General features: G+C 49.1%; 3 protein-coding genes across 6 annotated transcripts; all 3 read left to right on the top strand.

Moving 5' to 3' along the window:
- Window positions 1–18,835: 18,835 nt before the first annotated feature.
- PRRG3 (proline rich and Gla domain 3) lies at window positions 18,836–29,048 on the top strand. Of its 4 annotated transcripts, none has more exons than XM_063083835.1 (4): window positions 18,836–18,914; window positions 22,091–22,128; window positions 22,932–23,092; window positions 23,529–29,048. In XM_063083835.1, the coding sequence occupies exons 2-4, from the start codon at window positions 22,122–22,124 to the stop codon at window positions 24,054–24,056; spliced, it is 696 nt and encodes a 231-aa protein (XP_062939905.1). In that variant the 5' UTR covers window positions 18,836–18,914; window positions 22,091–22,121; the 3' UTR covers window positions 24,057–29,048. The 4 variants fall into 4 exon arrangements, with proteins under 4 accessions (XP_062939905.1, XP_062939904.1, XP_062939906.1 ...); XM_063083834.1 differs by having other exon boundaries at window positions 22,908–23,092; XM_063083836.1 differs by lacking the exon at window positions 18,836–18,914 and adding an exon at window positions 19,085–19,140.
- A 10,665-nt stretch (window positions 29,049–39,713) lies between these two features.
- On the top strand, window positions 39,714–46,207 carry FATE1 (fetal and adult testis expressed 1). The gene is made up of 5 exons (XM_063085038.1): window positions 39,714–39,822; window positions 40,875–40,999; window positions 44,763–44,869; window positions 45,255–45,333; window positions 46,076–46,207. Exons 1-5 carry the CDS (start codon window positions 39,714–39,716, stop codon window positions 46,205–46,207), a joined length of 552 nt encoding a protein of 183 aa, XP_062941108.1.
- Window positions 46,208–58,844: 12,637 nt separating this feature from the next.
- On the top strand, window positions 58,845–64,995 carry CNGA2 (cyclic nucleotide gated channel subunit alpha 2). The gene is made up of 6 exons (XM_063083832.1): window positions 58,845–58,954; window positions 59,157–59,249; window positions 59,873–60,043; window positions 61,326–61,433; window positions 63,186–63,292; window positions 63,590–64,995. The coding sequence occupies exons 1-6, from the start codon at window positions 58,845–58,847 to the stop codon at window positions 64,993–64,995; spliced, it is 1,995 nt and encodes a 664-aa protein (XP_062939902.1).
- The last annotated feature ends 4,879 nt before the right edge of the window (window positions 64,996–69,874 follow it).

Here is a 69,874-nt window from a genome sequence, read left to right as displayed (position 1 = left end):
CTTCATGCACTTTGCCCCCTGCCTCACTGGGGCAGAGCCATCAGATTAGAGACAAGCCCTGGGCCTTTCTGCTGTCATGGAATTGTCACTATTCCATACACCAGAACTCTCTTCTATCTCTGCAGTTCCAACTCATGGCCACCATGCCGAGCCCATGTGTCCCCACTTCCACCTGGGCTATACGTGGAGCATTAGCGTCCCTGCTCAGCTCCTGCTGGGCATGGGTCATTGCCCTGCTAAACTGAGCTGCAGTGAGCAGGGAGTGGGGCATCTTGGAGGCCCCCTCACACAGTGCCTTGCCGAGGGAGCCTTCCCTCTACAAATGTTGCAATGAACTCCTGTGGAACCCAGGTCCTCAGCAATCACCTGGAAAATGTTCCACAAAGAAAACCAGCTGCCTGAGGCAGGATCATCAAGTGGGAATTCTAGTACAACTGCCCAGCAGCTGGGAGGGGCCAGACAGTCCCTGGGTCCAAAAGGTAAGCCCCCTCCCCAGCTCTTGGGCCCCAGGAGAGCTTCCTCCTCTGCTCACCTTCTATTTAGCTCAGGTATGACTAATCTTAAGCTTCTGAACGTTCACCAGTAACCTTGCAGCCCTTCCTCAGGCTTCTTCCACTGGGGGGAGCTCCTCAACGAGGGTCTGCAGGACTTGCTGGCATGCTCTGCAGTGGGAATTGCCACTTTCCCATGGGACTCGGGGGATGAGGGAATTTGGTGGATGAGGCAGCAGGGTGTAAGTTGTGAAGTGCAAAGCTCTGTGCATTAGTTGCCGAGCATCCCTTGTGGTCGCTCTGCTCAGTCTGAAAATGCCTTTGTGGCACATGGAAGTGTGGAACACCATAGGGAGATGGGTGGGGGAGGAGTGTAGGAGGAATTGACAGTGACAATTAAATGCCAAGAGGCTTGAAACTCCTGGAGCCACGGATGTTTCCTGCCCAGATGGAGGCCCTGACCCCAAAGGTCAAAGGGTAATTAACCACATGGTCACTTTGTTGATGAAACAAAACCCACAACCCCGCAGAATCAAAACATGTCAAATACAGAGCGGCAAAGGTCAGCAGACAAGACAGACAAATTGCAGTATTTAGAATAGTGCATTCAAGTGTTTGTGTAATCTATTTCGAGTTCTAGTCTGTGGGGAAGGCAGGTGGGAGAGGGGCGGGAAGTTTAGCGGACTGGGAATGGGCGTGATTCCAGCAGAGTAACAGGCTAACTGGGTAAGAGCCAGGTTCACAGGAGATTTACACCCTGAACCTTGGAGCATGTGGTCTGCTAGGAAAGCCAGCCTAGGAATGCCCTCAGAAAGGGGTGTCTGTGGACAGCAGAGGACCCAGGACGGTGGGTGGGGCCTCCCAGTTTAGTGCTGCTTTTTTATTCTGTTTTTCTCACCTGCCGGCAGGCAGTGCTCACCAGTTTCCACCTGGGATGTGGTGTTGAGGAGGCAAGACTTTGAACTTTTAGGCTTCTACCTGGTACCTACCTACCTGCTGTGAAACCCTGGGCAAGTCACTTTACCGCGCCACATCTCTGCTGACTCACAGTAACATAGGGACAAAGATAAGATGCTTGCTTGGGAATGGAACCAAGGAATGAATGAATGAACAAACATCAGTCTGTCTTTCTGCTGGTCTGAGTACCATCCCCTCCTTCTCACCTTTAATGAAGACAGAGGGGGCACTTGGTTCCTGAGAAGATGGGCACACTACAGCGGCCACCCCCACCTTATTGCCTGCACCTCCCCCTCTCTCCTCTTGGTTCAATTGGATCCTCGCTCCTGCTCCTTTCTCAGGACACTCAGTCCCCTCCTTTAGATACTGAACTTTCCCCTCTCAGGAGCAGGCACCTCTATCCTCTCAGACTTATAAGCTAATATTCAGACATCTGCCTGACACCTCCCTTTCCCTAGTCTATTGCCTTTGACACAATTGTCTATTTCTTCCACTGACACATGGGAGGGGGCAGGTATGAATACATGAGGGAGTGAACGAATGAACAGATGCTCATGTAGTCCACCCTGTCTTGTGTTCCCAGGCGCAGTCTGTGCTAGGCATATAGAAGGCATCAGGGAAGATCTACTGATCAATGGGCTCTCTCCACCAGAGCCTTCCCAGGACCCTCCTTAGGCACAGACACCTTTTTCCAGGCTTAACTCCACTTAACTCTAGGAGTTCTCTAGATTAGGACCAGCCTGTGAAACTGTATATCATGGTAACACCTCAGGGAAAAGGTATGATGGTTCCTCAAGGTCAGCACATAGATTGAGCTTCTCGATAACTGCTTCCCATACCTTACGGGGTCCAAGAACACCCAGAGTCTGTTTCCTGGGTTGCTTAGGGCTGGGGCATTGCCCCAAGCCCAGACATTGACCAGGAGCACAGGAAGGTGCAAATGAAGGCAGTTCCTTTATCTGTATCTCAGGCTCACCGTTGTCTTCTGTCCTTGCCCCACACACCCAACACCAACCATCTGTGGGTACCTGTAGTGGGCTCCCACTCAGGTAAGCAGTTTCGTGCAACTCAAAGCCCCAGGGTAGGGCAGCTCAGAGCAGGCAGGAGGGCCACTGGAGCTCCAGACATCCAGCCCCAAACTTTAGGTGGCGCCTGGTTGGACTCATTTCTTGTCGTCCTTTGCCCCCTGGTGCAAGGTTGAAGTACTGCAGATCTCCGGTGGCCTCCCTTGTGACCCATTTAGTGAATATTCCCTGACTCCTTGCTCTGTGCCAAGCCCTATGTCAGACAGAATTTCATTCTCAAGATTTCAGTCCAGGCTTTGGTCCCTCTTGATGAATTTCTCTTATCTACTCTCCTCAAGTGCCCTGAGATTCATGACTCCCTTTACCCCCTTTGCCTCTGTCACAATTGACTAGTAAATCCTCAACCTTGGATGAATCCAACAATCTGCGCTCTGTGTGTCTGCACTTAAGTGTCTCTGTGCTACTAGAAAGAGGCACTCATGCCAGCCGATTGTGTAGCCCTATAGATTCATGGTTTCCAGCCTCGCCAAGGCAGCCCTCACTGATCAGAAGGACTTCCGTGTTGAGGGTCTTTCCAGTGTTTCCTCAGAATGGCGATTTCCTCTCTCAAACTCCCCATATCTTGCCTCCCGCTTGCCTTGTCCATACTCTATTTAGAAATTAGAAGATATGGAATAGAAATTCCCTCGCCATCTCATCACCAAGCCTCCCTCTGCCTTCCTCTGTGCGCGACCTTTCTTCCTTTCCTCAAGTTGAAACAGCAGACATATTCCTTCTCCTCTCCAAGACCCATCTCTTCTGCCCTCACCTCTGGTCTATAAGCATCATTAAGTGGGGTCAGTCCTCAGTCTTTCCACAGTCCAGATAATGGGGTGGACAATCATTACATGCCTACTGAAAAAGGAAAGAAAGAAATAGAGATGCTGCAATGGAAGCATGTAGTGGCTTGTTGAGTGAAGGTAAAAATGATGGCAAAACCATTTCTAGCTAAAAGGGGACTGCCAGTGGAGGCTCCTACTGGATCTCAACTCAAAATGGATGTCACAAGGTGGAGAAGAAAGATGCACAGGAAGCAGCCATGGCAAAGGCCCAGGAGCTAGGAAAGCGTTATAAACCTCACCTCATTCAATGGGCTGCCACAACTTTCAGGCCTCTAGATTTGCTGTTTTCTCCAACTGTAAAATCCATTAAAAATAAGAAAAAGATGTACAAACTATCTTTCTAATCCCTGGATGAATGAATGAGACTTTCTATCTTTAAAAGAAATGGAAATATTCACAAAGGAAAAACAAAGCAATAGATTTATCTACATTAAAATAATAAACTTCTATATGCCAAAAAGATAAGCAACAATACAAGGCTATCAAGAGCTTAAATATGTGCCATGTAATGTTCAAAGAATATATGAGAATCCATAACAAAAACACTAAGATTGCAGCAGAAAAATGAGAGCACACAGAAATTTCACAAAAAATGAAGAGAATATGGTGAAAAAATGTGTGACAATAAAAGCATGATTAAAAATATAAAGTAAAACAGTGAAATATTTTAATAAATTTTGCAAAGACAATTAAGTTGCAGTATTTCCTGCTGACAAGGGTGAAGTTAAATGAACAATTTTATGTACTGAGATTTGGAACAACATTGTTGTACAGCAGCTTGAATCTATGGAGTAAGATCCCTTAAAGAGTCATATTCTTAAACCCCAGTAATTTCACTGCTGGGGATCCATAATTCTACTTTTGAGAAGTAGATGTATACTTAGCTTTAAAAAAAGATACTTTTACAGCATCATTTACAAAATTGAAAATTTAAACACCCTAAGCTTCCAATTACCTGAGGAATTAATTGTTAGGTAAAATTTGAAACTTCCATACAAGGAATAGTTTGTATCCATTAAAAAAATACTGCAAATAAAAGTTGTTAGGTAAAATTCAACTTCCATTTCTGAGAAAATAACAAATAGTAGTAAACTAGGAATAAAAAGCATCCTTCCTCAGCATGATACATTCAATGTATCTGAATGTTGGTAGAAAATGCCATAAAAGCCAGGGACAGGACATTGTAGTAAGATTAGAGCAGGAAACAAAACAGAATACATATTTAAAAAGAAGATACATGTTTATCACTATTTGTAAATTCTATAATCACCACTTAGAAAACTAAAAATGATTAACTAAGAAATGTTTTTAGCAAAGCAGCAATAACCAGTTAGACACTGCAATGGAAAAAAATCCCATTAACAATGTAGAAACCTACTATACATAAGGTATTTTGAAATGCACAGAACCTATAAGAAAAAAACTAGAAAATTTTTCAGATGAACATCAAACAAGATTTAGGAAAATATAAATGAATACCAAGAGCTTGATTGAAAAAAATTATAAATTATCAGTTTTCTTCAAATTTAATTCGTAAATGTAATGCAATTACAACCAAGATAGCAATGGTATTTTTTTCTTTTGTAACTTTATGAAACTCTTCTAGAGATTAGATAGAAGAATAAATAAGCAATAATGAACAAGAAAATTTGGGATGAAAGAAACAGAAATGATTGGGGGTAAGGGGTGAGAGGGTCCTTAATCCACCAGATATTAAAAAGTCCGATAGAGCTGCACCGGTTTCAACAGTGTGTTACTGGTATAGGAAGAGACGGGCTATAGCAATAGACTAGACCGGAAACAGAACCACTTCAATCAGTGTGGAAGAGCTGTGGCTCCAGAGCTGTTTCAGAGACAAATCTGAAGGGTGGCCCTCTGGGAAGTAGGGAGGGGAGGAGATTCTGGAGGACTGAGAAAATATTAATTGTCCATATCAAAGAAATACTGGGGGGAGGGTTAATGGATGTTATAATCCCCAGCTTAAATATTAAACCAAATTAAATTCCAGAAAGATTAAAAGTGTCCGTGTTTGGGACTGGCTGGTTAGCTCAGTCCGTTAGAGCGCAGCCTTGTAACACCAAGGTCAAGGGCTTGGATCTCTGGACCAGTCAGACTGTCACCCCCCACCCCCCCAGCCACAATAAGTTCATGTTAACTAATGAAAATGTAAAAATGTAAGGTGAAAATAAAAAATATGTTTAAATGTTGGAAATGGAGAAGGACTTTCTGAGCATGAAAGCAAAGGGAGAAAACAGTCAAATACCAAAAATGTGTGTTCAAGTGGAGCCATAACAATGTTGTTCACAATGGCAAAAAGAATACAAAAGGAAATAGGAAAGAATTAGGCAACAGGTAAAGAAGTATCGGTCGAGCCACATTCTGTATTGCATTGGCAAGGAGAGATGCCCATGAGATCACAAAATTTTGTTTAGGGAAAAAAACAGTTCATAATTCTTTTTTGTGTGTGAGAAAAATATGTGTGTGGAAGGTAATATACAGAGGCATCGATACCAAAATACTAAAGTGGTTCTCACCAGATCATGGGGTTACAAGTGATTTTTACATTTCCATTTTATGTATTTATGTTTTGCTTGAATATTTTCATAATGTGCACTTAATGAGTTTTATAATTAGATAAAAACAGAACATTTAAAAAAATCTTTACAGTTTATGAACTAAATGATGTAAAACTGGATTTGTGGAGTGAAAAACAAGGCAATATAGAAAATTTTTAATAATGGCTTTCTCTGGCTGGTGGGATTGTGAGTGGTTATTTCCAAAATTACCACAATAGCAGTACATTATTTTTAGAATCATTCCAGAAAAAGTACATACAATACCTGGGCTGTGTGGTGGGAAATGAGATGAGAAAGGCAGGAAGGAGCTGAGGGTACAGAGATAAACAAGACAGAAGTGCTACTGCCTTCGTGGAGCTGACAGTCTGGTGGGGAAGGCAGACAGATTATAAAGAAATATGAACGAATTGGAAAAATGTTAGGTGGCAAATGCTCTGGAGGAAGGAAAACAGGGGCTGGGATACAACATGAGAGGAAGGAGCTATTTTGCAGAATATATCCTGGAAGCCTTCTCTGAAGATGTGACATTAGAGCAAATATCTAAAGGACAAGCCAGAGCCAGCTATGGGAAAATTGGGGGGTAAAATCGCCTCATCTAAGCTCATCTACCACTCTTCTGTGGCAATCTTGGCTCTAGCTACACCGAGCTCCTGTCAGCTCCCTGCGTCCCGAGTTATGCAGGATGATGTCAAACCAGGAGGATCAGATGCTGGACAACACAAGAAGTGGGACGCTCTGTTGCTGAGGAGCCAATTCCATACTGCAGCAAAGCAGTTTTCAAGCCTGTAGCTATACCCTAAGGTAGGGAGGGAGGCATCTTAGTCCGTTCAGGCTGCTATAACAAAATACCTTAGACTGAGTACGTTATACACAACAGAAATTTATTGCTCACAGTTCTGGAGGCTGGGAAGTCCAAGATCAAGCTCCAGCAGATTTGGAGTCTGGTGAGGGCTGCACTCTGCTTCATGCACAGCATCTTCTTGCTATGTATCCACACTGAGGAAGGATTAACGGGTTCCCTAGGGTTTCTTTTAGAAGAGCACTAATCTCATTCATGAAGGCTCCACCCTTATGACCTAGCCACCTCCTAAAAGCTCTACCTCTTCATACGATCACTTTGGTGATTAGGTTTCAATATATGAATGGGGGGTACACAAACATTCAGATCTTAGCAGGGGGCTGGCTGGAAAGTTCCATCCCTCCATGGAACCAGGGAAGTGGGTGAGAAGTGCCTCATGGCAGCCTCATGCACAATGGGGAGGGGAGTGCAAAAGGGTCTGTGACAGCTCCTGCCCATCTTCCGCCTTTCCTGGGAGAACAATGGGGACATTCCACCAAGACTTGAGTCAGACTGTGCGGGAGCCTCGCCTTTGTGCCATGTGAAGTTATGCAAGGTCACCAGGGTGCCATGGAGGAATCCTTCCCTTGCTCTCCTTGTGCTCAAACCTTCCACACTCCTGCCTCAGGGTCTTTGCACTGGCTGTTCCCTTTTTCTAGAGTTCTCTTCTCCCAGTTGTCGGCACAGCTACCCCCTTCACCTCCTTTCAATGCTGCTCAAATGTTACTTCTCAGAGAAACTTCTCGACCAGCCAGTTTAAAACTGCCATCCCTCGGCCCTAGCCCTTCCACACCTTCTTTCTGCTTCACTTTTCTTCATGGGTCTCCTCACCATCTGACTTGCTACCATAGCTTAGTGATGAGAAGTTGTAAGAACATAGTTGTAAGAAGGATATATTTTTCACGCTTAATTCACATGTTCCCAGTTCGTGTTCCCATTTCAATCTCTGCAATCAGGATGAGTCTCGTCTTTCTCACAACACTGTGCCTGCATGGTGAGTGTCAGCATCTGAGAAGAGGGCAAGGCCATATGCAAACATTCCTTTAACCTCCCGGACCTGGTGGTGAAGGGGAGGGCATGGGAATGAGCCAGATCAGCAACGTTCCCTGAGTAGGAGTCCAAAGTGGACCTGAGGGCCCAAAAGCTTTTTAGAAAATACAGTCTTTAAAGAAAGGCTGCCTCGGCGACACTCCTGATGTTATACGGAAACACAGAGACTGCCACGAGTCTGGGTCAAAAAATGATTCAGGAGAGTTGGACACGGAATGTGAGCAGGTCGACTTTAACCAATTTATTTTGCTTATATTTTCCTTTTTATGTAAGTACTGGAGTGATCTACCATAAAAATCCATGTCTGAACAAGTCTAAAAGAACTTTTTCAATAATAAGTACAAAATAAAAATTGTGTGTGCCAAGAAAGTCTGTATCACGGCTTCATTGGAAGCATAGCTTGATTGGTAGGTCAGGGAATTGATATCACCTTCGATTGGATAGAATCTGATCTATATTGTGCTTATTTACTAATGTGTTGTCTGTGACATCCATGAAGACAAAGTCTTTACTCTGCTTGGTTCACTGCTGTACTCAGCATATAAAGCATACCTGTCCATACTGGGTGCTCAATAGAAGTTTGTTATACACCTCAAACAAAGAGAATTTCAGGCAGAGGGAACAGCAAGTGCAAATGTCCTGAGGTAGGAACACACTTCAGGTGTTTCTGGAGTAGCAAGGAGGCCACTGTGATTTGAGCAGAGTGACAAAAGAAGCTTGTCATTTTACCTCTCAGATCTTTCAGCAGCACCCCCTCCCCTGCAGCATCCATTCCCAACAGCCAGGGGTTGGTGGCTAGGTGGTACCTCTGATGCTTGGTGAACATTCCAGGCAAGGCAGTGGTTCTGGGATCTCAATCCCTTCTAAAAATCAGCATGATTCCTGACACCTCACCCCCCCATCATAAGACTCAGGGGCAAGGAATGCATCTGGACTTGAGTCTGGAGATCTCAACCATAGTTGATGCAACTTGTGTGGTAACGGTATCTAGAGAGGTCTGGCATAGGGAAGGAATATGCCCTCACAGGGTGGAGGTGGTAGCTACAGTGCCCACAGTGTCCAGGAAGTGGCATTAGGAAAAATGAAACACATCAGGGCGGAGGCCACATGAGAGCTTGTCTGCTTAAACATCATTTCCTGGCTTAGGGTATATGTATAGGTTTGGACGGAGCAGGTGTGCACGTAGGAGGATAGCAAAGTTCCAGATGGGCCATATACTGAGCCTGGCCTGCTCAAGTAACCCTGGCCAGACCTTCTAGAAACCCTGTTCCAGGCCTTGACATACTTCTGCTGGCTCCCAGGCTTTCCAAAGACTCCCTGTGCTTGCTCACCTGACCTCCCAAACTGAGATGAGGATGCTTCTCCTTATAGCCCATTGCCTCTGGGAAGCCTCTGCTGGAGTGTGTGTGAGAGAGAGAGACAGAAAGAGAGACAGAGACAGAGAGAGAGAAGAGAGACAGAGAGAGACAGAGAGACTTCACGAATATAACGTCTACACTACAGCAGTGTTTCTAAGACTTTGGTCCACCCAGGGACCCTGCATCCCATTCATTGGGCATGCTGGGTATTGGGTAACCGTGCGTGACTCTGGCTACCCCTGTGACCTACTGATTCTGTACAGAATATAGATCAAGACATGAGAATTACCATGATGAAAAAGCATCCAGATGATTTCTGTGCATCACAGTCTTTGAGAAATACCGGTCTAGAGGTTCCTCTATCCCCAGTCAGTGGGAACTTCTGCCTCCTTTGGGAAGGACCAGGCTTCAATCATGGCCAGTCCACCAGCTGTCCTCAAGCTCCTAGGACTCTGTACTCTCAGACCCTGGCTCCCTAAGGAACACCTTGAACCATATGTGTGGAGGTGTGTGGATTCTTAGCCCTTGCAGTGGATTGCTGAGAGGCAGTTCAACAGCAGCTGGGGGAGGAGGCAGAAGCTTCCCCGACAACCCCAGCCCTAAAACCTCAACAGCCTCACTTCTTGGCTGTGCTTGCTCTGCCAGAGTTTGTTAAGAGAACATCAGAGCTTGCTGGGAGTGTTCCAAAGCCAGGAAGTGGGGGGTGAGGGTAGAACCTCCCTTGTGATGGTATGCAGATTTCTAGTCTGGCTCTGGCCCTTGGATTAAAAGGTGCCAGACCATTTACCCAAGGCTGGTGTAGTCTTGTAGCTCCCACTGATTGAGACCCCACTGAGCCAGGTGCTGTGTTAAACGCTGCACTGCACTCGTGCTATATCATTCGGTCCTCACAATGCCCTTTGGAAGGGAGATCTCTTACCACCCACATTTTTCATATGAGAAAGCTGAGGCCTGGAGAAGCAAAGTTCCTCGCACAAGGCACACAGTCATCAAACAAAAAGGCTGGCTTTGAACCCAGGCTGTCTGACTCCAGAACTTGTACTGCTGTCCAGGGAGGGTGTGGGGAACGGGAATGGATGAACGTTATGGCTGTGATGTGTGGGCAGGGACTCGGAGATGGGTGACATTTGGATTGGCAGGATAAGAAGGTGCAAGATGAAGTGAGGGGGAGGCAGGGTGCTGAGGGGGGATAGGCAGTGGAGACCAGAACCTGGCACAGGAGTTGGGGAGTCAGCACGAGGTTCAGCCTGGTTGGAGCGGCTTCTGTCTGGAAGTGGGGGCCAGAATGGGGAGCCTCTGAGGGCCAGTGGGCCATGGGCAATGTGAAGCTCAGGGAGCAGGTGGAGCTCGGTGGAGAGGCTTGGTTGAGTGTTGAGCAGTACATGAGAAGCAGGGGTGGTGTAGGGGCTGGTCTGGGGAGGCCAGAAGGAGATAAAGGCCAGTGCTGGGGGAGAGTGAGTGAGGCTACATAGTGTCACCACGAGCTGGCCTGGACTGAGAGGCCTGGAAGGCTCCAAAAGGGGGTCAGAATCAGGATGAGGTGTGAGTCAGTGCCCTGGCACTCCCTGTGCCCATCCCCTGCCCCCTTAGGTGTTCTCAGTGTTCACTAGCTTGTCGTCTACCTCCTCCAACCAGAATGAAATCAGGGCAGAGATCTGGTCTGTTTGGTTCATCCTTATGTCCCGAATATCTGGCATGGTGCCTGGCTCATCGTAGGGGCTCGGTTAAAAGCTCAGGGGTGTCCATAGCTTGGCTATTGTGAATAATGCTGCAGTGAACAAAGGAGGGCAGATACCTCTTCGACATACTAATTTCAATGCCTCTGGATACATACCCAGCAGTGGGATTGCTGGATCATATGGTAGTTCTATTTCTAAATTTTTGCGGAACCTTCATACTGTTTCCTATCATGGCTGTACTAATTTACATTCCCACCAATAGTGTGCAAGGGTTTTCTTTTCTCCACATCCTTGCCAAGACTTGCTATCTGAAATGTAGTGTATATACACAGTGGAATGCTATTCAGCCAGGAAAAAAAAAGAAGGAAGAAAATCCTGCCATTTGTGGCAACATGGATGAACCTGGAAGATATTATAAATGAAATAAGCCAGTCACAGAAAGGCAAACACTGCATTATCTCACTTATATGTAGAATCTGAAAAACTTGAACGAAGGTTGTCAGGGCTTAGGGGAGATGGGATTGGGGACATGTAGGTCAAAGGTTACAAAATTTCAGTTACGCATTTCTCTGTCAACCTCATCTGTCCTGGAGGTCACTCCCAGCAAGATCCACACCCCAGGTCTCAATCTGTCATCCCTTGCCTGCCACTAGTCTCGTCCCTAAGCTCTATTTTTTTTTCTTCTTCTTCTTACTTTTCATTGACAAATAAAAATTGCATATATTTATTGTGTACAATATGTTTTGAAAAATGTGCACATTGTGGAATTTGCTAAATCAAGCTGATTAACATCTACATTACCTCATATACTCATCATTTATTTGTGGTAAGACTCCTTAAAATTTACTGAGGTTCATGGAGTGGGGGGTTGGGTCGGAGATGAGGCTGCAAAGGGTCTGGTATAAGTTAGTTAAAGATGTACATTCATGGTAGATTTCAGTATCTGCACGAGCAATCCAACCTCCTCTCCTACTCCCTTGCCCTACTCCCCACCAGTGCTCTTGCCTTCCTCCTTACCACAGCTACTTACTTCTGTGGTCACATCCTAAAACCTTGTTGACATTTGTCACCACCACCCCTCCATACTCTCAATTTCATGCATCCAGCTCCCCAACTGCCAGCTCACTCCTTTTAGTACTACCACAATCCTCTGACCCCTCTCAGGACCCCCAAACCAATGATCCTACTGTCTCTTTACTCTCCTCACCAAAACCTGACTGTCCTCACCTCTCTCCTCACCGAGCCTAAAACTCAGCCATCATCACTTACTCCTCAAATCCACATGCAGTTCCTGTGTCCCTCCATCATTTCCTTGTACTCATCTGGCAAAAGCCGAACCCTGATAAAATCTATCTCTGCCCACTCTGGATCTGCACTATGCCATTGAAAGTGGCTGGAGAGAACCGCGCAGACACGCTGAGTAATTTCACTTTAAAGTAACAGCCATTAATCCTCAAGTGGGCCTTTAATGCAGCCGGGAAATCATGCTGCAGTTCCATAGGACATCCACCCTCCTGTCTCCCAGAAGACAGTTTCAAGCCTTCTCTCCTCAAACCAGCAACACCCCTCCATCCAACTCCTGACTAGTGGCCTGGCTGCCAGTTTCCTTTGGAAAAATAGAAGCCAGCAGAAGCAAACTTCTCCAAGCTCCCTCCCCTCTCCCACCTACCTGCATCTGTGCCTCCCTCTCCTGCATCACCAACCTTTCCCTCTTTACTGGCTCATTAGCATACAAATATGTTGTAACTTGTCCCACATTTAAAAAAATACTTTTACCTGTCCCCTCATATCCCTACAAGCCCGCCCCCCCATTTCTACGTTCACTCCTCAAAAGAGATGTCAGTCAGTACTCAGTGTTCCCAATTCCTTTTTTCTATTCTTCATTGAAAACACTCTGATCTGCCATTGTCCCTCCATGCTTCCCCAGAATTGTTCCTGTAAGGTCACTCACAACCTCCACATTGACAAATAAGATGGTCAAATCCCTGTCCTCGTCTTCCTTGGTGAGTCTGTTGGATTTGAATAGTTGCTCACTGCCTCCTTCTGGCACCCTTTCTGCAGCTGCCTCCACGTCCTGCTGGTCCCTGCCTTCCTCACCTGTCAGTCCTTCCCTGCCTCCTTGGCTGGCTCCCCCTCGTCTACCTGCCTCTACATGTAGGACTGCCCAGGGCTTGCTTCTGAGGCTGTTTTTTTTAACTATCTTATTAATCCCATCCAGTCTCACAAACTTTAATAATGACTGAATGTCATTTATTCTCCAATTATATCTCCAGCCGTGGCATTGCCCCTGAACTTCAGATTCTTCTATGTAAACTAGTCCATCACCAATTCAAGTACATTCATCCTGTATGTTCTTCTGACAAAAAATCCTTGACTCCTATCTTTCTGTCCCAGCTGGACTCCAAACCATCATCAAACCCTAATGATTCTTCCAACAAAATCTATCTGGAATCTGCCCTCTCCTCGTGAACTTGACTGCATCACCTGGTGTAAGCCACCATTGTCTCTCATCTGGGTTATTTCCATAGTCCCCTAAATAGTCTTCCAGCTTCCACTATTGCAATTTAATCTCATAAAGCAATCAGATTGGTAATTTCTATGAAAACAGAAATCAGATCACAGTACACCTTGACTCGGAACCCTCAATGTCTCTCCACGTTACTCTGACTAATAACTAAAGGCCTTCTGATGGCCTATGAGGCCCTGCGTGATCTCTTGCCACCGCCATCTTGACCTCCATGACCCCATCCCCTATCATACCTCCTCTCTTTCCTGACCTTAGAACATGCTAGGCATGCCCTGGCCTCCAGAGCTCTTGCACTTGTGGATCTCTCGACATGGAGCAGCATGGCCCCTCACGTCCTTTGGGTCTCAGCTCAAATGTCATCTTCTCAGTGGGGACTTCTCCAGCACCTTATTTAAAATCTCTGCTCCATTTCTCTCCATAGCACCAATCATCATTCAGCATCCTGTATCTTTTATTTCTTGTTTTTTTGTCTAATACTCATGAGGGTAAGAATTTTTGTTTGATTTTTTGGCTTTTGTAATCTTGGGTTCTAGTACACACATAATATCACAGTGTAAATACTTGAAGTATTAGTTTGCTAAGGCTGTTATGGCAAAGTACCACAGACTGGGTGGCTTAAACAGCAAATATTTATTGTCTCACAATGTGGAGGCTGGAAGTCCAAGATCAAGGTTTCAGAAGGGTTGGTTTCTCCAGAGGTCTCTTTCCTTGGCTTGCAGATGGCCGTCTTCTTCCTGGTCCTCACGCAGTCATCCCTTATGTGTCTCTGTTCTAAACTCTTCTTATAAGGATACCAGTCACACTAGATAAGTACCCACCCTGATGACCTCATTTTACCTTAAAGACCCTATTTCCACAGTCTCTCTCTGAGGTAGATGGGTGAGGACTTCAACGTGTGAATTTTGGGGTCACAATTCAGCCCATAGCACCTGATTAATTGGTTAATCAGTGTGCAGGGATGGAGTGAGTCTCTTATAGGGTAAGGATCAATGTGTAGGTTCAGGAATAGAGTGAGGCTCAGTCAGGACAAAAGGAAAAGGAGGCAGTAGAGCTCAGAGAAGGGATCAATTCTGGAATGGATGAATGTTACAGAAAGAGTAAAACTCTGCTAGTGGATGCAGCTGGTAGAGGGCACTCATCTCAGCCAAAGAATGAGGCTCAGGGATGGGACTGGGGCGAGGCAATGTGACAGAATTGATGGAGCTGAAAGATGATGAAAAGAGGGACTGGCCAAGGCTTGCAGAGGGGAGGAGGGGAGAAGTAAGAAAAGTGGTGGGTGATCCTGGGGATAGGATCAGGGATGCTGGGAATGTCACTGATGGGCAGGATCACTTACATAATTTTCAAGGCCCAGCTCAAAATAAAAATGAAGTTCTCTTGTTAAAAATTATTAAGAATTTCAAAATGGTGACAGCAAAGCCTTGAAACAAGTGTTCAGAGCCCTTCTAAGCACAGGGCCTTATTTGACCCTACTAGTCAAATATCCATGACACCACCTGTGACCAATGGGATCTGGATCAGAAATGGAGACAGGTATTGTAAATAGATCTGCAATGAACATGGGAATGCATGTATCCCTTTGACATGATGATTCCCCTTCTTTTGGATATATACCCAGTAGTGGGATTGCTGGATCATGTGGTAGTTGTGTCTATAATTGCCTGAGGAACCTCCATACTGTGTTCCGTAATAGCTGCACTAATTTATAGTCCCACCAAAAGTGTAAGATGGTTCCCCTTTCCCTGTATCCTCACCAGCATTTGTTATTCTCAGTCTTTTTAACAACGGCCAGTCTAACTGGGGTGAGATAATATCTCAATGTGGTTTTGATTTGCGTTTCCCTGATGACTAGTGATGCTGACAATTTTTTCATGTACCTGTTGGCCATTTATATATCTTCCTTTGAAAAATGTCTGTCTCCTTTGCCCATTTTTTTGATTGGATTATTTGTTTTTTTACTGTATAGTTGTTTGAGTTCTTTGTGTATTCTGGATATTAATCTCTTGTCAGATGTATAATTTGCAAATATTTTCTCCCATTCCATAGGTTGTCTTTCCACTCCATTGATTATTTCCTTTGCTGTACAGAAGCTTTTTAGTTTGATATAATCCCACTTGTTTATTTTTCCTTTGGTTGCTTGTGCTTTGCGGGTCTTATTCATAAAGTCTTTGCCCAGTTCTATTACCTGGAGTGTTTCCCCTATATTTTCCTTTAATGATTTTATGGTTTCAGGTCTTACATTTAAGACTTTAATCCATTTTGTCCTTTGACTAGATAAAGAAAATGTGGTATATATACACAGTGGAATACTACTCAGCCATAAAAAAGAATGAAATTCTGCCATTTGCAGCAACATGGATGAGTCTGAAGAAACTTATGTTAGGTGAAGTAATCCAGGCACAGAAAGATAAATACTGCATGTTTTCACTCATAACTGGCTGCTAGGAAGGAAGGAAGGAAGGGGGGCGGGGGAGAGGGAAGGAGAGAATAAGTAAGGCATGAAAGAAAGAAAGAAAGAAAAGACTACAACAATATGTTGAACTTTCAGAAGGAGACAACAAACCTAAGGATACTAGAGATGGGGGGAGGGAGGGAGGAGGTTTGGGAAGTGATAGGTCGGGCAAAGAGAATAAAGAAATATAACGATTTGTAAAAATAAATATGCTAATAATAAATAAAAATTAGAAATAAAGAAAGAAATGGAGACAGGTTAGAAAATAGGTCAAGTTCCGGGTGGAAGGTCTGTCCTCACACACTGTGTTGAGAATTTTTACTGCCTTTTGCCACTTTTTAAAAGAATTGTTTTTTAGCAGCCATATTATACACTCTTTTGGAGCTGTGTCTGCCCATAATCCTTAATACAGTGTCTTACACATGATAGGCACTCAGGAAACAGGAGAGATTTTGATGTGCCAAGTTGTGTTTGGAGAGACTGCCAATGCAGGGCGAAAGAAAAGGGTGAATGTTGGATGTGATGTAGGTAGGGAGTGGGATTCAAGGTTCACGGGAAGACCAGTACATTTCTCCAGCATTAGATAATGAGGATCTGAACAGTACACTAGGGGAGCTCAAAATCATTGTAATTTGGTTGGAAAAGGAAAGCCACATGACGGTACCAAACTGCCCAATTCCTGGCCCAGGCGGTGGAGCCAGTGGCCAAGCCCTTCCCATAGTAGTGTAGGGGGAGCATTAATCAGCCCAAGATCTAAAATCAAATGATGCAAGAAAAGGAGGGCTGCAGCCCCCAGGAGTGCCTGGAGCCATGATGTGGGGAGTTGGAAAGCCATCTGAGGAAGCCAAAGAGTCTGGAGCAAGCTGGTGTCCCAAGACTCAGCCTCCCCACAGGGAAGAAGCAGGGACCAGAGTTGCCTTTGGAGTTGGGGACAACATCATGATGGTAAATTGGAGGTTGACCCTCACTCCAGCTCCTCACTTCAGCCCAGCTCCTCCCGCCTCAGCTCTCCAAAAATCTAGTGAGGACCTGCTGCTGTTGAGGCTCTGTGCTGGATGCTGGGGACATGGGAAAAGACCAGGCCTCTGGCCCCAAGAGAGAGGAGGTAAGGAGGCAACCTAAGCTCACGCGTAAGCACCAGGCACACGCTGTGTCATTACCTCATTCTCCCTCTTGACAACCTTTTGAGGAAGGTGCTATACCATCATTCCCATTTGACAGATAAGGAAACTGAGATGCAGAGAAGTCACTTGCTGAAGATCAAAGAGCTGTTATGGGTACCGCCAAGAGCTGCAGCAGGCAGAATGCTGCAGAGACTCTGCTCTTTGTCCTTGCCCTCCTTCGCCAGACACAGAGGCCCCCGAGTTTACAGTCTATGCAGATGGTGCTGAGAATGGAATGGCCAACTTGGGTGGGGTCGGAGGATCCCACAAGACCTCACAGTAGAGATGCCATCTGCAGTGTGTGGGAAGAATGAACGAAAGAGTGCCAGGCCTGCAGCAGTGGGAGGAAAGGCGTTCCTGGCAGACTAGAAGCAGGCTGGTGCTGCTGGCGCCAGAACTGAAGTGGGGAGCTGGGAGGAGGGCAGAAGTCAGCGACCCCTGTGCGCACACTGGGAGTGGTGTCTTTTCAACAGTTGTGCATACAAGGTTTGTAAAGATCATGCTGGTGGGCTACAAGACTCAGGAGGTTACTTCCCGAAGAGCCCCAAATTATTTCTCTTGCCAACCTGGTCTTCAGCTTTCTCCCCTGAATTGGGGTTTCCTTCAAAACATACACAGAGCTTTGGGCCCCAAAGCAGTCCCATTGTCATCCCCAGGTGACCTTCGCTTTTCCTCTGGAACCCTGTTTCACAGGCCCCAGGGGTGCTGTCCCCCTGGCCTTCAATGGGTGGAGGGCCCAGAGGCTCTATCATGGGCAAGGAAGACTCTTGCAGCCGTGGATGAGCAAGCAAGCCAAGGAAGGACTCTGAGAACAGGAGGCAGGCATGGAAGGGAAAGTGCCATGCTGGGGACAGGGTAAGAAGGGCAGGAACAAGAGCAGCAGGGGAGCTCAGCCCTGGCCAGGGCAGCTGGAGAGGAGCAGGCCTTCCCCCACCCTTCTTTCGCCCCCCTGGCAGGGCAGGTTGGCATTTCTGTCTGGGATGGGGGAGGGGGTACTTTCAGGGACACCTTCTCAGGCTTAATCCTCATCAATCGCCCACAAAGCAGGTGGGGAGGAGGAGCCAATCCTAGTGCTGGGCTCGGTTCTACAAGTGCAGAGAGTCCAGACCCAGACCTTGAGCTCCCTCAGAATGGTCTTGCCCCTTTCCTAGCAGTCAACCTTGTCCTGTGGTTCTTCCTGGAGTAGTGTCATCTCTCGCTACAGGCGTCTTGTCCCGCCATGCTAAATCTCCCACAGCTCGGCCTCCGAAGGGGCCCCCCACCTAGCGCTCCTTGCAGGGCCTGAAGAGTCCATCCTCTCCCCTTTCTGTGCCTTACCCACACCCATTTCCTCCCTCATCTCTCCATAGCCCCGCGAATGGAGGCGGGATTCTTCCCATTTCTCAGATTGTAGGAGGAGTAGCCGGTCTTCCCAGAGCAGGGGTGGGGGCGGGGGGAAGGTAAGTGAGGAAGCCAAGGTCACCCGGTCATTGTCGGAACGCGGCCTCGACCCGGCCCTTCTTCTGCAGGCCCGGTGGAGCCCCGGTAAGTGGGGGAGCCGAGGCTATTGGCCCGTGCCCCTCTCTTTTCGGCGGGCACTTGGAGCCGAGCCGGCCAGAATGGCAGGTGAGCCCGAGTTGTGGACAGGAGAGGGGGTTGGGCTGCACGGGGACTCCTGGAGCGGGGGCCTTGGGCGCGGTCGCTCGAGCCCTCTTCTGCGCCGGGTTTTCCAAGGTCCAGCGCTCTGGCTCACGACGGGACCGGTGGAGAGGCCGAGGGTCCCCGGTGTGCCCCGGGCCCGCCGGCCAGGCCCCGCCCTCCGGCGGCACGGGCGGGGTCAGGGGCGGCGCCGGCGGAGTGGGGCGCGGGCGCGCGGTGCTCGGTGCGCGCCGCCGCCCCTCCGGCCCAGCTTGCCGGCCCGCTCTTCCGACCCCCTAGGTCCGCTCTCGTGGCCCCCACCCCTCCTTCCTCTCCTCGGCCAGGCGGCCCGGTGCGCGGTGCAGCGCAACGATCGCGGCCTGGCGATCGGGGCACAGCGGTCGTGGCGCTCGAGGGTGGCGCGCGAGGCGCGGGGCGCGAGGCCAGACCTGGCGTGGTTGGGTGTGGGGGGCGGGCAGCGGCGGAACCCCCAGAGGAGAGCAGGGGCAGGCAGGGGGGTGCCGAGGTAATGGGCAGGGCCTGGGCGCCCAGCTGCGAGGGGTGGGGGCTGCAGGCGCGTTTCGGCCCTGGCGGGTCGGGCGACGGGGCGCCCGGGGCGGCGGGAGAGCAGCGGGACGGGGAGGGAGGGAAGGAGGAGGCGGCGGCGGGGCTGGGCCGGGGGGCTTGGCCGACGGGGAGCAGGTGGGCGGGGACAGGGGCCCTGCTGGCAGAGGCGCAGAGCGAGGTGGCGGGCTGCGTGCGCAAACAGGGCGGCCGCCTCTTGGGCCCGGAGAACGGTGAGGCCGTTTGGATTGGGTGCCCCACACCCGAGGGCACTGTTCGGTGTCCAGGGCCACCGAGCTGGGTGCGGGGCTCTGTTGGGGAGGGGGAATCTGGAGGCCCAGCTGGCCGGGCCAAGGTATTGGGGGTCTTGAGCAGACCCGCGAGAAGAGTGTTGCTGGGCCAGAAGCAGGAGTTTGTGGCCAGGTATCGGGCGAAGGTGGGCAAGGACAAGCACTTTCAGGGCTGGCATGAGTGGAAGGGGACAAGGGGGCCCCCAGAGTTCGACTGAGCATAATTTGGGAGTGGCTGTGTCACTGGATGGGTCGATGAGTCATGAGATTTGGAGATCACAGAACCCTTTCCTGGCGATCAGTTCTGAGTGATGGAAATACAAAGGGCTAGGATTTGGAGAAGTGGCTTGGAGGCCATGTCATGGGACACCAGGTGCTTTGGTGGCCGCCAGTCCCGTGCGAGGGACTTTTGGGGCAGTGTCCCAAAGTGCTATGATTCAGAAGCTTTAGCCTGGGGTGGGGTTAAGGAAGGTCTTTGTGGTGGCCAGTTCCCTGCCTCCTTTCCTTTCCAGGTGGTCAGGATTCAGCTGTGTTCCTGTGGGGAGTGGGTTAAAACTTCCTTCAGCCTACAATCAGCTTTACAGTATCCACCAGGGGCAGGAGGGACATATACATGCGTGACTGCAGCAGCATTCTCTGTCGTGGAGCCCTCACGCTTGCTGCCTCGCTGTTGCCATAGTAACCGCCTATTGATGGTGTATTTATAGGGGAAGAAGCAGGCGCTATATTTTGGGGAGGGACGGGGAGGAGGCCTTATGCAGCAGCAGCAGCAGTCGTGATGGTGACTACGGAATTGCTAATAGAGTGGGCGATGCTATGTGAGCTGTTTTGGGGAGTTTCTGGCTCCTCTGAAGCTTAAAAATGAACTAATGACTTTTGCAGGTGTCAGGAGAACACACATTCGGATCTATGATATGTGTGGGTGTTCATGCACCAAAGTCAGGCGTGTTGGGAACCAAAGGTGACTATATGTAAGCTGTTATATAATTTTTCACATAAAACGCTGCAGTTCTTTTCGATAAGCAATGGAACACATTTTTCTGTCTTCCCTTTCCAAATTCTTCTCAAATCCTGACACAACAGCTCCATTTTTCTTCAATCAAAAAACCTTGCTATTAGGCATACTATAACCACACCCTCATCACAAGAACCTTGGAGATCCATAATGGAAGCAGAGTTTCGAGATAATATTCCATCTTTGCTCTTATGAACATTGAGGGCCAACTTTCTCACAGTGGCTGGCCTGTCTCTTGACAAATTCACATGTTGATAGTTTGGGGTAGAATTGTTGTGGGGTTCAAAAGAGAAAGCCCCTTGACATGGTGACGGATGTGAGATTTGCTGTTTTTCCTTCAGCTTTAAATTTTTTGTGTGATTTGTATTCTACCTGTTTGCCAAAAGGATTAGTAGACATATAAGTACACAGTAAGACTCAGAACACATAAATAGAAAACCAGATACCACGTCGCAGGAGAGAAGTGTATGTGCATAACAGCCAGACTTCCAGGGTGCCTGTGCCTGACTGTCGGTGTTAACGCTGAACTTCCTGGCAGCCTAGGCAAAAAAGGGTAGCACAGTGGGTTACACAGTTCATGTGTCTTGCATGCAGTTAGTCATAAACCCGGAGCTTCTGCTTGGGGAGGGGAGCAGCAAGGTGATTGCTCCCAGATGTGGACAGCTTGGCCAGCTCTCTGGAATATGTGTATGAGTGGGAGCGTGTGTTGTGGGGAGGGCCAGGAGGCACAGTGTGCTGTGCCCATGGCTTTCGTACTGGCTGGGGAGCTCCTTAGCAGGAGAAAGACTTTTGGACAATAGCTCCCATGAGAGGCAACTCTTCTAGTTAGTGTCTTGGTTTTGATCATTTAAATCTGTGTCTTGGTACTTTGCTGCAGTGGTCTTATTGCAAAGAGAGGAAACATGCTCGGTTCCAGAAGATTCCAGGTATCTGGCCTCCTCGTCTGGTGAAGATGAGCACAGGAAGCCATCTGGGTTTGGGCCTGATAGATTTGGCCAGGGAGCATAAGAACACAGCAGGGTTGAGTATGGAGGTTCTGACCCTGCAGAACACATGCCCACCAAAGGTTACTGTGGGCCAGTCCCAGCCAGGCCGTGACTTTTGAGATGGTTCTTGTTGCTGTGTTAAGCTTTATTATCAGGTAACATGCTTGTCACTAGAGGTACCTGGTACTCACCATTGTGGTCAAAATTATTCAGGCCATGCCTCTTTCTTTGTCAGTTTGCTTAACCTTACCTAAGTCCCCATCTCTCTGGCCTTCTTTTCTGCATCTGTCTCTGAGGTTCTTCTCAATTTGAAGGTGCAAAGATACATTGAGGAAAGAGGAGACTCAGCCTGTAGGAGTTTTCTGTTTTTAAAGAAAAATTCAAACTTTAAGTCTTCTAGAGCTCACTGGCTCAGTATGTGTTCTTGGGGAAATAGCTGGAAGGTTTCCTTTGGGCTCTGCTGGACCTGGGAGAGCTCCAGAGAAGAGCTTGGGAAAGAATAAGAAGCAGTAGAAGCCATGAATGGCCAGTGCAGGGGAGCATCACAGCCCAGGGCCAAGAGGGTGTCCTGTAGATTTCTGGATGTGGTTTCACTGCAACGTCACTTTTCTCCTTTTGCAGGCAAGTGAGACGCTGGAGCTGAGGAGGCACCATGGCAGGTGAGTTCTTCCAAGCCCAGGCAGAGTGGCGGAGATGTCCCTCTTTCAAGTCCTTCCTAGCTTTCCTCTCCCCAGGGTGGCCGAGTAGCAGCTTTCCCCTCTCAAACCTTCGGCTGCATTCCACCTGTGGGTGTGCACCTACCCAGGCCTCTGTGAGAGCACTAATGTGACAGGTCAAGGGGCCTTGGGAAGGGTGTCTGTTTGCCAGCCAAGCCCCAGCAGCCTGGGCACCAAGGGGCTTTGCTTAACATGAGAACTAGGAAGTCCCACCAGGAGCAAATGCCACCTCTTCTTCCTCCAAAATCTCAGCTCAGACTTGTGGGGGTGCGTGGCTCATGGTGGATACTTATGGGATTATCTAGTTTTAATCCTACCAGCATCAGCTTCAAAGATGGATAAATTCTCATGACAAGGTCTCTGACTTTCTCTTTGCAAATGGATGTAGAAGACAGTGGGCGTTTATTCACTGATGACTGCAATACTCAAAATTCTTATTCTTTCTTGTTCCTGTGCACAGGCCCTCCCTCTTAGTTGGTTCCCATTTCTCCCCATATTGCCAGGGCCTTGAGCTCTGTTGGAGCCATGGTATTCTAGACAGGAGTTTCATGGTGTCAGAGCCAGTCAACCCTTCTGTCCCTTTCACAAAGAGCCAGCCATGTCCTCGGCTTGCATGCCTGGCGTCCTGCCTGCTCGCTTTGCCGGCTTTCTCTCCACAATTGTGCTTCAGTCCCTGGGCCGAGCCTGGTTTGAAGGAGCCCCTGGGCACCTCCCCATTCCAGGCCTCAGGACGCCTCTCTCTTCAGTGTTTCTGGAGGCCAAGAATGCCCACTCGGTCCTGAAACGGTTCCCTCGTGCCAATGAGTTCCTGGAGGAGCTGCGCCAGGGCACCATCGAGCGCGAGTGCATGGAAGAGATCTGCAGCTACGAGGAGGTCAAGGAGGTGTTCGAGAACAAAGAGAAAACGGCACGTACCCCCAGGGATGGGATGCTGGCTCGCAGTAGAAGCAGCCTCAGGAATACCAAGAATGGGCCCTGGTATTGCAGACAAATGAGAAGCAGGGAAGGGAAGCCCCCACTCCCCACTCTCAGCCTGGAGCATGGCCCCTGCAGCCATACGGGAACAAACAAAATGTACTTACTGTCCCTTGCCTGACTCTTGGGGGCCTCCTCACTTGGGAGCGTTGTCCTTTGTCCTTGGTGCTTTCCACAGCCTCTCTGATAGCTCTCCAAGAGCATTCAGGTGGGGAAGGTTGGGAAGCTGCCACCAGCCTCACCCAACATGATACTAGATCTGCTGTGGGTCTCTGGGGCCTCTGAGGCCCAACCAGAGCAGGAGGGTCTGGTGAGCCTCCCATGGTATCCGTCTTCCCCAGGTGTAAGCGACCCTTTTTCTCTTGCAGATGGAGTTCTGGAAGGGGTACCCAAATGCAGTGTACTCGGTCCGAGACCCCTCGCAGAGCTCCGACGCTATGTATGTGGTGGTGCCCCTTCTGGGGGTGGCATTGCTGATTGTCATCGCCTTGTTCATCATCTGGAGGTGCCAGCTGCAGAAAGCAACCCGTCATCACCCCTCCTACGCTCAGAACCGGTACCTTGCCAGTCGCGCCGGGCACAGCCTCCCCCGGGTCATGGTGTACCGGGGCACCATGCATAGCCAGGGAGAGTCCTCTGGGCACCGTGAGGCAGGGGTTACCCCCCAAGTGGTGCTGGGGCCCAGTCGGGGGGGCAGAACCACGGTGCGACTTGAGAGTACCCTCTACCTCCCCGAGCTCTCTCTTTCCAGACTGTCCAGTGCCACCCCTCCCCCCTCTTATGAGGAGGTGACTGCGCCTCAGGAGAGTAGCAGTGAGGAGGCAAGTGTCTCTTACAGTGACCCACCCCCAAAGTATGAGGAGATAGTGGCCGCCAACCCCGGCTCCAACAAGTAGTGGGAGGCGTGTCCTGTCCCATGTGAACGCCTCTTTCAGAGGCCTCCTATTTTCTTTTTAACTTTCTAAAGACTGTGCCACCACAAAACAGCCTTAGCCTCCTTGTTGCCAAATAATTCCCTAACCGTGGATTTTTAGGGAGTCAGTCATCAGAGACAGGTGGGGAGGGTGGGGGTAAGGAGCTTGCATGAGTCCAACCCCCCTGGGAAGAGCTCCAGACCAGAGATCCCAGCTCTTCCCGAACCCCCTTGAGCCCCCACCATCCTGTCCCCCCTGTCAGGGACTGGCTTCTCTTATGCCAAAGGAATCATCCAGTTGAGTTGATTGTGGCCAGAAGGCCCAGAGGCTTGGAGCCTGGGGCCGCGGGGCTGACTGGAGACCTGTCTGTGTCTGGAGCCCCAGGCCACGAGGTCAGGGAAAGAAGCAAGTCCTTTTCCTCAACAGCTCTGTGCTTTCTGTCCTGCCTTACACTGTGAGGACAGGGGCAAGTGTGAAGCAACAAACAAAACAAAGAAGTAATAACAAGTAAATGAATAATGAACACGCTAAAATGAAACAACAGAATCTGGGCCATTCCTAGGAGGCCAAGGGAAATCAATCGTAAGGACCTGTGGCACGCCCCTCCTCTGGCACACACCCTCGCAGTCCTGCCCAGGTTGAAAGGAATGTCTAGAGCAGCCTGGCAGGAGGACAGGGTGTGTACAGGATGAGGAGCAGGGGGCTGGGGGCAGAGTTACCTCCTCCAGATTGACCAAGGGACCTGCATGAACTTTGCCATCCTGTCTCTAGTGTGCTTGGCTTCCCCCAGACCTTGGCTCTCCAGACATGTGTACCAGCTGTGCTAAAACCACTACCCACTGGCACGAGCCCACTCACAGCCCTGGAGCACTCTCTCGTGGGGAAAACTGATGCTCCTGACCCTGCCCAAGGAGCACATCACCTCCAGATGGTTGGGGTACAGGCTGGGGCAGAGAGCTGAAGTTTTCTCTTTGTGAGGTTGATTGATCCATAGGACAATTAAACCCATGAGCTTGGCCTCCTGGACACTGTGCTATCTGGTTTTGAACGTTTAGGATACTTCCTTTTTTGTGAATAGGTGCATTGAACTTGAACTGTAGATCGGTGATTTCTCTTTAATGATGGTGCCCACCTGGGGAGAAGATCCTAAAGTGTCCCTTTTAAAAAATTTCCTTGTGGGTGAGCCCATGACCTGGGGTCAAAGGCCCTTCCGGGGCTTGCTCTGCCATTGCCAGGTGCTGGTCAGTTTTTAGTGAGGCTTCGGACAGCAGTGGGGCAGAGGTGACCTGCCCTTTAACTGTCAGTGACCACGCGGAAGATGCTGTTGACACCACCTCCCCCCACCCCCATCTCCATTCTCCTGGTCTTGGCACCAAACCATTTTTCCTCTGTGGTGCTTTAAAAAATGTAGCAATTTTTTGTGGGGCCCAAAAGAGTGCACGGCCCGGATCTATTGGCAACCACAGTAATTTAAAACCCACGGAGTCGACAAGCTTCTTCTGTCTAAACAACGCTCCAAGGCAGACATTGACACTCATTCTTTGAATGCAACCCTGCCTGGAGGCTACAGATGACTTCTAGAGGCCCCTCCAGTCCTGGGACTTGCCACAGAACGTGGTTGAAGTCAGGAGACCTATGTTCTTACCCCAGTGCGGCCAGGGCTTGGACAGCTTGACCTTGTGGCTGGGGCTTCTCACTCTTCCCCCCACCTCACACACCCATTGGAGGCAGACTGAGCTAACTGAGGCTGTGAAGTGCTTGAAGCACCAGGGAGCCAGTGAGCTTTGCCCTTAGGGAGATTTTTCCAGAAATGTGTGGGTTATAAGGAAGCAGTCTTAGCTGAGTCTCCACCTGGGGAGAATTTCCTGCCAGTTGACTCTCCCTGTCCCCGCCCCTGCCCCCCAGCACTCCCTGATACCAGAGATGCTGACCAAGTGGCGTTCCACCTTCCCTTCCTCCCTCCCGCCCCTGGGCCTCTACTTTGCACTCCTGGGCTTCCTCACAAAGGGATTTGGGGCCCAAAAGGCTCCTGCTTTTTCCATGATGGAGGCTGGGCCTAATCCCAGTCAGCCATGTTGGAGGACCTGGGGGAACCTGAAGCTCTGGGGCCAGCCCCGGCTATCCCAGTATTTTCTCAAGCAGGTGCCCAAGTGTGATGTGGGAGCACATGAAAAGCTACTTCCCCCAGTTAGCAGAGAGCCAGGCATGGGCCCCACCGATCAGAGCCAAAGGGAGGGTGCCAGGAAATGCCCTGTGTTGCTGGAATCTGTTGAGCCCTTCCCTGCCCAGGTGCCCCATAGCTCGAGACTGGGTGGTGATGGGAGACAGCAAGAAGCAGAATCCTGGGGAGTGGCCCCTGGAGGGCAGCATGTGTCCTCAAGGGCTGGGGACAGGTGGCAGGAAAAGCCAGAGGCAGCCGCTTAAGGCCTGTGGTCTCTGGTTCAGGTGCTTCGCAGTGTTTTTCAAGGTGGGGTTGTGCCATCCATGGTCTCTGGGACGGTGTTCGCCGCAGACTGTAGAAAAAAGACTATACAGTACCCAGTGGGCATAACTCCCCGTGGTGCACATTTGGCTTTTATGAATGCCCTGTACATATCTTTTCAAACTCTGTCTTTGTATGGACGTTGATTTGATACAATGCTAACTCTTTGGTAGCCACTCTATTGTTTTTGGACGTGTGTGTACACACGTGTGCACATTGCCTTTTCTCATTGCTTATCTGAAACAATAGCCGGTGTGCAGCTATATTTGTACCAGGAGGGATCCGGTCTGAAGGGAGGAATGTCACCTCCCGGGGCTGGCAGCCTGATGACAGGGCCCCAAGTGAGGAAAGCCAAGATTAGCTGTGGGAGCCCCCCCAGCGTGGCCACCTTCTGCCCCCTCACAAAAGACTTTGGACGAAGACGAAGCAGTTCCATCGTGTGAGCCTCCGCCCTGTGGGCCCCACTCGCACGCCCTTTTGGCACAGTGCCCCCGCCTCGGCTGTTTTGTGGTGTCAGCAGCTGAAGGAAATCTGAGCCCTCCTGGGCATTTTTTTTTTTTTTTTTTTTTTTTTTAAAGATGTGTGTCTGTAGACTTTGGGAATGGCGGGGCTAATTATTTAGATATTTTTCATTTAAAAAAAAGAGAAAAGGCTTTAAAGAATTCCTTGAAATATGACTGTCACTTGTTTTCAACCAAAAACTTTTTAAGACTTTTTAAAACAAAAATCACAATCTTGCCTCTCCCTGCTTCCCGTCGCCTCGGGTCTTCAGACAAAAGCACAATAGCCAGAGTGGGACGCACAGCTGCCGGCATGCACACCCCGCTTCCCTGCACAGCTGTGTTGTGCCCTGGCCGAGGGGCCTGCGATGCCAATCCCACTGCCACTAGTGTGAATTCCTTAGGGTGCTTCGGAGAACAGGAATCTGCCCCATTGGTTGGACATTGTCTTTTTGGTAGCCCGAATATGAGGAATTTGGGACAGGGAAACGTCTTTTTGTTAAGTGGTTGGAGACAGATGCTTCTCCTGTCCCAGTGATTGGAGACTCCCAACCCTCAGCCAGAGTTCATCTTCAGACAACCAAATGGCATCTCATGTGAGGCAAATAACACTGACACTGCCTCTAGATTGTTCTTTTGTCCAAGAGATAGAGAGATCGTGGAGAGAGGCTCTCTCACTCATCGAGTGTGTGTGTGTGTGTGTGTCCTGTGTCTCGTGTGTGTACACTCATTTTCAAAGCTGCTGGTCCAGGCTGCTTTTCAGCTTGAGAAGTAATGAAGCTCCATTTTAGGGCTTTGCCCATTGAAAAACAAGCACATCCTTCCCACTGAACTCTACTAATACTAATCAGTATAATTAGCTAATTTAAAAGTACTGTAATTAGACTGCCTGCATCTACAGTCAAAGCCCATTCATTTGAAGGCCACTAATTGAGAACTTAGAGAAAACCACAACTTAAGATAATTCACAGTAGCTGCAATTCTTGCTACATAAAAATATTTTAAATATTCTTCCCTTTAGCCAATTTTCAGGGGCTTCCGTGTAAGAGGAATCCAGTTTAAAATGAGTACCCTTTTCAAAGAAAAGGGCCAAGATATTAAGGATCCCTTCACCGTGCCTTCAGCTTTGGGGTTCAGCAATTCTCGTTGTGTCAGGCTCCTTCTGTGCGGGGGGTCTTTTGTTCTCTCTCCATATTCCTCCATCTCTCTCTCCACATCCAGGATGTCGGGTATTGCAGCCTTTCATTCTACTCCTTTATTTATCCAACGAATAACAAAGTTTGTGAACTAGACTACAATTTAAACTAATACATGTATGTATCTTTGTAAATATCCTGTAAAGCGGATGTTTTGCTATCAGACTGGCCACTCCCACCATTTGCCCCTAAATGTTCAAACATAGGGAGCTTTTCCTTTCACAGGCTGTGGGTGGCTAGTCTCTTCCTAGCAAGAATTTCTCTGACAAAGATATTCAAACAGCACACCCCCTCGGGCTCAAAGCCTCAACAGTCCTTTCACTGTCCTGATATCTGACTGCTGAACGGTGCCTGCCCTTCCCCCGCCCCCAGCCGGGCATTCAGGCAGACATTCAGGACTGGGACAAACCAACCAGCTGCTTTTGCCTCCCAATCGTCTCCCCTTACACATGCCGCTTTCCCAGGCCCGAACACACCTGCTGTTTCACTCTGTAATTGTGAATTTGTGACAGTGGAAACCCTGATATGTGCAACTGAGCTTCTAGAAATGATTGTTGTGAACCGGATTCATTTTGGCACCACTTGAAACTGTGCTCGTCTTCATGTGTTGACCCACATCAGCTGGGCAATCTGTACATTCAGTACCACGTCGGGATTTCACTGGAGCCTGGGGGCAACAGACACACTTGCTTCTGATTTCTCTCTCTCTTTTTACAATTGTTGAGTTTAGCTGTTAAATTTTGTCTCTTTATGTACAAGAAGATAATGAATAATAATAAAGAGCAAATGACATCCACTTCTGTTTTGGATCCTCGTCCATCTTGGATCCCTGCTGACTCCCCAACTTCCATGGGGGGTGGATGGTTATGGGTCAAACTTGTTCTTCCAAAGGTAGGACTGTAGATAAGGAAACAGCCCAAACCAGTTTAGGAGCAGGAAGAAGAGGTGTCCTGGGTCCTAAAGTTTGTCCTCATGGTGTGTAAGATGATCTGTCCCACCCCCCCCCCATGAGGATAGTAAGATCTGTCACAAATCAGGGTTGGCAACTTCCCTGTCACCTGATCCCTGCTTACTGACAGAGGTGCCCCTTGCTAGATGGATGCCCTGCTTGGTTTCGGAGCTGGCGGTGGAGCAGGAGTGAGAATGTTTCCTGTGCACTATGTAGGTGGGACACAATACTCAAGACTTTGCCCTGGCTGGGCTTCCTGAATTCTGAGCATGGCAGGGGGCAGGGCCTATTCAGAGGGCCTCTGTATGGTAGAAACATGATATTAGCCCCAAAGACTCACAGCTGTTGGTGTGGAGCAAAATATAGCCATGGGAAGTCACTGGCCCAAGGTGTGCCAGCACCCAGGAATGAAAGTAACCCATCCCTTAGTAGGGAAAACCCTGGCAGTGACGGTGCAATGGCAATGAATTTGGGGGCCTACTTAGAGGATCGAATGTGGAGGCTAAATGCCAGGAACTGCAGCCAGAGGCTTGGGTTTTATTCTTGTCCCAGACTAGCTTAGCTGAGTGATGTCAACCTTCTGGGGTCGCTGGGAAATCAAGCGAAAGCTTTTCAAGCAGCCCCCAGATAAGGGTCATGTTCCAAACATGGGTTTTGAACTTTAGGCTCTTTTGCCAGAGACAAGTGTTCTAGGTACTGGCTTAGGGTCCCAGGCTAGCCCATGCAAGGAAGCTAATACATGAGGAAGGCCTCACGGCTTCTCTGAGATGCTGGCAAAGACAAGGGGCACCTTGTCAGTCTCAAACCAAGCTGCAGAGCAGTTTCTTGCTTGCCACAGCTGAATGGACTAGGGTTAGCTCTCACAGGTCCCCACAAGGTAGGTGGGGTTGGGAGAGGAGAAGTGGGATTTGGAGTGGTTTTCCTAGGGTTTCTCTGTGGGAAGTGATGTGAAAACTCAAAGCCTCCTCCACACAGATTTTTCTAATAGACAAAACATTGTTTTCAGGAACCACAAGACTGGCAGCTCCAATAACAATGACTTTTAACAATTTCTCTGAAAAGCTCGAACTGTGTGATGGATTCAGCTTCGCCAGGATTTATCTGCTAGGAACATAGAGACTGGGTAACATTTCATATCAGGCTGGTTGCACCAAATCACAGGAACCCGGTGGGAGGGCTAGTCAGTGCTGGCACCCTTGGGTCCTGGGGTTGACCAGGCATATAGGGATGGGTGCTGACTGAGCACGGTGCTACACCAACTGGGGTTGTTCATGCTCAAGCCAGGCTGGGGGGCTCCAGACGGTGCACAGCAGCATGCCAGGTCTCGGCTGCCTGGTACTCTGGGCACAGCTGGGTGGGAGAGATGTCAAACAAGCCATAGCAATGGCGCATGATGAACTTTATGCCAGGGGAGGTCCAGGATGTTGTGGGGTGCAGGCTTCCAGAGAAAGCCTTCTTGAGGAAGCCATGGCCAGCCGAAGTGCAGGATGGGTAGAAATCAGCTAGGCAAAGAGCACGGATGACAATTAAACAAGGCAGAGGGATAGCATGTGAAGAGGCCTGAAGTCCAGCAAGCCCATTGTGTTTTGAAGGAAAAAGAAGCCAGGGTAGCATGAGAGGAAAGAGTTGTGCAAGATAAGATTGGCAAGGCAGAGGGAAGTCAGCTCATACAGGGCCCTTTGGGCCATGCTTGGAATTGTAGTCTTTCCTTTACTGACAGGAGGCTTGAAAGAGCAAGGGGACATAGCCAGGCACACCCTGCCTGCTATGTGGGGAATGGGCTGCAGGATGTTCAGGCTATTGCAATCATCGAGGCAAGAGGTGGTGATGGGATTGACTAGGCTGATGACAGAGGAGACAAAAAATATACTGTTGAGAAGGTTTTTGCTCAAACTTTGATAGACATCAGGACCATTAAAATGCGTATCCCCAGACCCTACCACCAGAGTCTGATTCCTTGGGTCCAGGGTGAGGCCAGGGATCTGCATCGTTACCAAATTACCCAGCTGATTCTTCTGCTGAGCATCTTTGGATCACACTGGAAGAAACACTGAATTTTATAGTTAAGAGGCAGAACCATGCATGGTGACTGATTGGATTGGGAGGGGGTGTGGAGGAGTCCCTGATTACTCTCAGGTTTGGGGGCTTGGACAGTGGTGTGGATGCTGGGGCCATTCCCTGAGGAGGGTCACACTGGAGGAGGAAGGGGTTGAGGGCAGCACAAACCCACGGTTTGGGGGCATGTTGAGTGCATGTGGTGGAGTGCGCTTGAGTGCAGCTGTGGAGGGAGGACTAGGCTGGGGCTGGAGATGGCAGAGTTGCTCCAGTTACCGTAAAGATGATAAGTGAAGTCTTGAGAGTGGACCCGATGTCCCAGGAGAGAGCCTGAAAAGTGAGAGGAAAACCATGAGAGTGTGAAGTCCCGCAAACCAGCGGAGGAGAGTGTTTTTAGGAGACAGTGAACAATGGTGTGAAATGTTTCTAAGACATCAAGGAAGATGGTGACCAAAATGGATTCATTGGATCAAGCCGTCCGAAGGTCATTTGTGATCCTGGCAAGCATGGTTTCGGTTGAACGGTGACTGAGGAAGCCAGCCTAGAATAAGTAGACAGATAAGTCTGGTAGGTGAAAAAGTGGAGACAGTGAGCACGTTGCAGGCGACACTTCCAGGGAGTTGAGAACGAACAGTAGCTTGAGATAAGACACCAAGAGAGGAGAGCTGGTTTTTGTTTGTTTGTTTGTTTGTTAACATTCAGGTAATTTCAATTCAGCAACTCTTCGGTGATCTACCATGTGTCAGGCTGTCTGCTAAGCACAGGGGGACAGAGTGAAGGAATCACACAGGATCTTTGCCCTCACAGAACTGACATCCCAGTGCTGGGAAAGATGGCAAAGTGCTGAAATGCCAAGGAGAATCATACAGGCCAGGGGTGAAGCTGAAGACCCAGGACAAGGCGAAATCACTAACAGAGCTGGAGCTGGAGCTGGAGCTCAAGCACGGGGGCCAGGGGGCCGGGCCTTCCTGGGAGCAAGGGCAGGCTTTCCTTTGTAACTAGCAGGAAGGGCTTGTGGACTGGGTGAAAATCCGAGTGGATCATGTGCTTTAAGCACTACCTCTGTGCCAGGAACTGAGTACTTCACGTTCTGTAACCCCCTACCCACCTTTTCTAGGCAGAGTCACTGAGGTACAGAGAGGCCAAGTGAATTCCCTAGGATCACACAGCTAATAAGTGAGGATCCAGGACTCATCTTCTCGGCCAGGGAGGGGGCAGGTAGACTGCAGAGCAGATTCGCACTGTTTATCGGCAGGACATCGAAGTACAGCCTGTCTGCTGGCCTTTGTCTTCTGATAGTGAAGGGTAGGTCAGAGTAGAAAGGGGTTGGAGGATGTTTTCTGAAGCTTTCTTGAGCTAGTTCCTCCTGGGACCTCCTCTTGGTCTAGCAAGAACCCTGGATTGTTAATATGACGACCTTGGTTTGCCCCTTTGGCCCTCCCCCCAGCCTTTCCACCCGTGAAATGGGTGGATATTTGGAAGAGTATCTCCTTCCTAGATGGGGGCACTTGTCATTACCCTCTTGTCAGAAAAAGCACACAGCTTCTCAGGACTGTGTTTCTCACATTGGGCCTCCTTTTCTGCTTTACTCCAAAGGCTTTCTCTAGCTTGGAGGAGCAGCTGCTGCCTGCACTTTAGAGGTGGTCAGGGACTGAGACTTTGTGCCACATTTTCTACCTCTTCATTATCGCTGTTGGCTGTTTACCTTGGCCTCTGATTCTCCTGATTTTTACATACACGTCGTGTTTCAGTCATTGGGCATGGAAGCAATTGAAAGCAGGTGCATTTCTCTCTGAGGAATCACCACGAGGCTGGGGCTGAGGGCCTCCTTGTCCAGCCTCCTTCGTAGGGATCAGGAAAGAGGCTCTTCCCCACTGGCTCCAAGGGGTCCCTGGACACAGGGGCAAAGTGCCCTGCCCCCTCAGTTGGGTAGTGGGGTGAGTGGACACTGGGCCACTGCATGACAGGCAGTTGAATAAACCCCTCTGGATCTCCAGCAGAGAGAAGAGGAGAAGAAGGAAGAAGGTGCAAGCAGTGATAGCTGCTGGCTGCAGTGACAGTGAGCTTGCCCCCCTGCTGGCTTCACACTGTCAGCTGCTGCTCTTTGCCCCTCATGCTGGGCCAAAGAGCGCCAATGACCCTAAGCTCTTAGGGTCAACCAGCATCAATGACCCTAAGCTCTGCAGGTCTGCCTGAATTGCTGCGGCAGCCACCCTCCCCAGGGGGAGGCTTTAGGGGCTGTTTCAAGGGACCCAGAGGTGCAGCAGGATGGCCTCTGGCCCTGAGTACCGAGGACTGGGCTGCTCGGGAATCGCCTAGCATCCCAGCAAACATGGCCTTGCCCGTTGGTCTGTAAGTCAAGGCTATGGCTCTGTGTAAGTGTCTTCAACCCCCTTCTGCTGGATCTGTTCCATCCCACCCGCAAACTGTCCCAAAATTTCCATCCAATGCAAGGAAGACCTTTCTTCCAATCCAAGCCCTCTTGGGAGGCAGTGAGCAAGTGTGCATTTAGAGGCTGCAGGGGCCTACGACAATGGTTGGGTCAGGTCTCCCTTTGGCCGCTCCCTGTTAGGTTTGCAAAGCTCTAGTGAACACCCACCACACTCCCAGTGAGGCCGGATTAGGGACATGACTTCCATGCAAACAACCACCTACTAGTGTCCCCACAGACCCATGGACTTCCTTCCTATCTGCTTACTACTGCATGAGCTCCATGAGGACAGGATCTTTGTCCCTACCCACAGCACCTAGCATGTGGTCAATCTTGATTCAAGACAGCCATACTGAATGAGAGGAGCCCACATCTGGAGAAAGAAAACTAGAAATGGAGGTGGCTCTGTCCTCACAGGGGTTGGGTCCCAAGGGTTGCCCCAGGTGGTCCTGCCACTTTTCTTTTCCCTCTCTCTGCTCACAAGGTGGTCTTCTTTCCCCAGGCCAGCCACAGTCCCTGCAGTTTGACCCTATGTTCATCTGTCTGTCCTTCCTGTCTCTTTAAGTAGTGGAGGGGCAGCTGCAAGGCTCTGCTAGTCCCTCTTCCCCTTCCTCTCTGGGTCGGGAAGGGCCCTGGGGCTCCGGGGATGACCTCAGTACCAGCTGCTTCCAGGAGCAGGAAGGAGAATTGTTTTCAGGCCCTTACGTCCATAAACAAGCAGAGGAAGCTCCCAGCTGCCTGCAAGTTCCAGGCTGGCTCACTTGGCTTGGGCTGGGGGCTGTAGCTGCTGGAGTCTGGTCTCTGAGCAGGGCTGGGAGGCAGGTGGTCATCACACCCAATGGCTTTTGGACTTTCCTTCAAGACATTTGGTTTGAATGACTTCGTACATAGAACCGCAGTATAAGAAGTTGATAAGAGCAAACTGCTCTGGATGAAGACAGGTTAGGGTCTGCCTAGAAGCCCAAGTTGCCCTCAATGTACCTCCTTGAAACCATGAAACACAGCTTTAGCTTGATCTTTCATGTGGTGATGGGAAACTGAGGCTCAGAGCAGGGGAAGCACTTGCCTTAGACGGTCCAGCGACAGGGCTAGGAGCCACTTCCAGGTGTCCTGACCCTGTGCCTGGGTTCCTGCTACCTCCCATGGCAGCCAGACCCCAAGCCTGTCAGGAATCTGAGCAGACTGCTTGGCTGGTGGAACAGCTGGCAGAGGCCAATGGTTGGAAGGCATTGGAGGAGGCAGAGAGACAGAGAGACCCCAGGGCAGATGGGCAGATGGACAGGCAGCAACGTGATTTGGATACCTGCTCTCTAGGGGGCTGGACGCCCTCCAGCTTTCAGCAAAAACTTGGTTGCAATTAACTGGATTTGTTTGGTCCCCAGTGGAGGCCCCGTGCTCATGATCACCCTTAGGGAAAAAGATGATATGTTTTCTTTGGAGACACTTAGCTCGCAGGGAGAGAGAGCTTTTGCCCCCATCCCTTTGTGTTAATAAAACAGCTCTTATTTTAATAAAGACCCAAGCCCTCCAGCAGACTGTTCACAGGAAGTAAATACAGATCAATAAACATATGAAACATCACTCAGGTTTATTCATAATTAAAGCAATATAAATTAAAGCAACAATGAGATAGATATCATTTTTCATCCATCATAATGATGCCTTCTGGAAAGTTTCATAGTATCTTTCGTTGATAAGGCTGCAAAGAACAAGCACTTTCTTCTCCGATGGAGTCCCACTTTGTGCAGCCTCTTCAAAGGGGACTTTGAAAATATTGGTCAATACAGGTCAAAATTATCAACACACATACCTCAGAACCCCACAATTCCATTTTTAGGCACCTGCTCTACAAACACATTTACCTATGTTTGCAAAAGGGCATGTCCAGAAATGCTCAGTGCTGCATTGTTTATAGAAGAGGAAGGCTCTAGAAACCCAAAATGTCCATGAGCAGGTCAGTAAACTGGGGACTGGGGGGAGCTGTACATCGAAATGCTGTGCCAGGTTTAAAAGAAACAAGGTAGTCATCAGGGAAATGCAAATTAAAACTACATTGAGATACCACCTCACCCCAGTTAAACTGGCTATGATCAAAAAGACAGTGAATAACAAATGCTGGCGAGAGTGTGGAGAGAAGGGAACACTCCTACACTGTTGGTGGGACTGTACAACCACTATAAAAAACAGTATGGGGGTTTCTTAAACAACTACAGATAGATCTTCCATATGATCCAGCAATCCCACTTCCGGGTATATACCCAGAGTAATGGAAATCATCATATCAAAGGGATACCTGCACTCCCATGTTCATCACAGCTCTGTTTACAGTAGCCAAGACGTGGGACCAACCTAAGTGTCCATCGATGGATGATTGGATAAGGAAACTGTGGTATGTATACACCATGGAATACAACTCTGTCATGAAAAAGAATGAAATACTCCCATTTGCAACAACATGGATGAGCCTGGAGAAACTTACGTTGAGTGAAATAAGCAAAGCACAAAGGGATAAATACCACATGTACTCTCTCATATGTGAGAGCTAAGAGAGAAAGAAGGAAGGAAAGAAAGACCACAGTAGTGCTTTGGTCTTGCAGAGGGAGGGAACATTCCTTGGGCTACAAAGTGGGGTGGGGGGGGAAGGGTGAGGGTGAGGGAGATTTGGGATAGTTGGGTGGGGGACACGGGGTACGAAAGCGATTTCTGGTAATGCGTATGCTGCCGGTATGAATCTGGCCCTCACATCATGGGCACGAGAGGTGACAATCAGCTTTGTATCTCATGAATATTCATAATAAAAAATATAAATAAATAAAATAATAAAATAAATGATATAGATCTGTTCCGACATGGAGAGGTCCCCAAGGCACGTGTTCACTTAAAAAAGAAAGTCAAAGGCTGACCTGTTGGCTTAATTGGTTAGAACGTGGTGTTGATAACACAAGGTCTAGGGTTCAATCCCTGTATTGGCAAGCCACAAAAATAAAAGTGAGTTGAAGTGCAGCACATAGCTCAAATGTAAGATCTTATTCATGTAAAACACTGCACACTGTAAGTGTATAGACACGCATTTAATCCAGGTGTGCTCTGGATTCCTCCTTTCCCTTCCCAGAGACATCTATCTGACCTCCAGGTGGGAAGAACTTTGAGCTCTCTGCAGCCCACCATGCACATTTGGCCATGGGCATCGTCCTGACCCCAGGAACCATGTAAAGTCTGCCAGATCTCTCTATACCCTAGGGGCTTTAGCTGTTTGGGCCCCTGAGGCTAGCACATCAAACAGTGGAGGATTTTCAGAATGTTTAGAGTACGAGTTTAGGGCCATTTCAGAAGGAAATTATGATGTGGACTATAATTGTGAAAAGGTTAGCATGTTAGAAATATGCTAAGGGACAACTTCAAAGCCACACAGCAAATTCTGTCTATCATCTCCCAGCCATCCTTGGCTCCCAATCCAAGAGAGGTAGGCTTTCTACAGGGGTAAAGTGCCAGGGTTTCTGGGTGCCATTAGGGGCCCCAGGATTGGGAAGGAAACCTCTTTGCTTAGCTTAGGTGGTGGATTCCTATGCCACCAGAGGGCAGTGCCTCCATCTGCGCCTGAGCCCAGTGATCCTGTACCCAGGAAGCCCCAGTGGGTCAAGACTTCTGGGAATCTGGTCTGGGGTCAGCAGCTCAAGGCCCTGTGTCGAGCCACCATTCACATCGTTCCAGTTCTGCTAACTTCTGAGCACCTTTCCCAATCCAGTCACACTGTAGGGTGGGGATTGTCAGCTCTGTTGTTCATTGGGAAGACTGAAGCTCAAAAAAAGGAAATACTTGCTGTATTAGTTGTTTTCTGATGTTGATAACAAAATACCTGAAACTGAGTAATTTATGTAAAGAAACAAAATTTATTTCTTATAGTTTTGAAGACTGGGAGTCCATGGTCCAGGGGGCACATCTGGTGAGGGCCTTCTTCTGGGTGGGAACTCTCTACAGGGTCCCATGGCGACACAGGGTATCACATGGCAAGGATGGCAAGGGCTCTTTAATGGTGCTCACTTGCTCTTCTTATAAGTCATCAGAACCACTCCCCGATAACTCATTAAACCATCAACCCATTACTCCAGGAATGGATTAATCCATTCATGAGGACGCAGTCCTCATAATCCAACTACCTCTTAAAGGCCCCATCTTTCAACAGTGCCATAGTCTGATTTCCTACCCTCTTAATTACTGTTACAATGGAGATCAAGCTTCAATGAGTTTTGGGGGGCACATTCAATTCACACATTTTCCCAAGATCAAATCTTGAGGTCATGGCGAGGATGGGCAGGGCATTGGATAGCTAGGTGAAATACAGAATACCCAGCTAAGTTTGAATGTCAAATAAACCATGAATAAATTTTTAGTGTAAGTATGTCCCAAATATTGCATGGAGTATACTTACACTAAGAATGATTTGTTGTTTATCTAAAATTCAAATTTAGTTGGCACACTATTCTTACTTGCTCAATCTGGCAACTGTGGTTGGGCAGAAACCTGGGGCTTAGAGGCTGCTGAGTCCCGCTGAGCACACTCAGAAGTTTCTCTGCTCCTATGGTGGCCCTCCAGAAAGCTCAGATTTCATCACAGCTGCTCTGCTGAAGCTGGGAAGGGTTTCTTTGGGGCCCCCAGGAGTGCAGGCCAGGCCTATATCAGCTATGCTGCAGGAGACTTGATCCCAGCACTGGACAGGTGGGGTAGGGGGATCAGGCAGTCCCAGACCATGTCCCCCCCCCAGCTAGTCTTGGCCCCTTCCTTTTTTCCTTCCTTTCCTTCCTTTCTTTCTTCTTTCCCTCTCTTCCTTTTTCTCTCCCTCCCTCCTCCTCTTCCTCCCACCTAGCCCCAGCTGTGCTCTTTTCCTTTTACAAATAGCCTCCTCTTCCTTTGGAGCTCTGGGTTCACCATTGGTAGTTGTGTCAATCAGCTTTCTCCAGAGAAACAGAACCAATAGGATGTATGTATGTATATGCATATGCATGAGTATATAGAGATAGATATATTTTGAGCAATTGGATCATGTGATTGTGGGGCCTGGCAAGTCTGAAATATGTGACAGGTTGGCAGGCCTGGAAACTTAGGCAGGAGCTGACACTGCAGTCCTGAAGCAGAATTTCTTCTTGTCTGGGAAATCTCAGTGCTTGCTCTTAAGGCCTTCAGTTGATTGGCTGAGGCCCAACACATCACTGAGGATTGGTAATCTCCTTTACTTAAAGTCAACTGATTGTAGATGCTGACCAGCAACACCTACACTAGTGTTTGATGAAATCACTGGGGATTAGAGCCTAGCCACAGTGATACATAAACTTGACCATCACAGTGGTCTAATCAGTAGGGAAGCTGAGGGAGGATTGGGAATTGACCAGGGGTTATAGGGCCTGGGGTTCCTGGGGGCTCCAGTGGCTGCAGGCAGATCCCTCCTCTCCTGCCTTTCCCTCCCTTGGTTTTCATAGTTCCTGTCCAGGCTGATTGAGGTCAGAAAAAGGCCACCTCCCCTGCTGGGGATTCCAAATAGGGGGAGGCAGGATGCTCTGCAGAGAATCCCTTCTGATGGTGTGGTGTGACCCAAGACACATTGCAGAAGCCATGACGGGCCTGGGACCTAATCCTGCTTTGGCCACTGATTGACTCTCATGCCCTGTGCCGGCCCCTGAAAATGATGGAGGGTGGACCCAACTTGCCCCCGGCTGGGCTAGATCGGGGCATCCATTAGCCAGAGCAGTTCTCACAGGCAAAGTCTCTGAACTGTACCTCTTCTCCTAAATTGCTTACAAAGTAGCAGGGGAGAAGGCCTCAAACCCAGCCAACAAGATACAGCAGGAACAAAAGGTGCTGAGTCCAAGGACTTAGCCCGGAGAGGGAGTCTGGCTCCACCCCTGTGTCTGGGTATATCTTCCTTGAGCTCCTGCCCCTTGAAGAGGCGATTTTCCGAGTGCTTCCTTTGTGCCCTGCATCCTGTGCCTGTGCATCATTGGCCACAGTTGACAAGTTAACAACTGGTTTTGATGGCAGGAGACTCCTCTAACATCAAGGAAGAGATGGAACTATCCATGGCTGAAGAGCTGGGTGGTCCTGGAAGCCTTGGGCAAAACCAAGAGCACGTGGTGATATCAGGTGAGGATCCCCTAAAATGCCCTTTGGCTATAGCCTGCCATGTGTATGTGTGTGTTGAGAAGGTGCATATGAGCCTGTGTGGACATTCATATGTGTGCATGCATGTGTTTGCATGTATGTGTGGGTACATGTGTGTATCTGGGCCTCAGCATATTTGCGGGTTGGGTGACAGGAGCTGGGGGAAAAGGGATAAATGACATAAGCATTTTGCAGCCTGTGAGGGAGGAGGGTGGGAACAACATGTGTGGTCCCTCTGTTTCCCCCTTCTCTAAGCCATCACTGTGTCTATTGCAAAGCAGTCAGGGCTCAGTTTATAATATTGATTAGATCATTTCTCTCTCCCAAGCCTCTAATGCCTTCTCTTGCCCTTAAGAGTAAAATCCAAACTCCATGATCTACAAGACCCTATCATGGTCACCTCTTTAACACATTTCATGGTACAACATATACAGAAAATACCCTTTCCATGGTACACAAGGGGACTGCTCTACACTGCCCTTCTGTTTGTTCTTATACCGCCCCAAGCCTACTTCTTTCTCACAGCCTTTGTGCTTGCCATTCCCTTCATCTGGAATGCTCTTTTCCTTGATTTCCCAGGGCTGGGAACTTCATCTCTTTCAGGTCTCTGCCTCAATATTGTCTCCTGCTTTTCTAGAAGCAGCCCCTTCCTTTCACCATGATACCGTGTTTGATCATTTCTGGAGCATGCATCTCTGTCTACGTTTGCACTGATGGATTACTTTCAATTTTGCACCTCCCAATGTCCTGATACAGAAAACAATTGTCAGTTGCTTGATGGCTGGGCTTTGTCTCTTGGTCATTGCTGTCTCTCTCTAGTAACCTAGCCCAGAGCTTGGCCCTCAGTAAATACTTCTTGAACTTTTGAACAGATGAACAAATTGAGGCCTGGAATCAGTCGGTGGACAGTGGCAAATGCGTGTTGAGTGATTCCTAAAAAGTTTGGGGACACTGTCTTCTTCCTGGTGTGTCTTGTGCCCAGGAAGCCCTGGTGTAACTTCTCTGGGTGTTCCTGGGGCCTCTGTTCTCTCTAGAAATAATGGAGCGTGGATCCCGGTCCCTGGGTACCTCCCAGAGGCGACAGAAGTTGGAACCAAAGGCTGCTGGTTCTCCTGCAATTTCATCAGTTTGGAATGTGGTTTCCCCCCGACCCAAGAAGGTGGTACTGTATGGGGTCCTTGGCACATGGTGGCCGGGTTGGGGTTGGGGTTGGGGTTGGGAGAACTGGTTGTAAGAGCTCCAGCCTAGCCTTGGTAGGTCGAGCAGGGCCAGAAGTTGACTTGGGAGAGGATTAAACTTCTGTGTGCTTGGCAGACAAATGAGGGCAGGGAAGTCTAGTGAAAGGTCAGGGCTGTCTTTTGGTATGCTGGGTATTCAACCTTGGGAATCCAAAATGCCTGAAGTACACATTGCTGGGAAGTACATATATACTTTATTCTGTAAAACTCTAGTGTGTGAAATGATGCTGCCTTTAAAAAATATATATATAAATAAAATATAATAAGTAAATATATAAATATTTATAAATTTATTTATAAAATAATTTTATTTATAACTTATAAAATTATATATATTTTGAACATTTGGAACCAATTCAATATTTCTGAATTTTTTTTATTCTCAGGAGGTCTTTGACCCGGCAGCTCTTTTTCTCATTATTCATTGGGGATGAAACCATTCCAGTGTTTATTATAATCCTTTCCTTGGAATAGTCAGGTCTCCCTCCCTCTCCAACCTTGTTGCCTTTTCCCAGTAACTTTTGTAACAGTATAACCACCATTTTTCCCTCACGCACCTGAATATAACTAAAAGGATTACAAAAAATAGTTATATAAAATACAATTTATAAAATATCTATTTATAAGTATATACATATAAAATAAATTTAGAAATATATGTGTATTTGTATTAGGGCTGGAACTAGGTTAAGGCAAATGAGGCTACTAGGCTTTCCAGTGGTTAGGAAATCCAATCAAGTGATTCTGATCATTTTGTAGCCAGTCGTTTTAGTTACATTCACTGTGGGTGAGGGAATGTTCTAGAAAAATGGTGGCAATATTGTTGCAAAGGATACTGGGAAAAGGTAGCCATTTTGGAGAGGAGGGAGACCTGACTGTTCTGGACTCACAAGATTCCCATTGTTCTGTAACCAATCATTTTAGTTACATTCAGGTGGGTGAGGGAAAAGTGGTGGTTATACCGTTACAAAAGTTACTGGCAAAGGCAACAAGGTTGGAGAGGGAGGGAGACCTTATTGTTCCAAGGAATGGATTACAATAAATGCCGAAATGATTGCATCCCCAATGAATAATGAGAAAAAGAGCTTCCAGGTCAAAGACCTCCTGGGAATAAAAAAAAAAAGTCAGAAAGATTGAATTGGCTCTTTGTGTTCAAAGACTGCAGCCAAATCAAGTTGCTCCAGGAGGTCAGACTCCAGAAAACCACTCATGCCCCCTGAGACTGAGGGTAATATGATCTCTGGATTAATTAAAGTTAGCTATGAGGACTTCAGGAGTGTACTGTTTAAAAAGTAGTCATTATATTAAATTTAGAAATTGAATTTAGAAATGTAGAATTAAGATATCTAATTTATTAAGTCTATTAGTCCATTTATTTATTTTTGAATAAAACGATATGGAACTGTTACTGCCTCTGGGAGAACCACAACATGCAAGGACAAAAAATAATAATAATACTATCCTGCTGATTTGGAAAAATAGCAGCCTGTGAAAACTAATATAACAGGTTTTGAAATGATTAACAGAGAGACGTTGGGACTCACTGCAGTTCATAGATTTTCCTAGTCTCGATCACATGTATATAAAAGTCATGTTTTACGATGTATATAATTCCAAATAAAGTTTCCAAAACTAAAAATAAAAAAAAAAGCAACAAGAAAAATAACTGTTTTTGAACAGTTAGACCTGTCTTCTTGTGGGTGACCACAATAAAAAGCATTATCAATCTGAAGGTGTTATTGTTAAGTTAATTCTATTATATTGATGTGTTAACAACACATTATTTATCTCAAACAGACAAGCAAACAACAACAAAAAACCCCAGACACCAGCCACTCATCCTTATTTTGCCTTCAAATCTCTCAAAGAAATTTTTGTTCTTCTATAAAAAAATCAAGGGGATGATCTGGAAATTGTTCTGGGAGAAACTCTCAATCAAATTCCCCTGGGGTCTTCCTGACACCCACTTTCCTTTTGATGCTATTTATGAATTATCTTAAGAAGATAAAATATTATGTCTGTGAACTATTGTTCACAAAAAATATCTGTCTGCCAATACCTGTCTGCTCCTTTGGAGAAAGATAAATTTTGTCCTATTGCAATAAACTGGGCATGGTGGCCAAGTTCCTATGGAATCGTTTATACAGAAATTGTCCCACCTTCAGTTTCATGCTAGTATTTAGAACAGAGGAAGGTTGTGGCTCTTTCTCAGGTGACAGGTGAGCCTTGGTTGTCCATTCATTTCTAAGAATGAGGCAAAGAGAGGGGCTGAGCCACAGCTCTGTACATCCTGGGCAGGCCTGTCAAACAGCAGCTTCTACTTCAACAGGGTGAGCAGGGGAGGAACTGGCTGCCATGCGGGGCACTCTTAAATGCCACAATGAACAGGGTTTTATTTTGTGTCATTTCCACCCCAGCTTTCTCATTCTTTTGGTTCAGGTTTTGGCTTGGGAGTGAGTTCCTGGCTGCCAGCCAGGTGGAATAAGAAGCTGGCGTGCTTCATGCACAGATTTTCAGTTAACATCCCTGTTTTCCAGTCCACTTCTTGAGATCCCCCAGCACCATTGCCCCTGCAGCCTCCAGGCCTGGATCCTCTGGGTGCTGCCAGCGGGACCTCCTTTGGCCGCTGCTCCCCACCCCCTTCCCATCCACACTGAGGCCTGCTTTGCTCAGCTGGCTTCCTCCACTGGCACTTTCTGAATTCCACAATTCTGTTGAGCTCTTTCATTTGCCAATGGCTCTCCTGTAGTCTTTGTTATGGGTCTATATTGTTTCTGTCACCATTGTCATGTGATGGAGTCGAGAGGAAGCAGTGTTAACTCTGAGGGGCATCATAGTGTAATGGTTAAGAGTGCAACCTCTGGAGCAAAATGTCCTGGGTTAGGATTACTGCTCTGCTACTTACCAGCTGTGTGACTTGGGCAAGTTATATAAACTCTCCAAGTTTCAGTTTCCCTGTCTTTCAAAATGGGATGATAATAATACTGGTTTCACAGTCGTGATGAGGATTCAATGACTTGATATTGGTAAGGGTTTAGAGGACAGCAAGGTCACTGGCATATGGTAAGTGTGTGTTAAACAAGCAGCTTGTGAAGTATTTCGTTGAGAACGGCAAACCTAGAACTATGATTTGAACCCAGGCAAGTCTGGCACTGAAAGCCATGTTCCGCCCCTCTACCTCACACTAGCTCTTCAAAGGCACCAGATACTCTTGGCTGAGAGCTCCTGACCCAAGGCACACACTTTGGGGATTCATTAGTGGAGGAAAGCCAAAGGGATGGCTGGGCTCACCCCAAGCGGAGTCTGTGGTTTCCTAGTAGCCAGGACTCTATCCTTAGCTTCAACACTTACAGTGCATCCTGGGGAAGTGAATGCACCTTGCTAAGCCTCAATTTCCTTGGCTATCAGTTGAGGTTTTACACTCTCATTCAGCTGATGTCTGCATGGGACAGTTCTGGCAGAGAACAGGGACACCTCTCACTGCTCTTCCTTGGCCACAGCCTGAATGGCCAAGAGTTAATGAGGAGCATGGTGTGGGTGGCATGGTGCCAGGCAGCCAATTTGTGGGGTTGCCAGGCTCTCCCTGTGGTCTGAAGCTGTTGAGGCTCAGTCACCATGTGACTTTTCATGGGGTGAACCGTTGGCTTTGGGCAGGCCGTTTTGACTGACCATTCCTTTCTTTAGAGGTCCCATCTGCATTTACCCAGAATGTTGAGAGAACAAGTCCTTGGTGATTTCCATCCCCAGGAGTATCCTGGTGTCTTCCAAGGCATGAGATTCCATTGTGACCGGTAAGAGCTGGAGATCTTTGGGCCCTGGCTGCTCAGGTAGGGACCGGAATGGAGCAGAGGGACTGGTGAGCATACTGGCCAGGAAGGAGTTGTGAGCACTTGGAGTACTGGGGTTCTGTGGCCTCCCTGCCAAAGACCCTGAGCATACTGGCTCCCTGCCCACTGGCGGTCTCCAGGTGCTCTGTGGCCAGGCTGGGTCCAGCTGGCTTCCAGCCCTCAGGCCCTAGGCCCTCTTTACTACGGAAGGGAAGGGCTGAAGGCTGATGGTCACTGTCTGGGAAGCCCCCAACCTTACCTACTTGCCCTCATGGACTTCCTGTGCTCTCTGCCAGTGCCTGCCGGGACCACCAGCAGCTCTGACCTTCAGTCTTTTCTTTTCTCCCAGCAACCTGGAGGCAGATATGGCAGCAGAGTTTGGCCCAGAAGAGTTCAATGGACTGGAGATGGAAATCATTAAAAGACAGGTGGGCATTTGCTGTGCCAGGGACCCACCTGGCGGGTGGAGGCAGAGTCACGGTGCCTTGGGGTGGGTGGGCCTTGATGGCTGTGAGGCCACCTCCTTGAGGTTGTGTAGCCTCTTACGATCACCTTAGCCTGTGGCACTGGAGGTGAGGCCAAGCTCCATTCCTCTTCCTTCCAGTCCCCACAGCTCTGGTGTCCCATCTTGATGCCCAGTCTCAAACCTACCTCTATCCCTGCAATGCTGGAAGGCAGTAGGGAAGAGAAAAGTGGGGAGGAAGGGGAAACACAAGAGGATCAATGCAGTGTGCCCAGACAGCACTTCTGAGAGGTCTGAGAGAAAGGTCACTTTTGTTCAAACCAAGCCCAGGCCTTCTCAGAAGAGGCCCCAGGGGGCCTGGGCATGGAGGGGCATCCACACTGGTGCGTCTCTGCAGCCCCTGCATGTCACCCCATCCGGGATCCCTCACTCTGGTTCTGCTGCTGCCTCCACACCAGCCCGCCCCACAATTGAAGAACCTTCCTCCCCACCCCTGCCCCAACACAGCTGGGATGGGCTGCCTTCTTCCAGAGAAGTGGAAGGAAAGGGGGCAAGGAGCTGGGCCCTTGACACAGGCATCCCCGCCCTCCCCAGGCCCCTACTTCTCACCTGGGGGCACTTCGGCCTCCCAAAGGGCAGCAGAGCTCCTTCATGCCTTGCCCCGAGCAGAGCCTTGCTCACCAGCCCTGCTTTTGACTCCTCTGCAGCTGGGTGTGATCTTCGGGCGTCTGCGTGCCCTGGAGGACCAGAGCGCCACCCGGCGCCAGAGGGAGGCTCTGTTCTTCGCCATTCTGGTGTCGGCCTGCATCACCAACCTGTGGCTGTGGGTGCGCCAGTGAAACTTCACCCCCGCGCTGCACTGCTTCCTTCTCCTTCTGCCCTTCTCTCCCTGGCCACCCTTGTCCATCCTCCTTCCCCTCCCAGCAGCCCCCAGACAGTGTCAAGACCATCTTCAGTTCTGGTTAAGCCCTGGCTTTGGGAGGTCAGCCCTCTCCACTGGCAGGTCCCAGCTGCTGAGAGGGTAGAGGAGGTCTGAATGGGCCCAGATGCTGCTCCTTTGGAGGGTGAGGAGAGAGCAGCATCTGGTTCTGCAGTAACACCAGTGGCAGGAGCCACCTGCCTGTCAGGGCTCCCTGGACCTTGCCTCTGTGACCTCAACATCCCTTCTGTTCCACCTGTGGCAGGGGTTTGGCTTTGTCTTCCTCCCCCGTTCGCTTCCACTTTGCGCACAAGGCTCTGCAGAGACAACATGCTCAATAAAAGTTAGTGATAGCAGCAAAACCTGTGGCTGAGGCTCTTGCATCCAGGACTCACTTGCGGCGGCAGTGGTTGTGGGGTGCGCTGGGCAACAGCCGCTTTGCACAAAGGCCCTGTGGCTGGGACTGGGCTGCTGCCATCGCCCCAGGGACTCTGGTTCTCATCTCCCCCTCACCTCCCCCACCCTCACTGTCCCCAGCCTAGGCTTCCTTAGGGGCAGGGCTTGGCAAAGTCCTTTCTGTTGGGCTCATGCCAGCAAGCGCTGTGGGGAAGCAGCTCTGCAGAGCATGTCTGAGCCAGGCATTGCAGAGACTCAATCAGAGGAAATTTCATGAAAGGGACCAGAAACCTTGTATTTGCCCAGGAGGAAATTGAGTTCCAGAGAGAGGAAATATGTCCCTGTGGTCATCAGGCAAGACAGGGACAGGGCTGGGTCTGGGATCCATTCTTCTTAGTCCTAGTCTAGGACTTGGCCTGCCTCCTACAGATTCGCTGGGCATGAGGTCCTGACTCAGCTCTGGAGGCTGAATGAGAGGCCACATATAGCCCCACACCCACCCTGGTCCACAGCTCCATGAAGCATACCTCAGACAGGGCAGGTAGTGGGGTCGTCCAGTGGGACTGAGCCTGAGATGCTGAGAATTGCCTGCCACTTGGGGGCCCAGCCACAGGGCTGCAGGAGACCTGCTGGGGAGCTGCTGCCCCTTTGCCTGGGATCCATACACATCTCTCCGGGGGCAGGGGCTGAGAACTTTCTCATTGGCTTTAGTGACAAAGTGGATCTTCTCCTATCCCTAGGATCTGTCAAGGGTTCTCTATCTATAAAGGTGGGAGAGTGTGTTAGTCACTAAGTATGAAATGAACATGACCATCTGTGAGTGTGTGTGTGTGTGTGTGTGTGTGTGTGTGTGTGTACATGTGTGTGAGAGAGAGAGGGAGGAAGAGGATGGGAAGAGGCTTGAGTCCTAGAGCCTGCTCTGTCCCTGCTCCTCACCTCTTTGGTCCTTAGTGGGGCCCTGTACAATGAGAGGCTCCTCCACTCCTGGCACTCTGGGGCCTGCAATACTTCTGAGACAAGGATGTGGGGCCTCCTATCTGCCCTGTGGGATACCACGCACATGGCCCCTGGAGTCTGGGCCCTGTTGCAAGCAGAGACAAGGACACTTGGTGAAGAAAGAGTTGGGAGATTCTCTCTCTGGTCCCAGAGCAGAGAGGATAATGGGGTGCCAGAGGAAGCCCCTCTGCAGAATGGGAAGAACACAGCATCCAGATACAAGCACTTCTTGTCAGGAGAGCCAAGAAGGCCTGGGAGAACCAGGAGCATACCCTGCCCTCTCCAAATGGGCTGGAGTCCTGGGAATCACCTGCGAGCTAGAAGGAAGGATGGGTGACTACTGGCAAGGCCATTCCTCCATTCCCTGCAGCATCAGGACAGACCAGGGCCCAAGATGCAGAGGAGTATTAGGGAAGCAAGGAGATGGAGCAGCCCACCTGTTCAGACAGGGGCAGCACGTGTGGCTTCCTGCCACCGGCCCAGTGCTCCCACTGCCTTTGGTGCTATGGAAGGCAAGCCAAGCTGAGAGGAGGACCAGAAGTGAAGAACATCAGAGGCCTACACTCATGTCACCTGCCTCAGGCTGCCCCTTTCTTTTGCCCCAACCAGGCCATGCAGGGAACTCAGAGGAAGAAAAGGCTGAGCCCGGCAGGGCCAGGGTTGCCCTTTGGGGCCTGGGTGTGCATGTGCCTGCGCAGACAAGGACATGTTTGCAGCAAAAGTCTGGTTGAAAATATGTTGTGAAACAAGGTTCACCCTTGGGAGCAATTTAGCTGAGCTGCAAACAAACAGTGTGGTGGCCCCTCGGAGGAACACCTCCCGAGCCAGGCAAGCTCAGATGGAGCCCTTGGCTGAGCCCTGGCCACCCTGCCACCCTGCCCTGCTCTGTGCCTGCTTGGCTGGCTCCCTTCTGCTCCATCTCCAGAACTACGTGCCCATGAAGAGGGCCTCAGGGACCTCCCAAGGGGAACTGGAGCCACAGCTGCCCATGCTGGCCTCCATGGAGGACTTCTTAAGGGGTGCGGGGGCTGTATTGCGGGGGCTGGCACCTCTGTGGTCCTTTTCTGATTCCCAAGCCCCTTGGAGACCCAGGGAGGCTCAGAGGGGCAGATTCCAGGAGGCTCCACCTGGAAACTTCCTCCCCTTTTTTGTGTTATTATTATTATTATTATTATTTATTTTACTTGATCAACACACAGTGTGGTTGATTTTCATGTCCCTTCACCAATTCCTCCTCCCACTGTGCCAAGGCCGGGAGGCAGGTGCATGGAGGCCATGAGCTGGCAATGTTGAGTCCCCAGACACAAAGCCCTGAGCATGCTCCATGCAAGGGAGGGCTCCTCAGGGAGCTTGGGAGGGGCTGGCTCCTGGCTCTGGGCAGGCCAGCAGCTTCCACAGCCAGGCAACCCAGCACTCAGTCCTTGCTTGCCGACAGCCTGGGGTGTGGGGGGCCCACAGGCAGGGCACCTTTTCCAGTGGGAAGGTGATACCCTGGGCTGGAATCTTGAGTTCACATTAGCCGTGGGCATGAGCTCCTCTGGGCCTCTGCCAGCTCCCCTGCTAGCCTCAGGCAGGATGGGGCAGCTCTCTTACTGGGAGGCTGCCAGCTGAGTCATCGGGGGCTCAGGGACACCACTGGCCTGGGGACGGGAGCAGCAGGAGATCTCTTCTGGCTTCAGGTGCTGATGAGCTGCCAAGGGCTTGTCTCTGGTTGGAGGCTGCACGGAAGGATCAACGTACGCTAACTGTGGCCAGGAGACCCCCTGCCTCTGAAGCTGTCTGACTGGTGAGGAAAGGGGCTGGCCTTGGGCCAACACCTTCTTGTGGCCATGGGCTGGTGGCCTCCATGGGGCTTGGGGTCAGAGTCGGGCTTGACGTGACCCTCATGTGCATGGCCTGCCAAGGGGCTGAGGAAAGTGGCTGTGTGGGGAACCTCTGTCCCCTGTTGAAGCAGCCAAACAGATGCCTCGGGCTCTAGGAATTCAGAGGCAGCAAGTACCATGCCGGGGTGCCCTGAGGTGGATGGGCCTTTGTCCTTTCCTAGGAGGGTGACAGGGAGGGTGGATGGAGAAGGCTTGGAACAGAGGGCTTGAGAGGCTTCCTGGCCAGGCAGGGTTTGATGGGAAAGAGGGAAGAGCTGGGAAAAAAGAAAGACCGAGGGTCAGAGCTGCTGGTGGCCCTGGCAGGGACTGGCAGAGAGCACAGGAAGTCCTGGCTCCCAGGTGCCCTGTTTTGGCCCTGGCTGTCTTCTCTAGAGGGATGGACACTGAGTGCAGAGTCTGTGCACATACACATGCTTAGAGCTGAGCCCCAGCTGTGGCAGATAGGGTGTGTACCTGATTGGTCCTCAGGTGTCACAGTGGCCGCAGAACTGCCAGGACCAGCACTGGCCACACCCACAGCAGGCTCCAACATGAAACGGCCTCACAGGAGGTGAGACAGCAAAGATGGGTCTGGTGAACTCCTGCAGGGGTTCGAAGGCTGAAGGGTGGACTTGGGAATTTACTATGTAGATGACAAATACCTGACATTATCCTTAATCCTGGGGACCCAGCAGGGAACAAAACACACGTGGTTCCTGCTCACATGGATGTGACCATCCAGTGGAGACAGAAAATAAGCAAGCAAATCTATAGTCCACTGTTGGGAGATGACAAATCTATGAGACAAATAAATCAGAGAAAAGTGAACTGAAACAAGGTGTGGATTTGAGAAAGTGCAGAGCAACTTCAGGGAACTCATTGCTTCATTAATTATTCATTCACTTGCCGAATAAGTGTCAAGCACCTATTATGTTATTGCCACTGGTCTAGGCTCTGGGGATTAATGACTAAACAAAACAAAGTCCCTGCCCTTATAAAGTTTATTTGTGGGGTGAAGTCTTCTGTCATGGGTTTTAGTAGTTAGAGTGACAGACAGGCCCAGGTGTGTGCCTATTGAACTCACCCTGGAGGTATAGAAGGTACAGAAATGGAGGGACTGGGGAATCTGAAGGTGGAGAAGAGACAAGTCAGAAGTCTGTGACGGGGTTTGGGCAAGGCCTGGGCAGCAGCAGTCAGGATGGATGGAGAAGAAGGTGCTGGAGGGAGATTCCACAGTAGAACCATCAAGATTTGGGGAGCGGGTGGGAAGTATCAAGGATGACTCCTAGGTTTCTGGGTTGAGTAAATATGGGAAAAGATGTGCCTTTCTCATGATAAAGCACTGGGGAGATAAGAGCTGGGGCTGAGTGGCAGAAGATTGGGTCAGTTTGGGACATGTTGAGTCCAGGGGTCCAGTGGCTGCTCCTGAGAGATGGAGGTGGCTTGTGGACACCTGGGGATGTGGAGCTCAGGAGGGACTTCTCAGTGAGGACAGGAGGGTTAGGGAATGAGCTACAATTGCTAGAGTTTAGCCTGTCCTGGGCAGCTTCCTAGGAGGAGCCTCCCCAGGGCCATAGACTGTGTGGGGCTGATGCCAGGTTTATTGCGCCAGCCCTAGCTTTGTCTGCACAGAATGAAGTCTCCTTTGCCAGAAGCCGCTCAAGCATGACAAGTTTCTGACGCTAGAGGCTCTAGTAGTGACCAACCATGCTGGCCTGCAAGGGCTCTTGGGCAAAGCCCTGGCTCCTGTGCATACTGCTAGAGATTTCATTCATTCAACAGACAGTTCTCAAGTACCTATTTCATGATGGTGCTGGGCTGGGGCCTGATGTCAAGGTGGCTGATGAGAGCCACAGTGGCTCAGCCTCAAGGACCCACTGCTGCCTGGTAAGGGCCAGGCACTCTCTCCACCTCCAGCTCCTGCAGGTCTCCTTACCACAGCAGGGCCCCCTCCAACCATTCCTGCTAGGCTTGGGGCACAAGGGGTCTCAGCAGCTTCAGCTCCACACCCAAAAGGCAGCCCCAACAGTCCGCTGCTTCTGGTATAGTTCTGAGCCTAACTCTCCTCTTGGTACTCACGCCAGACTCCCTGGCTCCACCACTTGCCAAGCTGGCCCTGTGGCCTAGTGTGCTTTTGGAGCCAGATTACTTATGTGTGAATCTGTGCAATGAGGATAATAATAGTACCAGCTCTGTCATGTTGTCATGAGGATTAAACAAGTTAACTTACATCGAGTGCTTAGCACAAGGTACCTGCTCAGTAAATGAGAACCCCCAGATCAGCAGGTTCTAGCTGCCTGGCAGGGATATCCATTGCTTCCTCTTGGCTCTCCACATTGCTGTCTTTCTGCCTGCCCTACTGCTCTGCCCCCTGTGATGTGTATGGCCCTCCCCTTGCTACCATTTTCTGCCTGCTACCCAGGACTTTTCCCACTGCCATGGCCAGAACCGAATACCTAGGAGACTAACTGCTGGCTGAGGCTTGGAGTCTGACCCTCAAGTCTATCAGTCACGGAACAGATCCCTCCCTCCTAATCACGATGAAAAAACTTTGGCTTGACCTGGTATTAACTTGAACCTGAAATCAAGTTGGGCTGGATTGTAAAGGAAACAGGCCCCTAGTTACCTAATGGGTTTCATGAGCCCACTGGAGCTAGTCTTCCCTTCCCACTTCAGGCTGAGCAGTTCCCTTTTCTGCGCTGTCTTCTGTGATTCCTCACACCTTCACCAAGTTCTAGCCTTTATGTCTTCCTCCCTCCATTTCTTCCAGTACTTTCCAGGAGCCCGTCCCAGTGCTGTGTAGGAATGCGGTGCATAATCAGGCAGACAATAATGCCTGTCGCCAGGCAGTACACACTCTAGTGCAGGAGGTACTGGCAAAAGAGGTGACATAGTCTGGTTGCACACTTCACCCCAGGACCTTGGAAACTTGGCAGGAAGCTGTGGACAGGGAGAGGGAGCCTGTGCATGCTCTTCAGTCACAAATGTCTATTTGGCAAAGGGCCAATGGTGATGATGCATTCAGTGTAACTTGGGACAAGATGAGCTACAGCAGATGACAGAATAATGTCCAGTTGGAAGTTGGAAGGAAAGCCTGAAGCTTAACAGGGGGGTTCTTGCTGTCATCCTTACCTTTGTTACTGGATATTTGATGCCATCCTTACTTTTGTGACTCAGTGCATACAGCGTTTTATTTTTCTGGCTATTTTTAAAGATTTTCCTGTTATCAATGGATTTGGGAAACTTGATTATAATGTGCCTTGATGCACTTTTGTTCATGTTTCTTGTGCTTGGTTGTCATTGAGCTTTTTATATCTGTGGATTTATAGTTTTCATCAAGTTTGGAAAAATTGGGGCCATTATTTCTTCAAATACCTTTTCTAATTTCCTTCCTTGAAGAACTTTAATTACACCTATGTTAGGCCTTTGAAGTTGTCCCACAGCTCACTGATGCTTTGTTCTTTTGTCTGATTCTCTTTTCTCTCTATGCTTCATTTTGGGTGGTTTCATTGTGTTGTCTGTAAATTCACTAATCTCTTCTACAATATCTGATCTTCTGTTAATTCCATATAGTATATATTTTAATCTCACATGTTGTAGTTTTCATCTTTAGAAGTTTGACTTGGGTCTTTTTATTCCATACCTCTATCTAACTTTTTGAAGATGTGGAATGCAGTTGAATTAACTATTTTAATATCTTTGTTTGCTAATTCTACATCTGCGTTAATTTGGGGTTTATTTCAATTAATAGATTACTTCCTAGGGGCTGGCCCGTGGCTCACTTGGGAGAGCGTGGCGCTGATAACACCAAGGCCATGGGTTCGGATCCTATATAGGGATGGCCAGTTAGCTCCCTAGGAGAATGTGGTGCTGACAAACACCAAGTCAAGGGTTAAGATCCCCTTACCAGTCATCTTTTTTTAAAAAAATATTATTTTATTATAATTATTATAAATAATAATAAATAGATTATTACTTCTTGTAATGAGGAAATTATTTGCAAACCTGGTAATTTTTGAGTGGATGCCACACATTGTGAATTTTACCTTGTTGGATGCTGGGTATTTTTGTATTTTTAAAAACATTCCTGAGGCTCATCCTGGGATACAGTGAGGTTATTTGGAAAGATTTTGATCCTTTTGGGTCTTGCTTTTAAGATTTTTCAGTAGGACTAGAACAGTGCTCAGTCTAAGGACTAATTATTCTTCATTACCGAGGAAAGACCCTTCTGGGTACTTAACAGTACCCTGGGAATCATCAGGTATTCCAGTCTGGTTGATGGCATCAGGCCCTATTTCAGGCCCTGTGTGAAAGCTGGGGATTGTAAGGTCTAATTTTAAGGGATGGTTCTTTCCTCAGGCATCAGTAGCTTCCTCATCTGTGTTTGCTAAAAAATACTCAGCTAAATACTTGAGAAGGACCCTCTTCAAGTGTCCAGAGTGCTCTCTCTCTGCAACTATCTCCTCTCCAATCCTCTGTTCTGCAAACTCCAGCTGCTTTGGTCTCTTGGAGTCTCTGCTCTGTCTCCTTAACCTAGAGAATCTGTCAGGCTCCACCCGTGTGTCTCTTCTCTGTGCCTTGTCCTGTAAACTCTCACAAGAGAGTAATCTGGGGCAGTCATAGGTCTCACTTTATTTGTTTCCTGTCTCTTAGTGATGGCTGCCTGTTATTGCCTCATGTTTAGAGTCTTGAAAACTGTTGTTTCATATTTTTTTCTAAGTTTGTTTATTTTATTCTGAAGGGTATGTTCAATCTCTGTTACTCCATCTTGGCCAAGAGGAGAAGTGCCATATGCTCCTTTAGAATCAACTAATTGATACAGCAGGGGACTACACTGAGTGATGGAAGTAGAAAGAGGGAGTAATGGACTGGGAAAAGTGTGACCATTTATGGGACCACTTCATAGACTACTCATTCAAAAATTATTTATTGAGCACCTACCATGTGCCAGGCGCTGAGAAAAGATGGTAGTAGCTTGGATTAAGGTGGTAATGACAGAGATAGTGGGAAATGATTGGATACAGGGGGTGTTTTGAAGTCAGAGACTATGCAATTTGCCATATGTAGGGTGGGTGGGGTACAAAAGGAAGACAGGAGTCAAGGACAATGCTAACATTTTTTAACCTGAGGAACTGGGAGAATGGCATTGCCTTTACTGACATGCCGATGAGTATGGGAGGGTAAGCTTTGGGGGGAAGATCAAGAGCTCAATTTTGGACATACTGAGCCTGAGATGCCTACTCAAAATGCAAGTGGTTATGTCAGAGAGGCAAACTGGAGTTCCTGTGAGAGGTTGGGCTGGTGTTATAAGTTTGCAAGTCATCAGCATACAGACGTATTGAAAGCCATGAGACTGGAGGAGGAAATGATGAAGAGAGAAAAGACAAGGGAGACATCCAAGGACTGAGTTCGGGACACTCCAATCTTTAGAGTTGGGGAAGAGGAGGAGGTTTCTTCAAAGATCACTGAGAAGAGGCAGCTAATGCGGTGGGAGGAGATGAGGAGAGTAGAACTCATTATTTGAAGGAGGGAGTAGATAAACCATGTCAGATACTACTGAGAAACAGAATAGGGTGTTGTGAACAGAGAAGTGACCCTTAGGATGAATCGTGTTCCTGGATGCTGTCTCTTTTAATCTGGGAGCAACACTGAGGTCAGAGATTCTGGCAACCTCAACTCTCTAATGTCAGCACCCAGCACAGGACCTGGCACACAACAGGTGCCTTGGGGATGTGCATGGAACGGACACATGAATAAAAGAGCACTGAGCAGCGGTGAGCATTTGAATGATCCAGAAGTTGGAACTTCTAGTCTTGGCTGCATAACTTGTTGCTCTGGCCTTAACATCTCCACCTATAATCTGAAGGAATTGTCTTCAAAGTGCTTTCAGCCAGGGTTCAAGAGACTCCTTTAAAGTCGGGTTACTCAACTTGTGGATGGGGAGAAAAGAGACCCAGCAGTACACCATGACTGCAATTGGGCTTTTTACAGAATAGTCATGCCTTACTCTTGGTTTGAAAGTCACCCTCATCGAGGATCCCACTACTCATCTAGGAATCCCTGCACACCTCTCTTTTCTTTGGCAACTCCCTGGTCTGTTCCTCGCCAACCTGGTTTTACCCACTTGTTCAGTTTCCCCTGTCCCTCACTGCAGCAGCTACTACAAACCTTCCGGCCTCCTTCAAAGTCTGCACCTACTGCTGCCTGTTGCCTCTGAAGATGAAACTCCTTCCCATTTAATGTAGAATGCTGTGGTTCTGCAGGAGTGAATTCCTTCAACTGTCTCTCACTGGCCCCCTACACCCATCTAAAATGTCTATTATCGCCTTCCTTCTCGGCCCGTTCCTCAGTGTTCTTGATAAGTCCTGTCACTTCCTCTGCTACCTGAACCCACACACTACGCTTGTCTTTTATTGGCTCCAGCCTCAACTGGAGTTGGTCACAAAGATATTTTCATTATCTGCTGAATCCCTCCTCAAGACATTTAAACTTGCTTTATTATCTCCTTGACGTAAAAGAACAGCAACACAGAGAAGATTTCTCAACTCCACATCCTCCTCCTGTTCTCACTTTATCTCTCCCTTTCTTTCTCAGTCAATCTTCTAGAAGGAGTTAGCTACATGGGCTATCTCTTGGCCCTCACCTCCTACTTCGCATTCCTAAACTCTGTGAAACACTCCCTCATTTTCTATCTCTCTTTGACGCTGCTCTTGATAAGGCTAACAGCAGGGCCCCTGCTACTCCATCCAGCAGCCTGTTCCAGCCCTCATCTCAGGGGGAGGAAGAAGTATCAGGCGATGCAGACAGCCTCTAGCTTCTGATATGGGGACCCTGAAGGCTGCTCCCTTCCCTAGGAAGTCTCTTCTCATGTTTCTCGCATCCCTCGAGGCCTGTCCTCCTCAGTCTCCTCCACTCGCTCAGCCCCTCAGTCTATCTGTCATGGCAGCAGCCCCTCAGAACTCTACCCTCAACTTTCTTCTCTGCTGTCATGATAAGGGGTGGGCTTAGCCCCCCTGAAAGCTTTAACTCCCAGGTGAAGACCCTGACATTTCCATGTGCCCCTGCAGGCCAGACCCCCATGAGTGCCAGGCCACTCAGAATCTGCTGCAGCAGGCCTAGAGAGCCATGGTGATGGCTTGAGGCCAGGCCAGGGCCTTGGGGATGGAGGGCAATGGGTCTACAGAAGTTTGACACTTTTGGGGAGACAATCAACTCAGGATAGAGCTGCTTGAATGTGATGAAGGAAACAAGGAGTTACGGTGGACATTGAAGATTCTGGCTTGAGCGACTGGGAAGTAGGCAGGCTCCTTTAGGAGTTGGGTAGACTGGAGGAGAAGCGGATTTGTAGGTGAAGGTGTCAAGTTTGCTTTTAGCTCTGAAGTTGTCCAGCAGGAGGTTAGAGATGAGGATAGGGAGCTTAGGAGAGACACCTGGGCCGGGGACTTGATTTGGGACATGAGTGTACTGGTGGCCTTGGGACTAGGTGAGGTTACTTGGAGAAAGTGTGTACATGAGAACCACTGGCCTAACTGCCTGTGAGGTGGGGGACAGCTGCCAGCCCTCGGTCCTTGGCAAGCAGCCTGAGGGGGCCGTTCTGATGAAGGCGCGTGTGTGGCACAGTAGCTGCTGCTGCTGAGCAGCCAGACTGAGGACAGGGCTTGTTGTGGGCACAGGAGGAACAGGCATCACAGGGGAGGAATCCGCCTTGGTGCCAAAACCTTAGAGGGGGCACAAACGTGGGAGGTGCCCCCAGAGCTGGCCTGGCCCTGTGCTAAGCCCCTTTTGATCTTCAAGCTTCAGCTTCTTCACCACATTTTCCAGGAAGCCAGCCCGGAAATTTGATCTGTGCCTGTAGCCCTGGCTTTGTTTGCATTGCCTGGAACTTTCTGTCTCCATGGTCTGCTGCCTCCAGGGTCTTAGCAGGGACTCAGGGATGCTGGTTCCTTTCCCTCAGGTGCTCTCATTAGCATCCTGGTGCCATAGTCCCACAGAGAGCGCCAGGCGAGCATCTCTGAGGCTGCTTGACGTTCCTGCCATCACCATGGTGACAGCTTCAGAAGCTGAAACAGCGTTGTAGCTGTGAGTCCAGCAGAAGAGGCCATGGGAAGTCTGGGGGTCATGGTGGCCATTTCTCTCCACATCCGGTGAGGCGTGCTGATAAACGCCAGCAGAGAAGAGCTGCTCCAAGCACCTCCTGCCCCAGCCTCCCTGACTCTTTGGCAGCCTCCCTGTCTCCCTTGTTTTATTCCCCCCTGGTCTGCTCCATCTCAGTCTATTTTGTGGGCAACTGTTAAATGTTGGGGCTCTCCAGGGCTCTGCCCTGGATCCCCACTCCATCAACTTTTCTTGTGTGATCCCACCCACTTGCTGTCCCTCACTCTCCACACCCGATCCGTCTTCTCATCCCATTTGTTCTCCTTCCTAAATAGCTTCGCACTCTGCCTTCTTGTCCTGTGCTCCTTTGGCACCATCTTCTCCAGCCTCCCCCCTGCCTCCCGCCTCCACCCTAGCTCCCTCGAATGCAGGCTCCACAGAGCAGCTGGAGAGGCCTATCATAGAAGGCAGCCTGGTCACTTTCCTGCTCAGCCCTTCCAAGGCTCTCCATAGCCCAGAGGAGAGGGTCCTCACTATCAACCTATCAAAGTTAAGACAAATTAAAGCAAACAATCAAAAAACTGTTTATCCCATCTTCTGGTACCTTTGCTTTGCAGATGTCTGGCACATGCAAGCCAGTCACTGTTCCCAAACCCCTGCTCCACAGAGACGTGTCTCCCTGGCCCCGAGCAGGTACTCCCTATCCTACCCCCGGCTCTCTGATTCTCCTCACCTGAGACCACCCAAGAGCTCATGCTTCTCTGGGAAGAGGGCAGCTGCTTGGGACAAGGGACACATCTGCCCTTGTGGGGCGGGGGATTGGGGACAGTGGCTGGTTTGGAGGTGCTCAGCAGTTAAGCACATACCAGACACCCGCAAAGCACAGGCACCGGAAGACAGCTTAAACAGTTTTCTGTTTGTTTGAGCTTTAGTATAAAATTCATATATCAAAAAACTCACTTTGTAGTTTAACACTGTTTTCATTTTAAAGTACATGTCGGGGTGGGGAAGTACCTTCATTTTCCTCGTACTTAGAGCCCTGCACTGTCATGGCACTACCTGCGGGTGCTGAGGCTTGCCAGCTGGGCCCTGGCTCTATTCTTATGCTGCTCACCCACGGCTCTCCTGCCCTCTATGGGTGCCAGGGTCCTTTGTCCTATTCCTCTTGGCCTCTCGCTGGCAGGTGAGGGTCCTCAGCGTACATGGAGGATGACTGAAAAATCCAATGGTGTGCAGAGCTCCCCAGCCAATAACCCCAACCATCATGCACCTCCTGCTGTCAAGGCCAATGGCAAAGGCGACCACAGGACCAGCAGCAGGTGAGTCCACTGAGGTTGGGTGGTTACGGGGATGGTCCAGAGGCTGCTACTTCCTCCCAGTTCTGCCTCATTGTCATAAAACAAGCAATCTTTGGGTCCAGTACACCTGCAGAAGGGACCATGGCATTTCTAGGTATGTCCTGGGAGGGGAGACAAGACATGCCCAAAGAACCCTGGGTCAACTCTACTTCTTTCTGTGCAGGCCACAGTCTGCGGCTGATGATGACACCTCCTCGGAGCTGCAGAGGCTGGCGGAGATGGATGTCCCACAGCAGAGGAGGGGTGGCTTCCGCAGGTGGGTCCCATGATAGCCCCGCTGCTACCCTCTCCTGACCCTGGGCCCTGTCAGGATGGCTACCATGGCCCTTCCACTAAGACCTCTAGGGAACACTGTCAGTGCTGTCCGAACATAACATAAATCTTCTTCCTCCTGAGGCCTGAGCAACCCCCAAGGCTCCTGTGAAGAGAGCTCACAGTGACCAGAGGTGGCTTTCCTTCACGCTTGGCTGTTTCAGCGTCAGGCGGAGGTATCTCTCTGAGAGGAGCCTAGGTAGAGGGCACCCAGGTCTCCATCCCAGAGGTGTAGGCTCCACAGGAAGCCGGGGGAAACCTTCATCCTGGCCCCGAAGACCTCCTGTTTGCTCTTCACAATCAACTGAGATGGCACATCCTACAGGAAGTCTTCCCAGGACACCCCCTCCCCATCGGGCTGCATCTGAGGTGTGCCTGAGCCCCAGCCCCCACCCTCAGTGCTGGCCTCTCTTAGCTCTTAGCACATGGGAAATCATAGACTGGCTTTATTCCAGGTTTCCCTCTCTGTTTTCCGTCTCTGTCACCAGACAGTGAGCCCTTGGAGGCAGGCCCTCCCTAGACAGTGGGGATCTCCTCTCCTGCTCATGCTCCCTCTTTCATCTCCAGGATCGTCCGCTTGGTGGGGGTCATCAGAGAGTGGGCCAACAAGAATTTCCGCAAGGAGGAACCTAGACCTGACTCTTTCCTCGAGCGTTTCCGTGGGCCCGAGCTCCAGACCGTGACAACACAGCAGGGGGATGGCAAAGGCGACAAGGACAGCGAGGACAAGGGCACCAAGTACAGCCTGTGGGGCTCAAAGGGCTCCCAAGCGTGCATGGGAGGGCTCAGTGGGGTTTCTAATGCCACTGCCAGGAGCAGACCAGGGGTAAAGCCAAGCCCTACCATAGGAGGGAAAGGGATGGACAGGGGTGGCCGACTATGTTTTCAACTCCAGACCATTTCCATTGTCCCTGCCCTCACCTTCTCCAACAGCCAGTGGCTTACTTGCCATGGGAACTTCTGGTAGCTTTTCTCGCCTTAGCTGCCCCTTGCCAGATATCCTCTTGTAGCTCATGCAGGGAGCACAGGGGCGCCCGAATGTGGGCAGGGAGGGAGCTCAGCCCAGGGTGTGCCAGCGCCAGCCCCAGCCCCAGCAGTCAGAAAACGCTGAGAAGGGTGCAGTCAGGGAGTGCTGTTGAGGGCGTGCCCATCCCTGCTCCAGTGTGGGCAAGGAAATGAATCTTTGAGGTGGCCATGCCAGGGGCTGGCAGGAAAGGCCTGGATGATCGAGCAGAGAAGGCAGAGCTGGAGGGTCTGTTCTTTGAGGAATGAGGAGGCGACTGCGGATGTCTGGCCAAGCCGACATTCCCCATCTCTGGCCAGTGGAAGAAAAGGGCTCTTGCCAAGACAGGACGCAGCATCTGGGAAAGTGATTTGGAGGCTCGAAGCCAGGGACCAAAAAGGGAGGGTGGGGTGGGCAGGAAGCACGTGGCGTTCACTCCCCTCGGGAGGGATGTGGGAACAGGCTAGAGCCCTCATTACGGGCCGGCCCGTGGCTCACTTGGGAGAGTGCGGTGCTGATAACACCAAGGCCACGGTTCAGATCCCTATATAGGGATGGCCGGTTGGCTCACTTGGGAGAGCGTGGTGCTGACAACACCAAGTCAAGGGTTAAGATCCCGTTACCGGTCATCTTTAAAAAACAAAACAAAACAAAACAAAACAAAAACAAAGCCCTTGTTACCATCCTATGGAAATCCCTCCCCAGGCCCTGAGGCCCGTCCCTGCTGAAAGCTCTACCTATTAACATGCCCTCTGGGCAAGGGGCCTCAGAGGGCATGGGAGCCAGTCGGCCTATCTAGGGCCAGAATGAGAAAAGGGGTGTCCCTTAATGATCTGAGCTCCATTTAGATGCCCAGTACCAGGCTGTGGGTCCCTGAAAAATGATGTCCTAAGCCAACTCACCCTTCACTAGACATATCCCCTTAGGCAGTAATTTTTGGGAACCCCTAGCCTCTTGGAGCTGAGATTCTGCCACATTCAGGGACTTGGAACCCAATCTTGGCCTCTGTCTCCTCAGGAAGAAATTTGAACTATTTGTCTTGGACCCGGCTGGGGACTGGTACTACCGCTGGCTGTTTGTCATTGCAATGCCTGTCCTCTATAACTGGTGCCTGCTGGTGGCCAGGTGAGTTCTGGGCAGGGGACGGGGGAAGCAGCCCAGTCCACAGGCCCTGCGATTGAGAGCACACCAGTCCCAGCTGTGGATGGAATCACCTCAACCCAGCTGACCTTCAGGATGACCTGGCTGCCAATGTTCCTCCATCTACCTAGTTAACCCCAACCCACACCCCCCTTTACTTAACATGCTACCAAGACTTCATGTCTGTCTTCTTCCTGGGGTCTGTAATCTACTCCTTCTTCTCCATCCACATGAATACTGTCCTGGGTGAGGCCACCCTCCTTGTTCCCTGGAACCACCACAGCAGCCCCCCACCCATTCCTTGTAGTGCTTTTGCCCCCTCCAGAGTATCCTCTGCAGTTGCAATGAGCATTCTTTTTGCAAACTGGGATTTGACTATGCCACTCCCTGCTTACAAACCCTTCAGTGGCTCCCAATGCCCACAGGATGAGGTTCAAGTCCTAAGTGTGGCCTTCAAGGCCCTCTGGACCTGGCTTTCTCTGGGGCTCCACCTTCTGGCACACGCCAGCACCAGCACTCACTGCTCTTGGATCACAACACGTTATTTCCTCAAGAGAAAACTCCCATTCCCCATTTTCAACCTATGGAGAGTCTTCTTGCAAACTCAGCTCAGAAGCCACTCTGTACATGCAGCTTTTCCTGACAGCATTGCCCACCCCACTCCACCTGGCTTCAGTCATTTATTCAGCAAGGATTCAAGAGCACCATGTTCAGTTCTGGGGAGAATGTGGTAAGCAAGACAGGCATAGTCTCTCCTGTCCTGTGGCTCTCAGGCTAGTTGGGGACACTGATCATAAACATGAAACAAAACAAATGGCCAAGACCATTCCATGGGCTGGTGGCAGGGAGCTGCTAGAGAAAGGGCAGTCAGGGTAGGCTTCACTAGGAGGCAATACCTTAGTTGAGAACTGAATGGTGGAGGGAGTCAACTCATTAGATACTTGAGGTTGGTGGAGGGAACATTCTTGGCAGAGACCCTGTCTTGGGATGGCTTGGTGTGTCTGGAGGCTCTGAGTGAGTCATCAGAGTAGCTGGCATAGGCCAGTTTTGCAGGCTTTGGGGGACAGGGCAAGTGGCTGCAGTTGTATTCTAAATGTGACTGAGTAGTCAGAATTCATCACTCCTCCCTTTGACTTGCTGGACCATCATCCTGGGTTCTGTCCCTTAATCTGCCTTCTGCATAGGCCCCTACCCTTCAGTTGCCAAGACCCGGCAATTCCTTCAAAAAAGGTCCTGCAGCCTCGAACCTTTCTCCATTCCCACTGCCTCTAGCCGAAGCCTGGCTCCTACCCTCTCTCACCTGGACTGGCTAGTGCTCCCTGCTGGGTGCTCAATAGGTACTTGGTGAAGAGATGAGCATAGGGGCTATTCCATGTGCACTGTAGTTTGTTCTTATGACTTGTTTATTTATTTAACTCACACTCACTGAGCGCTCGAATCCTGGTTCCCTGGGCTAGGCATGGGGCATGTAGTAGTGACTAAGGGGTGTCTCTGCCTTCCTGGAGCTCACGGTCCAGTGGGTGAGCTGGACAAATAATGGCCAATGGTGATGTCTATGTAATGATGGGAGTTGGGTTAGAAGTTCCTCGTCAGTGTGTCCTTGGCTCTAGGCTGTGCATTACTCACCAGTGCCTCTGGTTGCCATACCAAGCCCTGAACACTGTGAGCACTCACTTTGGGGCCTTCAGGGGACCTTGGATGGCTTTGAAGGTGCAGCCCATCCCTGTCCTCCTGCAGAGCCTGCTTCAGTGACCTACAGAGAGGCTACTTCATGGTGTGGCTAGTGCTGGACTACTTCTCAGATGTGGTCTACATTGCAGACCTCTTCATCCGATTGCGCACAGGTGAGTAAGCAGCTGGGACATGCAGGCAAGAACATGACCCAAAAGTCCAAATGCCTGAGTCCAAATTTTCAAGAAGTTCCCCAGACTTGGCTCAGACTGTGGTAGATGATCACCCTTCTTTGAACCTCATGGAATCTGGAGGTGGTCTCAGTGTTCTCCTGGCCAGCCCTGCTATGTGAGCTATATCCTTCCTGGGAAGAAAGGTTTAGTGAGCAGTTGGTTCCTTGCTGAGCATTTGCTCATAGGGAGGGACGGGTCTGAGGGCAGTGGTGACATGCTGGCTTGCATCTCTACTAGGTTTCCTGGAGCAGGGGCTGTTGGTCAAAGATCCCAAGAAATTGCGGGACAACTACATCCACACCCTGCAGTTCAAGCTGGATGTGGCGTCCATCATCCCCACGGACCTAATCTATTTGGCTGTGGGCATCCACACCCCTGAGCTGCGCTTCAACCGCCTGCTACACTTTGCCCGCATGTTTGAGTTCTTTGACCGCACTGAGACGCGCACCAGCTACCCTAACATCTTCCGCATTAGCAATCTGGTCCTCTACATCTTGGTCATTATCCACTGGAATGCCTGCATCTACTATGCCATCTCCAAGTCCATCGGCTTTGGGGTTGACACGTGGGTATACCCCAATATCACCGATCCTGAGTACGGGTACCTGGCTAGGGAGTATATCTACTGCCTTTACTGGTCCACACTGACCCTCACCACCATTGGGGAGACACCACCTCCTGTAAAGGATGAGGAGTACTTATTTGTCATCTTTGACTTCCTGATTGGTGTCCTCATCTTTGCCACCATCGTGGGAAATGTGGGCTCCATGATCTCCAACATGAATGCCACCCGGGCAGAGTTCCAGGCCAAGATCGATGCTGTCAAACACTACATGCAGTTCCGCAAGGTCAGCAAGGAGATGGAAGCCAAGGTCATTAAGTGGTTTGACTACCTGTGGACCAATAAGAAGAGTGTGGATGAGCGGGAAGTTCTCAAAAACCTGCCAGCCAAGCTCCGAGCTGAGATAGCCATCAATGTCCACCTGTCCACCCTCAAGAAAGTGCGCATCTTCCATGACTGTGAGGCTGGCTTGCTGGTCGAGCTGGTACTGAAGCTCCGTCCTCAGGTCTTCAGTCCTGGGGATTACATTTGCCGCAAAGGGGACATTGGCAAGGAGATGTACATCATCAAGGAAGGCAAGTTGGCAGTAGTGGCTGATGATGGTGTGACTCAGTATGCACTGCTCTCGGCTGGGAGCTGCTTTGGAGAGATCAGTATCCTTAACATTAAGGGTAGCAAAATGGGCAATCGACGTACGGCCAATATCCGCAGCCTGGGCTACTCAGATCTCTTTTGCTTGTCCAAGGATGATCTTATGGAAGCCGTGACTGAGTACCCTGATGCCAAGAAGGTCTTGGAGGAGAGGGGTCGGGAGATCCTGATGAAGGAGGGGCTGCTGGACGAGAATGAGGTGGCAGCCAGCATGGAAGTGGATGTGCAGGAGAAGCTGGAGCAGCTGGAGACCAACATGGAGACCTTGTACACTCGCTTTGGCCGCCTGCTGGCTGAGTACACGGGAGCCCAGCAGAAGCTCAAGCAGCGCATCACGGTTCTGGAGACCAAGATGAAACAGAACAGTGAGGATGATTACCTGTCAGATAGCATGAACAGCCCCGAGCCAGCTGCTGCTGAGGAGCCATGAGGGCTAGGGCCCAACTCCCAGCCTTGGTCTTGACCCCAAGAGCTAGAAGAGCTGTATAGATCTTCAGATTCATATACATTACCCTTATATCCTCCAAATTCTCTCCAAAGCCTCTCTGACCCAAGGTTTTTTGCCTAAACATCGAGGAGCCTTCCTCCAAGTCTAGCTAACAGCTAAGCTTCTGGAAGTGCAGACCGTATGGTCTGGGATTCCAGTAGCTTCAGCCTGCCCAGGACTGAGGAAGAAAAAAGGGAGCAGCTTAACTATCTTTCAGGGTCTGTCCTGGAACTGGAAATCTGGGTAATGACCTACTCTGAAGAAGCCCATCTGCAGAATGGTGTGTACCCTGCTGCAATACTCCCCTCTCTCTGGCTACTTTGTACCGAGGCACTCCTGCTGGCCCCTACTTTTTCTAACATGACTTCCGAATACCCCCATTTTCCTGCACATGTGTGTAGTTCAAGCACTGGCTGCAGCTATTTAGCCCAGGGACCCAGTGTCTGTACCCCAATGCAGGAAAAGGAGTGTGGTGGCGGTGGTAGGAGGGTGCTCACACAGTGCTGTCCCTTCCTGTCAGACACTCCAACTCCTGCTCTGCTGACTGGTCTGTCTGCCAGCCAAGAGTGGGGTCTCTGCAGTTTTCTGGACCAGGAAGATGATGGCTTCTGGTCCATTCCAGGGAAGGGAGTGAGGAGCAAGGCAACTTGCAATCATTCACCTGGAGAAGGAGGTGGCCGGTGGCTCTTGCCATCACCCCTCTATGCAGAGCATTCCCAGAGAGGTCCTGAAGGCTGGTGATGGGTGAAAGACTCTTCAAGTTAATATCTACATTAGAGGCACTTATAAATTTCTTTGCATTCTTTGTGGTTATTGTTGAACTCTGCTATTACGTTCTCCCTCTCCCTCCATCAATCCCTCTCTTTTCTCCATACTTCTCTTCTTCCCCTATTCAGGACTCTTTCCATCTGGAATACATTCTGTCATATTCCCCTGACTGCCTAAGCCCTACTGTTTTTTCAGGACTTAGTCCAGCCACTACAACCTTGAAGCAGGCCCCCTTGAATGCACCTGCTCTCCCATTAAGCAGCAATCACCCCCTTTCTAGACTCCCACATGCTCTCAGTCCTGGCTGTTATCATGCTGTGTGGTCACCTATGATGGATCCGGTTTCCCCACAAGACTGTGGGCACTTTGAGGGCAGGGTGAAGACAATCTTCCTCACTGTTTTGTCTGCAGCCTTAGTGACATGTCCGGCACAGAGGAGGCATTTAGAGAAAGTTTATTCACTAGGGGTGTAGGTGAACTCATGAGTGAGTCAATGAATGAATGAATGAATGAATGAATGAATGAACACAATGGACCAAAACTTCTATGCCTCCACCTGTCAGCAGCTGTGTGTTGACAGGAACATTGACCGTGCCTAGGGAGTTGGCAAGGATCTCCCGGAGGAGCAGGTGTTAGAGCTCGGTATTGAAGGGTGATCAGGAGCCTGAAGGACCCATGCTAATTAGTGGACAAGAAGTTCTACTCAGGTGCGGACTCAGACGCCTTCATGTTCATGCACACCATTTATTTATTTAATTGTTTGTTTGCTTATTTTTTTGTGGCAAAATACACATAAAATTGATCACCTTAACAATTTTTTTTTTAGTTTTATTTATTTATTTTGATGCGTTTTAATCGTACATACTCATGGGAATTAATTTTTTTTTGAAACATAATTGATTGTACATATCTGTGGGATACAGCATTGAATATCAATACTTGTGTGTCATGTGTGATGCTCAAAGCAAGATAATTAGTATATCCAACATTTCATAATGTAATCATTTTTTGTGGCCCTTTACCTATTTCTCACTCACCCTGCACTCCCAACCTCTCGTGGCTCAGTTCTGTTCTCTCTTGAAAATTCCACAAATTACTGTGATTGTTGTATCTTTCTTTCTTTTGTTATTTATTTATTTATTTATTTATTTATTAGCTCCCACTTATGAGTGAGGACATGCAGTGTTTCTCTTTCTGTGACGGACTTATTTCACCTTATATAATTTTCTCCAAACTTATCCATGTTGCTGTGAATGGCAGAATTTCATTCTTTTCTATGGCAGAGTACAATTCCATTGTGTATATATACCACATTTTCCTCATTCACTCTTCCATTGATGGACATGTAGGTTGGTTCCAACTCTTGGCTATTGTAAATAAAGCTGCTATGAACATGGGAGTGCAGGTGTCCCTTCAACATAATGATTTCCATTCCCTTTGGTATATATTCAGTAACAGCATTCCTGGATCATATAGCAGTTCTATCTGTAATTGTTTGAGGAACCTCCATACCATTTTCCATAGTGGCTGCACCAATTTGCAGTCCCACCAGTAGTGTAGGAGAGTTCCCCTTTCTCTGCATCCTCACCAGCATTTGTTATTCTCTGTTATTTTGGTAATAGCCAGTCTAACTGAGGTGAGATGGCATCTCAGTGTGGTTTTGAATTGCATTTCCCTGATGCTTAGGGATGTTGAACATTTTTTCATGTGTCTGTTGACCATTCATATATCTTCTTTTGAGAAATGCCTATTCAGCTCCTTTGACCATTTTTTTAATCACGTTACTTGTTTTTATACTGTTAAATTGTTTGAGTCCCTTATATATTTTGGATGTTAATCCCTTGTTGGATGCATAGTTGGCAAATATTTTCTCCCATTCTGCAGGTTTTATTTTCATTCTGTTGTTTCTTTGGCTGTGCAGAAGCTTTTTAGTTTGATATAATCCCCTTTGTTTATTTTTTCTTTTGCTGTCTGTGCTTTTCAGGTCTTGTTCATAAAGACTTTGCCTAGTCCTGCTTCCTGAAGGGTTTCCCGTATGTTTTCTTTTAAGAGTTTTATAGTTTAAGGTCTTAATTTAAGTATTTAATCCATTTTGAGTTGATTTTGGTATATGGCAAGACGTATGGGTCTAGTTTCATTCTTCTACATAGTATATCCAGTTTTCCCTGCACCATTTATTGAAGAGGAGGTATTTTCCTCAGTGTATGTTCTTGGTGCCTTTGTTAAAGATCAGTTATCTGTAAGTATGTGGGTTGGTTTCAGGGTTCTCTATTCTGTTCCATTGGTCTGAGTGTCTGTTTTTACGCCACTACCAAGCTGTTTTGGTTACTATAGCTTTCTTTGTTGTATAATTTGAAGTCAGGTAGTGTTATGCCTCTGGTTTTATTTTTATTTTTATTTTTAGGTCAGGATAGCTTTGGCTATTTGGGATCTTTTGTTGTTCCCTATGAATGTTAGGATTCTTTTTTCTATTTCTGTGAAGAATGTCATTGGTATTTTCATGGGGATTCCATTGAATCTGTAGATTGCTTTGGGTAGTATGGACGTTTTCACAATGTTAATCCTTCCTATCTAAGAGCATGGAATGTAGTTCCACCTTTTGTATCCTCTTTAATTTCTTTCAGCAGTGATTTGTGGTTCTAATTGTAGTGATCTTTCTTCTCCTTGGTTAAACTGATTCCTAGGTATTTTACTTTTTTGGTGACTATTTTAAATGGGCTTGCTTTCTTGATTTCTTTTTCAGCTAGTATGTTATTGGAATATAAAAACACTACTGATTTTTGTGTGTTGATTTTGTATCTGCAACTTTACTGAAATTATTCATCAGCTCTAAGAATTTTTTTGTAGAGTCTTTAAGTTTTTCTATATATAGGATCATGTCCTCTGCAAACAGGGACAGTTTGACTTAGTGTTTTCCAATCTGTTTACCTTTTATTTCTTTCTCTTGCCTGATTGCTCTTGCTAATATTTCCAATACTGTGTTAAATAAGAGTGGTGACAGTGGGCAACCTTGTCTTGTTCATGTTCTTAATGGAAAAGCTTTCATCTTTTCTCCTTTTAGCATGATATTGGTGGTGGGTTTGTCATATATGGCTTTTATTTTGTCGAGATAACATTCCTTTGTGCCTGATTTGCTGAGAGTCTTTATCATGAATGAATGTTGAATTTTGCCAAATGCTTAGGAGTTCAGTTTTCAACATGTGCTGGAACTTGGAAGAGATACTATTTTTGCAGTCCTAGGATGGTACTGGGGCCAGGGGCAGGGGGATGACTACATTACAAATTTTTGCCTTCATTTCAGCAAGAAATCTACAGTGTTTCTCCCTGGATCCTTGTTTACCCTCAGTCCAGCCCCAACAGGTGCCTGATATCCAGCCCACATTATGGGGTGGACTTTACATCTTGGATTTGGTTTTCACTAGGGCAAAGCAGGTGGCTCCTCTGCGTCACACAGGGAGCCCATGTGTGAGCCCATAGGTTTCAGGGCTCAGCTCCCGCCCTCTCCCAAGCTTCCCTTTCCCTGACATCCTTGGGCCCAATCTCCCATATTTTTTGCCATCTCAAATGTCTACGTTGTCTTAAGCTTTCAGGACTTTTCTCATGCTGTTCTTTCTGCCTGGCTCACCCACTTCTGCCTTTTGTTCCTCTGAGACTCAGTTCACAAGCCCCTTCTCTGAGCCCCACCCCAGCTTTCTATGCAAGACTTCCTTGCACACTGATGTAAAAGTGTCCATTTAGCAACTGGTCTCTTCTCATCTAAACACAATTTGTTCATTAAGAAAAGGATGAAGGAGTGACAAGGAATATCTGTGCAACTTGTAAGAGAGTGTGTGTTTGTGTGCGTGTGTGCGTGTGTGTGTGTGTGTGTGTGTGTGTGTGTGTGTGTGGTGTGTACCTGTCTGGACATAGTGTGGATGCCTGTGTGAGCACCTAGATGTCAGCCTAGGCAGATGATGTCTGTCTCTGACCAGCTCCCCGCCCCGTTGTGCTCTCTGCAAGAGCGTGACTCTCTCCTGCCTGTCGCTGGCCGCCACCCCCGCCTCTCTCCAGTAAC

This window comes from Cynocephalus volans, chromosome X (genome assembly GCF_027409185.1).
Source record: "Cynocephalus volans isolate mCynVol1 chromosome X, mCynVol1.pri, whole genome shotgun sequence".
Taxonomy (NCBI): Eukaryota; Metazoa; Chordata; class Mammalia; order Dermoptera; family Cynocephalidae; genus Cynocephalus; species Cynocephalus volans.
Note: the sequence above shows the minus strand (reverse complement) of the source record. Positions and strands in the feature narration are given on the sequence as shown.

Excerpts from the sequence above, each read along its gene's own strand:
- PRRG3 (XM_063083834.1), top strand. Across the intron at positions 23,093-23,528 it reads TCGAGAACAAAGAGAAAACG|ATGGAGTTCTGGAAGGGGTA; the intron begins GCACGTACCCCC and ends TTTCTCTTGCAG.
- FATE1 (XM_063085038.1), top strand. The coding sequence starts at position 39,714 with ATGGCAGGAGACTCCTCTAACATCAAGGAAGAGATGGAACTATCCATG. Across the intron at positions 41,000-44,762 it reads TTTCCCCCCGACCCAAGAAG|AGGTCCCATCTGCATTTACC; the intron begins GTGGTACTGTAT and ends TCCTTTCTTTAG. Across the intron at positions 45,334-46,075 it reads TGGAAATCATTAAAAGACAG|CTGGGTGTGATCTTCGGGCG; the intron begins GTGGGCATTTGC and ends ACTCCTCTGCAG.
- CNGA2 (XM_063083832.1), top strand. The coding sequence starts at position 58,845 with ATGACTGAAAAATCCAATGGTGTGCAGAGCTCCCCAGCCAATAACCCC. Across the intron at positions 58,955-59,156 it reads GACCACAGGACCAGCAGCAG|GCCACAGTCTGCGGCTGATG; the intron begins GTGAGTCCACTG and ends CTTTCTGTGCAG. Across the intron at positions 59,250-59,872 it reads AGGAGGGGTGGCTTCCGCAG|GATCGTCCGCTTGGTGGGGG; the intron begins GTGGGTCCCATG and ends TTTCATCTCCAG.